At 43.9% G+C, this 72,089-nt stretch overlaps 2 protein-coding genes across 3 annotated transcripts; both read right to left on the reverse strand.

Annotated features, from left to right (window-relative positions):
* Positions 1–471: 471 nt before the first annotated feature.
* NACC2 (NACC family member 2) lies at positions 472–20,004 on the reverse strand. 2 transcript variants are annotated; one of them, XM_053473744.1, is made up of 6 exons: positions 19,943–20,004; positions 11,588–12,516; positions 5,039–5,212; positions 2,144–2,249; positions 1,712–1,809; positions 472–1,162 (listed from the first exon to the last, which is right to left on the reverse strand). In XM_053473744.1, the coding sequence occupies exons 2-6, from the start codon at positions 12,450–12,452 to the stop codon at positions 645–647; spliced, it is 1,761 nt and encodes a 586-aa protein (XP_053329719.1). In that variant the 5' UTR covers positions 12,453–12,516; positions 19,943–20,004; the 3' UTR covers positions 472–644. The 2 variants fall into 2 exon arrangements, with proteins under 2 accessions (XP_053329719.1, XP_053329720.1); XM_053473745.1 differs by lacking the exon at positions 19,943–20,004 and adding an exon at positions 15,220–15,314.
* A 25,788-nt stretch (positions 20,005–45,792) lies between these two features.
* Positions 45,793–47,441, reverse strand: TMEM250 (transmembrane protein 250). The gene is made up of 2 exons (XM_053472957.1): positions 47,307–47,441; positions 45,793–46,463 (listed from the first exon to the last, which is right to left on the reverse strand). Exon 2 carries the CDS (start codon positions 46,452–46,454, stop codon positions 45,909–45,911), a length of 546 nt encoding a protein of 181 aa, XP_053328932.1. The 5' UTR covers positions 46,455–46,463; positions 47,307–47,441; the 3' UTR covers positions 45,793–45,908.
* Positions 47,442–72,089: the final 24,648 nt, after the last annotated feature.

Raw genomic sequence — 72,089 nt, forward strand, 5'->3', positions numbered from 1 at the left:
TAAATAAAAATAATATTAATAATAATAATAATAAAAAAAAAAAAAAAACAAAAAAAAAAAACCAACATTGAATCTGCACCCACCAAGGGCCAGGATGACTTACACAAAAAAAATTCTATTTTATGGCACCCAACTCCCTCGTTCCTCCTAGAAGGAACCCTACCCAAAACGATCATCTTCTTAGCAAACATTCCTCCAATATGATGTGATCGTAAAGTAATTTTTTTTTGCTTGTTTTTCCCCCACGATGAGATTAATCAATGCCAACATATATTTTTTTTGTGTGTTTTTTGTCTTTTTTTTGGCGCATTATTTTGAAACGTGCTTGTGAGTGATAAGAGAAAAATATTGGAAAGCCGTCCCCGTCATCGAGTCGTTTCTCTTCTATTAAAAAGGAGCCCATAGTTTCCTAAACCGGTCGCTTCGGAGCCGATCGCTTACGTTATCATGAATGCAATTATTTCCTTCATATTTGTTTTTTTTAAATACAAGCAGAATAAAAATCACATTGTGTTCAGGCAACAGTAGCAGTTCTGTAGGTAAGTGGCTGATCACATTTTTTTTTGTATTAGTAATGCATGCAAGCAGTGTCAGCACTACACATCCCTTATAGGTCAGAAACGGTCGGATATCTCCTGTCCTCCTTATAAAGTTCCACCGTAAGCAGCGTCTTGCCTTCTCACCGGGGTCTCTGGCCTGCTGGTGGAGCCGGCTTCTTGTTCGAAAGGTGGTGGTGGCGGGGGTGGCGGGGTGCCCTCGGAATCCACCGCCAGCGGATCGCTGCCACCTACCTCTTGGATGACCGATCCGGTTCCTCCTTCGGCGTCTTGGCTCTGTTCAAACGGCGGGTTTGACCCGGTGGTGAGGTCAATGTTTGCAGTACTAGTTCTCAATGAGACTATGGCGCCAGATTCACCTCTTCTCTCTGCGTAGATTCTCTGCTCGAACGCTTGAGCCGGACTCTGCTGAAACTCGGGCTCCAAGGGGATGCCGGCCGTCGAGGCTCCCATGACGGAACGATACATTTCCACTCCCTCGGGCAACATGGACTTGATTTTGGGCAGCCATCGCTTGCGGACCCTACGGGCATTGGTGCACATGTCTGCCGCGATCACGTTCATCTCGCTCTCCTTGAAATTCGGGGCAAAATTCTGGCAATACACTGCAAACAGGAGGAGATAATTAAAATTATTTAAATCGGGAGCCTAAATTAACAGAATAAAAGCCCTTAAATCTCATAGGCATATTTACTTTCGGCGTTGACCTAGACCTAACCCAGGCAGCGCCACCTGCTTCCCCTCCAACGTGGGCCTTTGAGTAATCGCTACAAGGAGTCATCACTCATATGTGGCTGCCTGCCCAAGACCTGTATAATATATTCCGAGGGAATGTTTCATCTAGACAATGAAATTAGGGGTAACTTTGTTTATTCCTATAGGTTAAAGGCGGGGGGCACAAACAAATCTCAACGTCTCGACAATTTATTCCATTTCCACGGCTTTTGCAGGAGATATCGTAACCCTTGGCGTCTTGTCTGGTGACTTTAGGGCCAGACTGGAGACTGGGAACCCGTATTGCTTTTCACAAGAAGTCCTTTTAACGATACTTCTGTACCATGGACGATAACCACAAACTCTGTATTCCCTCCCCACACACACCAATCCTTGTCCGCAAAAAAAGGAGCAAGACTTAAAACCAGAGGGTCTCTTACATTTGACGGCGTTAAGGACCCTGCTGTCCAGAGGCTTGCGACTGGGATCGCTGGTCGAGGATCGAATTCCTGTCCCGCAGCTGTTGGCGAGCGTATTCCTGAAAAAGGGGATTGTTGAGACTTCAAAAACACTTTTTATTTTATGAAAATGATTATTATTACTGTTTCTATACACATTGTCGGGGCTTTTAGGGCTGTAGATCCCTCATACCCACCAAATATCCCGAGCTCCTAGAAACGAGGGGGATAATGAGGGGCATCGCGGGAGGAAAGACGGGCTTGGAGACCCTACTTGGAGACAGTTGTAAGGTATGACACAATTGGCATATGCGCTAATGGTCATCAGAATGCCCCGGATGAACTAAAGGGGGGGCACAAAATGAACTTTTTTGGGGGGACACAAACAAGGCCGAAAACCCAAGAGGAAATTACCGGTCAAAGAAAGTGGCGAGAAGGCGTCTCAAGAGGACCTTGTGCTTCACACCAGCGCAGAGGTGACAATTCATCAACTGGCCACGGGTGATATACACACCAGAGCCTAAAGCACAGCGGAAAGAAACACGATGAGAACAACAGATAGAACTCGACCGACACAACCCGACATACATCGTTCCAGGCCCTCATTTTTTCTGGATTTGGACACAAAATGTATATTTTCACCGCGTTCCCAAAATATCCAGAAACGATTAACTTTTTACACGCCGGACAGAAGGGTGAACCGGCCAATCGGAATTCTTTTCACGAACACTCGGGCGATCGTATGGTTCTCGGTGGGGAGAGAAGACGAACGCCGACGCTCGTTTCTCACTCCATTAAAACAAAAAAAAGATGGCGGCTATAAGTTGATTTTTTTTTGGCAGACATTATACCTTTTTACAAATCGCAGCCGCCGATAAATTGATTGAATTAAAAGGAAAAAGGAGCATTACCGCCGTCACTGAGAGCTCTTTCCCTGCGTTCGTCTCCCCCACCCCACCCGCCACGCTCTCTCTTTTTACCTTGAATGAACTCCCACACGCAGACCGGCAGCTCGGAGAGAGATTCTGCGGGTATTGATTCTAATTATATTCCGCTGACTGCAGAGAAGTGAAACTCCCGTACCTCTCCAGCACACTCAATACCAGCGTCGGGAGATAGAGAGGGAGGGAGAGCGTCTGCATTATAACAAAAAAGGTGGAGGGGGCGGCCAGATTCCAACCCCCTCTCTACGGACCCCCTTGTTCTAGATTCTGGGAAGCCGGGGGGGGGGGCGCTGTCTGAATGAGATTACCAGAAATAATGATTATACGTTATTTTATTATATGTTCGTTAGCCATATAATTACAGCTCGTCGGACAGGTGTGATGGCAGCGAGTATATGAGGATGATGAGGATGATGATGATGATGATGGCGGCCGTTACTATCGGGGCAAAGTGAGGTAAATTACCCGTCTATACATTATTTTATTATGTGTTTGTTAACCATATAATTACAGAGCGCGGTTCCCTTTCACCAGCTCGTCGGACAGGTGTGATGGCAGCGAGTATATGAGGATGATGATGATGATGATGGCGGCCGTTACTATCGGGGCAAAGTGAGGTAAATTACCGGTCTATTCATTATTTTATTATGTGTTTGTTAACCATATAATTACAGAGCGCGGTTCCCTTTCACCAGCTCGTCGGACAGGTGTGATGGGAGTGAGTATATGATGATGGCGGCTGTATACTATTGGGGCGTTACCAGCCCTCTAAAACCCGATAAATATAATTATCCTCTCTATTAACGTTTAGGTTCCTGCGAGGTCCCTGTCCGTCCAGCAATGGCGCATGGAAGGGGGTTAAGCTGATTTAGGGACGCTATTAGTCCGCGAGGGCACTGTTTTTGGCCGTAACCTTCGCCTTTTATTACCGTTGGCCCTAAGGCCACCTCTACCACAAAGACCTGTGTGGCCCTCGTGGCCCTCATGCCAGAGCCTTCTCTGTAGCGCCCTTCAACGCCTTTAGCTGCCTCCAGCAGACCTCTTGGAGCCTCGGCCTTCCCTGCGGAACCATTTTAATCCTCATTAAAATAAGGAGACCCCGCCACGGCCCCGGTGTTCCCTGGGAGATAAGAGACCCCCCCAACCCCAAACCATTGCGTTAGAAAGACCTTCCATTGAGGAAGACGCCGGTTGGGAAGGTACCGCTGCCGAGATGCACCAAAGGGCCCCAATACAAGCCGCGAGGATGCGGCACCCAACGGGTTAACCCGAGACATTCATAAAAGGAGAAAAAAAAACGAGCCCCCCCCCCAAATAAAATAAAATACGTTTTCCGGCACCTGCCGGCGGAGATGTTAATGCAGGAGAGATAAAGCAGGCCGCGCATGCATTACGAGCCGCAGATATTAATCTGCCTCCATAGATTGAAAAATGCAAATGGGGCTTATCCACAGGTGTGCCGAGACACAATTTACAGCCAAAATACCCCGCGTCACATTTAATAGCGGCACATAAAACCGTAAACTGCAACAAAATGAATATTCCAGCCGCGTAAAGAGCGGCGCCTTTCTGAACGCTAACAAGATTTTGGGGGGGGGGATTTTTTTTTCTTTTTTTTACGGCTATTGTGGCGCGCGGGTAAATTGATTTTGTTGGAAACGCGCATCGCGTTGGATGTCGCAGGCGTTTAGCGAATGCGACCGCTACGGATAAGCCCCCTATTTTTCATCTTCCGTAGAAATGCTGATGGCTGGGCACCTGCAAAGCGCTGTTTAGTAGATAAAGCCCTAAAGGCTCGTTTCTTGGCCAGTGCAGGGCTGGGTGGTCAATAAGTGGAATAGTCTCCCGGCAGAGGTGGTAGAGGGTAATACAGCGAGGGTATTAAACATGCATGGGATAGACATACGGCTCCTGAATCTAAGACGAGACCAACGACTGATTATGGTTCGAGTCTTTACGGCAGGCTAGACAGGGGCCGATGGGGGCCGATCTGCCGGCAGGTTCTGGGTTCCTATGTTCTTGTAGGAAGGGCTTACCGGGATTGGCTCGCTATGGTAAATAATAAAGTCATCTTGCTATGTTCTGTATAAACACCCCGGTAATCGTTTGATTAAAGTCACCTCCTGAGCCATGAATGTTTAAACGCCTCGGAGTCATCTGACGAGAACAAATATCTGAACCTTCAGCCGATCATCCGGATCATAAAACTTAGTAAAAAATAATAAAAAATATAATATGTAAAAATAAAAAAAGGTTATAAAAAAATAAATATTATATATAAAAAAATATTCATTAAAAATGACATATTAATTCAGCCAATCAGATCGTCGCGTGATGTAATAATAACTTCTTAAAGAGGTCTAACCTGCGACCAGCTCCAACTTCTCGCCGGGGTCCCCCTCGGAGTAAAGTTTGGGGTGGCATCGGTACCCGATCTGGCTGATTAGGCTGGCCGGGAGGGCCACCAGGTCGCGGCGTATCAGAACACACGAGCGGTTCTCCAAAGAGTTCGCAATCTGTTCGGATTTTTCCTGTCCAACTGAGAGGGGAAAATTAAACAATAAAATGTAAAAAATAAATAAAAAATACATACAATCTCAGCAAGAAAATAATAATAAAAAAACAGCAATCATTCAAAAACATCTTTAAATTACACAGAAAAAAATGACATTAAATGAATAAAAACTAAAAAAGCAACGGGAACAAAATTTTAGGATTTACAAATTTAAATATAATTTTTAACTTAAATTCAAAGTTTTAGAACAAGAGGCTATGATCTAAAACGACAGAGTCAGAGGCTGCGGTTGGGGTCGGCGGATCTGATCTACTACTAACTGCAGACGGCGCAGCCCTGCGGCCAACGGGATTTAGAGCTGCCCGTTTTCAATTAAATACCCTCTACCACTTCTGCTGGGAGGCTGTTCCACTTATCTACTGCCCTCTCAGTGAAGCAGAACTTCAGGATATAGTGCGTCGGTTCACATAGGGTTACGCGCTCCGTGTTTTTAAACACCTCTGCGTTTTATTTGTCAGGCGTGATATTTATGGGCCCGGCGCGAGTGCCAGCGTTTACACGAACCGTATTCACATAAACCATCCCGGGGCAGGCGTGTTTGGAGGGAGCGGGGAACAAAAGATCAAAAGATCACCCAGAGCTACGGCTGCCTCCACGGGACTCGCATCAACATATATTAATTACAGAGACTGTCACACAACGGAGGCTACACGGCTCCTACTTTAACGAGAGGGTGGTGGATAAGTGGAGCAGCCTCCCAGCAGAAGTGGGAGAGGGCAATACAGTGAACTACCCTCTACCATCTCTGCTGGGAGACCGTTCCACTTATCTACCCCTCATCTCAGTAAAGTAAAACTCCCTTCCATTCCATCTCAGCCCCGGAGCCTCTAGCGTTAGATTCCGGCCTCTTGTGGTAACCGAGCGACCGATGAGTTAAAATGAAACAAGAATATAGCGATGATTCCATAAAGAATGAACTCCCTGGGTTTCAGACGGGGTTAGGGAGATGGTTTAAAGGGTTAATGGGGGGTAATAAATAACAGGATATATTCCACTCGTAATTCCTGGAAAAATTTCACCGGAATTGAACCCGTAACTGCCCGGTAACCGCCTCGCGCCGGTCCTTTTTTAGCCGCGGAGCCGTCCCCCGTTACCGAGTTTATAAATCCTCCGATTTCAGCAGCTTTTTAGATCTCGTGGAAAAAAGTGAAACATCTGCCAGCGACCGAGCGATAAACACCATCTCTGGAGTTTACCCGATCCCAGCCAGCTCGCCCCGTAAAACGCCCCGGGGTTACCGGAGGATACGCTAGCGGGGGGGCACAGTAACCCTTTCACGGCCACGAGAAGTTCAGCAACGCTACAGCGGAAAGGAACGGATGCCATTGGGGAGAAAAAGCAGTAACCCCCCCGCGCTGTATACAGTAATATAACCCCCAGCGCTGTATACAGTAATATAACCCCCAGCGCTGTATACAGTAATATAACCCCCCAGCGCTGTATACAGTAATATAACCCCCCAGCGCTGTATACAGTAACATAACCCCCCAGCGCTGTATACAGTAATATAACCCCCCAGCGCTGTATACAGTAATATAACCCCCAGCGCTGTATACAGTAATATAACCCCCAGCGCTGTATACAGTAATATAACCCCCAGCGCTGTATACAGTAATATAACCCCCAGCACTGTATACAGTAATATAACCCCCAGCGCTGTATACAGTAATATAACCCCCCAACGCTGTATACAGTAATATAACCCCCAGCGCTGTATACAGTAATATAACCCCCAGCGCTGTATACAGTAATATAACCCCCCAGCGCTGTATACAGTAACATAACCCCCAGCGCTGTATACAGTAATATAACCCCCAGCGCTGTATACAGTAATATAACCCCCCAGCGCTGTATACAGTAATATAACCCCCCAGCGCTGTATACAGTAATATAACCCCCCAGCGCTGTATACAGTAATATAACCCCCAGCGATGTATACAGTAATATAACCCCCAGCGCTGTATACAGTAATATAACCCCCCAGCGCTGTATACAGTAATATAACCCCCAGCGCTGTATACAGTAATATAACCCCCAGCGCTGTATACAGTAATATAACCCCCAGCGCTGTATACAGTAATATAACCCCCCAGCGCTGTATACAGTAATATAACCCCCAGCGCTGTATACAGTAATATAACCCCCAGCGCTGTATACAGTAATATAACCCCCCAGCGCTGTATACAGTAATATAACCCCCAGCGCTGTATACAGTAATATAACCCCCAGCACTGTATACAGTAATATAACCCCCAGCGCTGTATACAGTAATATAACCCCCAGCGCTGTATACAGTAATATAACCCCCCGCACTGTATACAGTAATATAACCCCCAGCACTGTATACAGTAATATAACCCCCAGCACTGTATACAGTAATAACCCCCAGCGCTGTATACAGTAATATAACCCCCCCAGCGCTGTATACGGTAATATAACCCCCCCAGCGCTGTATACAGTAATATAACCCCCAGCGCTGTATACAGTAATATAACCCCCCAGCGCTGTATACAGTAATATAACCCCCAGCGCTGTATACAGTAATATAACCCCCCAGCGCTGTATACAGTAATATAACCCCCAGCGCTGTATACAGTAATATAACCCCCCAGCGCTGTATACAGTAATATAACCCCCAGCGCTGTATACAGTAATATAACCCCCAGCGCTGTATACAGTAATATAACCCCCAGCGCTGTATACAGTAATATAACCCCCAGCGCTGTATACAGTAATATAACCCCCCAGCGCTGTATACAGTAATATAACCCCCAGCGCTGTATACAGTAATATAACCCCCCAGCGCTGTATACAGTAATATAACCCCCAGCGCTGTATACAGTAATATAACCCCCAGCGCTGTATACAGTAATATAACCCCCCAGCGCTGTATACAGTAATATAACCCCCCAGCGCTGTATACAGTAATATAACCCCCAGCGCTGTATACAGTAATATAACCCCCAGCGCTGTATACAGTAATATAACCCCCAGCGCTGTATACAGTAATATAACCCCCCAGCGCTGTATACAGTAATATAACCCCCCAGCGCTGTATACAGTAATATAACCCCCAGCGCTGTATACAGTAATATAACCCCCCCAGCGCTGTATACAGTAATATAACCCCCAGCGCTGTATACAGTAATATAACCCCCAGCGCTGTATACAGTAATATAACCCCCAGCGCTGTATACAGTAACATAACCCCCAGCGCTGTATACAGTAATATAACCCCCAGCGCTGTACACAGTAACATAACCCCCAGCGCTGTATACAGTAATATAACCCCCAGCGCTGTATACAGTAATATAACCCCCAGCACTGTATACAGTAATATAACCCCCAGCGCTGTATACAGTAATATAACCCCCCCAGCGCTGTATACAGTAATATAACCCCCCCAGCGCTGTATACAGTAATATAAACCCCCAGCGCTGTATACAGTAATATAACCCCCAGCGCTGTATACAGTAATATAACCCCCCCGCGCTTTATACAGTAATATAACCCCCCCAGCACTGTATACAGTAATATAACCCCCAGCGCTGTATACAGTAATATAACCCCCAGTGCTGTATACAGTAATATAACCCCCAGCGCTGTATACAGTAACATAACCCCCAGCGCTGTATACAGTAATATAACCCCCAGCGCTGTATACAGTAATATAACCCCCAGCGCTGTATACAGTAATATAACCCCCCCAGCACTGTATACAGTAACATAACCCCCAGCGCTGTATACAGTAATATAACCCCCAGTGCTGTATACAGTAATATAACCCCCAGTGCTGTATACAGTAATATAACCCCCAGCGCTGTATACAGTAATATACCCCCCAGCGCTGTATACAGTAATATAACCCCCAGCGCTGTATACAGTAATATACCCCCCAGCGCTGTATACAGTAATATAACCCCCAGCGCTGTATACAGTAATATAACCCCCCAGCGCTGTATACAGTAATATAACCCCCAGCGCTGTATACAGTAATATAACCCCCCAGCGCTGTATACAGTAATATAGCCCCCAGCGCTGTATACAGTAATATAACCCCCAGCGCTGTATACAGTAATATAACCCCCAGCGCTGTATACAGTAATATAACCCCCCCAGCACTGTATACAGTAACATAACCCCCAGCGCTGTATACAGTAATATAACCCCCAGTGCTGTATACAGTAATATAACCCCCAGTGCTGTATACAGTAATATAACCCCCAGCGCTGTATACAGTAATATACCCCCCAGCGCTGTATACAGTAATATAACCCCCAGCGCTGTATACAGTAATATAACCCCCAGCGCTGTATACAGTAATATAACCCCCAGCGCTGTATACAGTAATATAACCCCCCAGCGCTGTATACAGTAATATAACCCCCAGCGCTGTATACAGTAATATAACCCCCCAGCGCTGTATACAGTAATATAGCCCCCAGCGCTGTATACAGTAATATAACCCCCCAGCGCTGTATACAGTAATATAACCCCCCCATGTTGGTCGGTGACAAAGACCTGTTTCTATCTAATTTTGTCCCAATAAACTCCCTTTATCTGCAGACCTGGAGCCGCCGTTGCTGTCAGTCATGTGATATTTTGGGTGACTTTCCCGGCTCAAACCCCACACTGAGCTGATGCTTTATGGCAATGCTAATAAAGTCCGTTCTCCATAGACTTTCATTAGTCAGAGAGTCCAGCTGGGTGATTAAGACCGAACCATTCTATTGTTCCCCACAGGCAATATGAGAAGGAGTCAGGGGGTTTGTCTAATAGATTGGGGGTCAGATAACAGAACGAGTGTACTTTATATAAGCAGAGAAGCCATTGAGAAAACGTGTATAAGGTGCTCATGAGCTACAAACCGAACTCCACTTATCTCCTGACTCAAACAGGAAAGGATCGTCCGGGTTTAATCTCTGTTTATTTATCAGACGCGATCGCCCCGATTACCGCAGCTCTCTTTCTCTGCCTGCGACTCCCAACACAAGTCAACAAACAGAGAAGCTCCAAGGACACGGCGTTACTTCACAATAATCTTTTGTGCGCGTTATAAAAAGAGTCTTGGGTCCGATCCAGGAACGGTAACCGTCGGATTTCTCAAACGAGGTCGCTGATACTACAAATAAGACGGATCCCATGACGGACGCGGCTGGTCTGAAGTCCACATGCAAATCAAGGAAGGGAAACGTGGACCGGACAACGTAAACGGGAGCAAGATCACAAGGAGGGGCGGACATCTTTAAATCCAACATCTTACTGACAATATGCAGTATGATTAACCCTTGGATCCTACCAGGGCTGGGCTGGAGATGACGGGGCGGGCTCTGGCACTTTAAGGCCAGCAGCCGCCTAACGACGCATTGAATGCACAATTAACCCTTGAAAATGTTGTGTATCACACAGGGTCCTTGGTGGGGATATATCAAATACTGTAGTTCGAGAACTTGATGGTGAGAAACTCGGAGGAACACATGAGGGTTCTCTCCCATTGTCTCCTACGTCTTGGAACCTTGGTGGAATGTCCACAACATTCTCTGACCCTTCAAATATTGACCCTTCTACTTAATACATCAAATGGATACACCGAGTCTTTGGTCGAAGGCGATATCTTTTATTGGGTCAACATAGAAGAAGGCGTATAGACACAAAAACTTTTCAGGGCTTCGGAGGTCTCGTCAATTAAAATAAAAGACCTCCAAGATCCAAAAAAGTTAGATGGTTCTTCACAATTTTCTATAACCGTGCTTAATAAAAAACAGGTATCACCTTCTACTGAAGACCAACGGACGGTTCTAATCATGGATGTTATGGAAACTTAAGGTCAGGAGGTAAGGCTATTCTGATTAAGGTCACCTGTATTCAAGCAGGGATTCCAGCTGTGGTATAGCAGGGAGGAGAAAATGGTAAGTGCAGAATATAAGTGCTGGAAATTACTAAAGCTCGGGTACAGGTTTCAGCGTCAGGAGAGGACATTCATAATCTTGAAGCATTAAGATTTATCCACTTATTTTTAGTTTCGATGTGATTCATTTGCATTAGCAGAAGACCCCAAAACACAGCACAACATACTCGCTTCATGCAACAAGGTGTGCTACAGCACGGAACACGGACTTCAACTGCGTCAAAGGACGGTGGCCTCAAACCCAACGAAACAAGAAGATAGAACACGTTCCCTGCTCTGCTAGATACGGCTACAGCCTCTCCAACAACCCCATAAATATTAACCACTAATATTAACGGTAAAACATTTCAATAACGCGTGGAATACAACCGTCACGAGTGACCACAAAGAGACAGAGATTTATCTAAGAGAGCAAAGTAAGAGTTGGGTACCTGAGTAGCCCCCTGTGGACTTGATGTACATCTGCCCATAATGGTCTTCCACCATTGTGTCATAGGCCTCGTCATCTTCATCATCCTCTTCATTGTGGTAGGAAGTAGGGCTGTCAGTGGTTGGAAGGCTACTTGCCCCAGGGCTTGTGCGTTCCCCCTGGGAGTACTGCACTTGCTGTACGTTGGGGAAGAGAGCAGCAAGACTGGACATCCCGTAATACGAGACACGTGGTAGTTTTGGTGGAGCAGCGGCGGACATTGACCCTCCTGTATTGTCTCTGTTGTGGCCCTCCACCGACCTCTTGGTTGGCAAGTTGGGTACCGCTATCGGCTGAAGCTCCAGGCTCTCATTTTTAACCCGGGTTAAGAGAGGTATGGGCATGGAAGGGGAGACGACGCAGGGTATGGAGGCTCCCTGGGTCTGGTTGCACGGACTCTGGGGCTCCGAGCTTGTGTCTTCAATCATGGTGGTCTGGGAGTCGCAGTGAGGGGAGCTCACTTTGAACATCAGGTCCGTACCTCTCTCTACAATGTGCTGGATTTGAAGGAACCCTGCGGTGTACATCACCACTAGCTGCTCGCTCGCGGCCATCGTCAGCTTTCCAGTGTAACAAAATGAAAGAATTTGCTGAAAACATGCCGGGGGAACAGTGGCCGGAAGCTCAAAGGAACTCTTACTGTTCCCGCTGAATAAATCTCTGAAGTACAAACTACTGGCTGCGAGCACCGCGCGGTGGGCTTTGAACGCCTGACCCTTCACCAGTATGGAGACATCGCAGTAAAGTCCCAAAAGCCTCTGCTCGTTCAGGCAACCCAACACGGTGTTCCCGAAATTGGGAATCTCTATGTGTAACATCTGCGACATGGCTGAGAAGTGGCTGCAGGGTCTTCAGACATTCAACAAAAGGAGTCTCCAAGACGGTTCACATCTGAAAAAGAACGAAACAAAAACCAAAAAAAGTTTTAAAAAAATCCAAATCAAGAGATTTCACAAACATAGACCGTAACCCACCCCAGCAACGGCACCGACCAACGCATCTATGATGTCAACATTTAATTAGAATGTCCCTGCTTGGGGGGGGGGAGCCTTAAGATTTATTGATGTCCTTCGATGTTCCTCAGCATGTTCCTAAACAACTTTAAAGTTCAGTACAACATTCTATCCAAAAGGAGACACATAAAACATGATATATTATGGAATATTCCGTTATCACCCATTGTTAACCCCAACAATATTAAGATTGAGAAGACATGGCTGAAGTTTAAGTGCCTTGGTTCCTTTAGACTTCTCTTTGAAGGATCTGAAACGAGGATGACCAACATGAGGCCACAATGATGGATGTAGCCCGTTTAGACGATGTCAAGGGTCCCTTGTTACATTTTAATCCTATAGGAAGATCAGCTGCAAATCTAAAGTCAATCAAAGCATGCGATAAAGTATCAAAACCGGTTATTCAACCCCAAATCTTACATTACTTCCCACCAGCTTGGTGGCCAACAATTCGCCACAAGCAGACAAACAATGGAACGCTTCTACAGAAGAACCAAACGAATCAGAATGTCCGTGGGCTAATGGAAAGGGACACAGAATAGTTCTCGGTATGAAGCCTCGAACGTGCGATCTCTGAAAGTTATGTTACCACTCGTCGACTCAGCATTGAGTCATCGTTACTCACCAATAAGGAATGAGAAAAAAAATGATGGTTTAAAGTAAATCTGAGCCTCGCAAGTCAAAGCCTTCACTAATCTGATTTCGGAAGCCGGGGTGAGATATAAAACAGGACGTTACCACTCAAGAACTTAACCCCTTGGAGAAGCTGGAAAGGTTTCGGCCATGGTCACCACCCCCCCCCCCACACACACCCTTTTCTACAACCTTCTTCTAGATGTTTAAAGTGTTAACAGAACGGTCACGTTTAGTTAGTATAATAAGGTTTGTTCAGCGGAACAGCCTCAAGGTCCTCACCCCAACCACAAGAATCCACCAGGAAATCGGAATGTCTATTAAAACATAATCTATGGAGATTAGCGAGTAAAGAGAGGACAAAAATAATGTTTTCTAGGGGGTGAAGAGATCTGGTTGATCACAACACTTCAATTCACAAAGCGAATACTCAAGAAGGATACGGGTAGTAATAATATTCCGAAAATAATACTCTGCTCGGAAATTGTCCCATGTAAAACCAACGTTGGTCGGTAGAGCCACCGACCGATGGAGGAGGGTAGAGACCAAGCAAGAAGAACATGTCTATTTGTTTCATTCTCAATGGAGGGCAATAAACCTTCTGTATGCCCCGGAGAAGGTGTATCGCCCTCCCTGAAACGTTGACCGTTCTGATGTGGAGCTGAGATGTTACTTCCCATCAGAATTCTCGTTCGCTGTAAGACACGAGCGTCTAAGGCTAAGGTGTCCCATGTGGTCCTTGATGACCACAGTTGTAGGAACCTTTGATGTCCCTCTAATGCAACATTGTAACCAAACAACTAAGCCTGAAGACCAGCAGGTGACGAGTTATGAGGTCATCTAGGAAAGTTATTGGGCTGGAACACAGTTGGCCCTGATGGACTAAGTAGGTGCCCCTCAACAAACCAACACATTTTCTTTGCTGCGTAATAAAGTCCACATTGAAGGAAGGCGTTCGGGACACTGCTTCAGGCCTCGGAACACTTTACCCAAGTGTCTAACAAAACGTAATAATGGTCTTCTACTTTCAAATTTCTAGGAGAAAAGGCAAGCTTTTGGGCTCTAGGGCCCCCGACCCAATCGTAAAGAACGTAACTCAATTAACAGGTTAAATTCTGTCAATAAAAGGAAAGAACAGAATTTGCCTATTTCTAGCCGCTGTAACAACTAAAACCTTAATCAGTCGTTGGTCTCGTCTTAGATTCAGGAGCCGTATGTCTATCCCATGCATGTTTAATACACTCACTGTATTACCCTCTACCACTTCTGCTGGGAGGCTGTTCCACTGATTTACCACCCTCTCAATAAAAAAAAAACTTTCTAACATAACATCTCTAACTTCTAATCAAAAGTAATTGGGTTTGCTCTGTTCTGCAGTTTGGAGCAAAGGGTTAAAAGGTCTTTCTTTCCGTGCCTTAGTTAATCTTTAACTTGTATTAACTTTAGAATCTCTTAACAGATTCTCCAGAAATTCAGAGCCAAATCACCAATAATAATCATTTGTCGGGTTACCCCTGTGGCACTCTGTGTGTTAAATCAACTCTGCGGATACTGCCAACACAAGATCAGATTAAAGAACGGCGACCGCAGACACACGAAAGACCCTCGGAAAAACGCAAAAATAAGAAATAAAAGTAAAAAAAAATAAAATAAATTCCTTCGCACAAAACCAGAGGCTGCGTAAAAAAAAACAAAAAAAAACAAAAAACAACTGATTTCAATATTTTCATAATAACTGCCAAACATTTACAGAAGGAACACAAACAATATCAGCTTAGGAAATCAGACTTAACTCTTTCATTGCAGGAGAGGTCAGTAGTGGGAATGCAAGGGTTAAGGCAATGCAAGGGTTAAGTGCCACCCTTTTTTGTTGGGGGGTCAGCAGCCCCTTAAAAGGGTTAAAAAAAAGTGGCAAAAGGTGACTTCCATTCTTCACTTTCTTACTTACATGAAGCAGAATGTTGGTCTTGAGGGTCTGCGCTGAAGATTCTAAACCAGGTAGAAGAATTCCAAAAAAAATCAGATAAAAATAAAAAAAATTAATCCAACCCTCAAAAAAACAGTAAATCCCTCTCTATATTTTGGGGTGCAAGTGGTGGGTGGAGACCCCCCCTTCCTGTAACTGCCACCGGCTGTGGCAAAGTGCTGCGTAGCTGTGATCGGGGTGGGCATCACTGCCTGTAGGACATGCTGCAGTGCGAAGCGTGCATCCTACATTTTTAATACCCGCTGGGGAGGGGGCAGGAGACGCAACTCCGTGCTTCTACCGGGAGGACTTTCATCGCCTATTCTCCAAAAAAAAGATTATTTTCTTTAAAAAAAAAATGGAGAGTTGGGAAAAGTGCAAGGATGCTTCTCCAAGTCAGACATGAGAAGATGAATGCAAGCCCCTGCCGCTCCCTCCCCTTCCCTCTCCTGCCCGACAGCGTCTGGATCTGACACGGTGGTTACAGCAAAAAAAAAACCTTAAAGAAAAAGAAGAAAGAGAAGAAAGAGAGGAAAGAAAGCCGCGCACTCTAAAAACAACTCCACCAACCCACAGCACTGCATCAAATGACCCCTCGGCAGGGTATGTAAGGGACAATAGCCCCCCCCAAGCAGTTGTGCAGTAATAATGAAGGGGTTTTTTTTGGTGCATTAAAAGTAAAAGGGGCATTAACCCCTTCCCTCCAAGATACAACTGACCCCTTTTACAGGTCTTGAAGGCCAGCAAGGGGTTAATGCACAGTTAAAATGCCACCCATACCAGCACACAAAAATAATGTATAATAATTACAAAAGATATACATTCATCCCATGGGAACAAAGAGCCCCCGGTGGGAGATTCTATCCCCCCCCCCCCCGCCAAGCCTTTGATAGACGGTGAAAGTGATGGTAGAATAACGAATTCCGCCAACAGGACTATCGTATCTCTCCACGCCGCCTTCTTTCGGGTCGTTTAAATACGTCGTTAATATGTAGATCTGCCATCGCCGAGATAATAGTAAATAATAGCGAGAATGAGTATCCGGGGGGGCAGAATGTGCGATCGGCGGCGGGGAAGCGGAGCGATGGAAGCGAGAGGGTGAAGCAGACACGGATGCAGACAGAGGAAAGGAGGAGGGAGGGCTCTGTCCGATTCAATTCCTCAATAATATACCAGAGAAGTATCGGCGGTCGGAACGGCGTTATTCGGAGACATCACCCGCAAACACGCAGCTTCCCAAACTATGAACTCGCGTGTCGGTGACCGGCAGCTGCGAACGTACCTTAAAAAAAAAAAAAAAAAAAAAAAAACTGGTCCCAAGTATTCTGCCTGCCTCCAAAGTAGGTGCCAAAAAGAGGCAGGGAAAAAATAAATACAAATAAATAAATAAATATTAATAAAAATAAAATAATGCAAAAAAATAAATAAAAAAATGCTTAAAAAATAAACAAAAATACAAAAATCTCAAAATAGAAAAAAAAGATCTGGTGCAGTCCAAAAAAAAAAAAAAAAAAAAGAGAAAGGTTTTAGCGAGTGGAAAGCTCGGCGGCGGTGCAGAGCATGTTAATGAATGGGGCCGGATGCAGATTAACATTCGCACTGAATGGAGGGCTTTGATTGGGAAGCCGGTAAGTAAATGCCAGTTCCAGGCTGGCGTTAAAAAAAAAAAAAAAAAAAAAAAAATTAAAAAAAAAAAATTCACAGAGCCGTATCAGTGCCAGAAGAATGCTCTCAGTGTTGGTACAAGAGAGACTTGCGATGAGTCATTGCAATGCAAACAAAGATGGCAGGAGAGAGAGTACTGTATACCCTGAGCGGTGCCACGGCAACAGAGGCCGCTCCGAACATGGGTTTTATTTTTTATTTTATTTTTTATTTTATTTTTTTTTTTTACATTAATTTTTTTTTCCAGATGAATTACTGCCCCGCTCCCCAGCCAACAGCGTCAAAACATTTAAAGTATTCCAAACAGTCGGCAAAAGCTGGCAGAGCCAGGGGCTTTAACTCCAAAAAGGGGGGGGGCTGGGGGTAGAAAGGGGTAAGTTGGAACCGGTCCAGCTGAGGGATACAATGTTTATTGTCACCCCCTCCTGGTGCTTCTAGTAGGGAAAGGGTATAAAAGATCATGTTACCCCCCCCTCCCAAATGCTGCAGGTTTATATGGGGGGGGGGTTTGGGTGCATGAAGCTGGGGGAGGGGGTAAGTGCACCTGTCTGGAGCACAAAGGGTTAAGAGGGAGGCATTGAGTTCCACTAGAGTTATTTTGAATACAGTTCTCTTTTTGTGTGTGTTAAAGTTTACAGGACTCAGGATTAGCTGAGTAATGTTTGACCCGGGTAAGGGAGGAGGAGGTCACGGGAGTCTCATTTACATGCGAGAGAGTTAAACAGAAAAGGGTATTAACATATACAGGCAGAACTTAAATCATTTCGCAAGAGGAGAATAAAACAAAAGAGGATTAGGCGGACGCGGAACTTTTAAGGTGGACTGTAAGGTTTACGTTACTGAGAGGGTGGTAGATAAGTGGAGCAGCCTCCCAGCAGAAGTGGTAGCGGGTAATACAGTGAGGGGATTAAACATGCGTGGGATAGACATACGGCTCCTGAATCTAAGACGAGACCAACGACTGATTAAGGTTTGAGTCTAGACGGGGGCCTACGGGGGCCGAGCTGCCGGCAGGTTCTGGATTTCTATGACTGTTCTCGGGGCGTACGGGCGCTGTAGGGGTGTAAGGGTGGCTCGGGTGGCAGTAGGGCATTAAAACATGTGAGCTACACACTCAGTAACGCTTCCATCACAGACTCAGCAGAGGTGGTAATGCTGACCTCAACGAGACGAGTTAATCCCACTGCTGGAATTTGCCAAATTCCACAATCCAGCCCACTCAACATCCGACATACAATCAACCCGCAATCCGGCGCTAACGCCGGTAATCTTTAATACTTTGATGAAGTATAATGAGCCGGCCGTGTGCAGTTTGATCAGTGCCCGGTTCCCAGGGAGAGGTGGCAGTGAGCGATGCTTTTTAGTGGCCCAGCCTCCATTCCCTGTAATAACTACAATAGTAACCATTGTATGTTTAGACTAATCCTTCTTCTGAGGTTACAGCGGAGGGCAGGTGAGGGTTTGTCTGCAGCCCACTCCTTCATATTAATGATATCTGAGCTTCCCGATTAGTGCCCCCCCCACTATATCACAGACGGAATCCCTGCTTGAATACAGGTGACTCCATTCAGAATATCCTTACCTCCTGACAAAGTCATGATTTCCATAACAACCGTTAGTAAATAAGAGGGGTCCCCATGGAAATTATCCCCCAATACTGCGGCGATTTAATGCTATGAAGTTTTAGCTTACTGAGAGGGCGGTAGATAAGTGGGGCAGCCTCCCAGCAGAAGTGGTAGAGGGTAATACAGTGAGGGGATTTAAACATACATGGGATAGACATACGGCTCCTGAAGGTTTGAGTCGTTACAGCAGACTAGACGGGGGGCCGACGGGGCCGAATAGATGTTCTAACATGGGATTTAATGTTACTTTCCTGAAAGGGTCACCACAGACCTAAAAAAAAGGGAAATTAGGAAAGAAAGTGGCTTTTGTGGCATTGTATGGAGGGCATTCACTCCCAGCACCCCCAGCCGGCAGCCGGAGCGAGGGGGCGCCGCTCTCGCTGCAGCCCGCGACTGTAATGTGCAGACGTGTTTCCAGACAGTCACACACCGTGTCATACTGCGGGTAGCGCGGCCCCTCCGGCACAGACACAGAGCGGCGCATATTAACAGCTTAAACCCCGCTGCTAGCGATCCAATCACGGCCGGCCACGGGGGGGGGGCATTCACCCCTCTCCCAAACACCCAGCCATGCAAATTAACCCCGAACTCTCCCAGCCTGCACATTCCTTTACAAACACACACATGCCTAGAACATACATATATATATATTTAACCCCCCCCGGCAAAGAAATCACTCAGGGGTACGTCTGCCCGGGGCGACAGAATGACTCGGCTGCTGCAGAACCTCTTGGAACGAGAGCAGAACCCCCCCCATGCGACAAATCAGGTACAACCGCTAAGTCTGTCAACAATTAGCCAAATTAACCCTTAGAAACAGTTAACAGCAAAGTTAACCCCTTATGCGCCAACGCTTATGAGAGATGCCAGCACAGGTGGTAGCCACGTTTTGCCCCCCAGGACAAGCAGAGAGGGACCACAGATCGTAGGTTGTGATTGGCTGAGCATGCCAAGAGTTGCCGCTAGCAGTCCACATCGACAACCCAAAGACGGTCTTTCTGATCTGTTGGTGTCATAGGACGTGAATACCTGCCAACTGTCCCGGTTCGGTCTGGCCAGTCCCTCTTTCCTCCACCGATGCCCCTCTTTTCTAGGAGCTCAGAATGTTTGCCGGGTGTGAGGGTCTCACGGGGGGAGGGGTTCTGTCCGATCCCAAAATCCACCTGCTCCCCGAGGCACGCGTACGGTTAATCCACCCCTTCCCGGCCCAATTACATGCGCGTCAGGAGGAAGAGGAGCTCATCTCCCCGGGTTATCAGCAGATATTCCAAAGAAGCGCAAAAGATGCCAAAGGTTCCGAGCTCCGGAATCCAAAGCATCCTAGGGGGAACCGAACGGCGCCCCCCCCCAAAAAGAAAACCAGAGACAAACACCCCCCCCCCCAAGAGCCATAGAAGAGTCTGAATGGATCTTACAAGCCACGGGCGCCGCTCCTCGCCTCGACTCATTACCTAGTATGGAGGAGATGTCTGCTGGGTGTATTTTTCCCCCCCGTCCCTGCGTCTTGTGCAAGCGAGTCTGTGAGTCAGCATTAACACACATGAGATAATCGGGAGCTCTGCTTGCGGCTGAAGGAAACGGAGATCGGAAGGGAGAAAAAAAATAAAAACGTGAAGAAAAAAAAAAAGTGAATAGTCTTGGACGCGAGCCCCGCGCGGTAATTCAATTGCCTTTACTTTTCAATTACTGCGTAGACTACTGGTAGCCCCAGGCAGGGAAGCTGTAATCATTGTGTACTGCCCCCCCCATGTATGGGCGCTCTCTGGCGGATGCAGAGCCAAATTCAGCTCCCCGGGGGTGGGGGGGGCATCTAGGAGACTGCTTTCCCCCACACCTATGTCTCCTTGAACACAGGTGAGCCATAAGAAGTTACTGAGAGGAGGACTAACTCAGCAGAACTCAAGTACAGAGGTGGTCGACCTTGGGACCCAGCGCCCGCTCGGTACCATTTAATTGTATTATGGTTAGGATTCTAGAATTTTGGAATACTGTTGAGAAGTGAAAGGGTTAACTTCCAGTTTTTGTTGTTTTTAGCTGCATATCAGCCGTTTGTATGATTCTCGCTGTTATCTGAGCCCCGATCTACTAAACACCCCGACTCCTTATCATACTGCCTGTGGGGAACAATAGAACGGCTCAGTCTTAATCACCCAACCAGACTCTCCGACTAATGAAAGTCTATGGAGGAACGGACTTCATTAGCATTGCCATAAAGCATCAGCTCAGTGTGGTCTCCGAACACTTTCTGGGCTTGAAGACGTTGGGGGGGGGTTACTGACCGGCAATGGACTTGCTTCCCAATCAACATCAATGAAGAATAAAAGACTTTCCTGGACTCTGGTGTAAGTGTGGACTTGTGGATGGTCCGTACCCGTTGCCTGGTTCTATGAGGGTGTGTGGAGTATCCGTGGATCTGGAGGAGAACTGCCCAGGTAATGAGGGGTTTTGGGGGGGGGGATTCAGTTTCGACACAATAAGGTCCTCCTACAGTAAGGTCTCCCTGCCGAAGCACACAATGGTCTTTGTTTTGGGCCGGGGGCTATCACTTTACCCTAATGGCCCAGCGTGTTTGGAAAGTGAAATTCCAGGAACCCAGCGTGGTTGCAAAATAAAAGCAGAGAAGTCCTGCTCTGCAGCCCACGCCGCGTATTCCAGGGCAATCAGACGTGTGGTTTCGTCTGAGCAACGCGGCGTTTGAACGGCCAACAAAGCCTGCGGCAGACATTCATCTGTGACCGCACTGCTTAATGGGGAAATCTTCCGCTTGTCAACAGTCTGATTGCCTGACCTCAGAGGCTTACAATCTGACATCGCTGGCCCTTCTACCGGCGAGAGCGACGTTCACGCTGCTGTCCTACGCGGTCTGCGACAGAATCATTCAGAAAACGTTACTTTGTTTAATAGTCAAAGAAAACAAAAGTAACATTAAAGTAACACAATGTTACCGATTGATATGCGTCTCCTTCACTCCCAGACCGAAGCCTCCAGAGGGCTGGATCTTCTAAGGTCTCCCCCAAAAAAAGGAGTCCCCCAAAGACGTCAGGAAAAAGTTGCGGCCAAAAGCCATGGCCCACACGACCAAAACTGTGCCTTCCATGACTTGGTGCCACCATGACGAGCTGAGTGAGAATCCATATCAGCGAATCCCAAAATCCACCAAAAATGGAGTCTATGAAGAGTGCGATTTGTGCCCAAACCGGCCCCAGCCAACGTCTGGTAAATAAAACAAAAAACACCCCTCCCTCCAACACCAGTCATACTCCGGGGCAATTTTAAGTGAGATGCGTAAACAGAAGAAAATGCATAAAACAAAGAGTCTTCTGGTGGTCATTGACTTGGACCCATGCTTTCCGCAGACGCCATAGAACATCAATGAACGCAACTGCGCATGTACAATAATAATAATAATATAAAAAAAACTTTTTACTATAATCCAGGACTTTCTGACTTCATAAAAAAATAAAAAAAACAAACAAACATTCTCATTGTTCACTGCATTTAATCTTTTAATTGCCAAGAAAAGTCCATCAAAGGAACTTTATCCGCCAAGATGGCGGTATTTATTGCGGATCTGTAACATAACAAGAAGTGAAAGCCAACATCCGTGTACGTTCACGTGTTCTCTGGCGCCGAGCCCGGGTCTATTTTTAAGATCATTTACTAGAAATCCTGCGAATAAAAGGAAATACGAATGGTGTTGTAAGAATCCTTTAAGTTCAGATTGTTACACGCCGGTTCCCTTCTGCATTAAAGGAAGAGGATTTAACCACACAACGCACCCCCCCCCCGCCTAGAGATGCGTTACTGCGATGCGCCAAAGGATTGTAACACATAATAGCTTCCTTAATTCCTAAGGCAAGTTTTGAACAGCGAGCGGTTACCGCAGCCCCATTGATCTCGCAGGCAACTAGATTTTCTTGTAGCAGAAGATGGCTTTATTAGCGAATACAACTTCGTATCGGCGCGTTCATCCAATAATCGCCATAAAGGAGCGTTTCGGGCTACTTCGCAATGATTTTGATAAACTGAATTGTTAGTTATTTGCTAGACCGGCATCGAAGGAAGGGAAGAGATAGAGGGTCTCGCCTTTATAACAATGCAGTGTCAGCGTTGAGATGCGTCCGGATCTACACGCCCCCGGTGGCCAGATAAGGAACTGCAATAGTGCCGTACTTGAGCGTAGGAGGAGAGTGCGTGTCGAGCGCAGTTGTCTGAGTGTAGCTCCCGAGCAAAATGCAGTACAATTACATAAAATGAGCTGAACTTACAGATTTTGTGAAAATATAAAACTATAGGTTTCATTTACTTTAGGAAGAAGGGGTCACTTAAGGGGAAGCCGCGTTATAACGGATAAATACATGTGAGAGCTGTAAGGGGGCCTCGCAGAAGAAATCTTTATTTCATGGACTGAAAACATTTAAAAAAAAATTGTTGTAATCAGAGGAGCAACGGTTCCACTGCAAAGAGAGAGCGAAGGACCTTATTTACAGTAAGGGCTGTAAAGCTGCGGAGTGCACTGCCCGGTGGTGATCGCAGGTACTGCAGGGGATTTTAAGAAAAGAAGGGTATTCAAGTAGTTATTCCAAATCTGCTGTTTTAAAACATTTTTCTCATTGCCTATGGAGTCATAAAGATTTTTCATTTTTTTTTGGGGGGGGGCAAATTTAGAAAGCACGTAAAACAGGATATTTTTGTCTTTTGTATTGTCAAAAAGATTCCTTTTTTAAACATGGTCTTATCTGCCTACCGAGACAGTAACAGAGAGTTCCTGATGTCAGTATGCATCATGTTTGTTATGTCTGTGATGCCTCCAGACGTATTTTAAGACAAACGGGTGGAAAAAAAAAAATTCAGGGTTAAGCAACAAGTGGAGAGCTGCCACGTGTTAACTCCTTCCCTGCCAGGTCCGAAGGGAAACTCATTCCGCTAGATGTTCCAGAGGGACAGTAGCACCGGAGTTCCTGGATTATTTTATCTCCTGTCCTCTAAGACTGAATGTCGGAGAAATAACCGAGAAAGACGAGAGGAGGAAATTGTATCGAAAGAGAAGTTGGAGATCCGCGTCACTGGCGGTCAGGATGCTCACGAGGCTCAAACTTGTTAAGCTTTTTTTAATGTCTGATACATTGTATTTAGGTAAAATTTTAGAGAACCCTTGCTCCCGATTTCTTTGGCTTCCAATTTTGCCGATTTGCCAGGCTGTAAACCTCCAGGAATCTTTACCCAGACTTGGAGGTAGACGTTGGTCGAGATGTTCATCAATATTCTCGAAATGGTGGAAAATGACACTTTCCACCCCACGAAAACCTTCTCTGAAGGACACAATGTCCTTGGAAGGTCTCCCCTACAAATCATACCCTTCAGAGTCGGTGCTTATAATTATGCGGCCAAGTACCGCTGAACTTGCTGTAAACTTTCTACATTTTAGTTTAATGGCCATTCCAACCGCGTTCAATTGCGATACCTATGTGTTCAATTGAGATACCCCAAGACAGAAGCTCTGACGTTCCTTCAAATCATAGTAGCTTTGTAACTAAAGGTCACAGTTTCCACCTGGCACCACACGCTCGCTCAATGTGCCGCTCCAGCGGAAGACTGGATGCTGCAGCCAGCGGGCGCCCCGTGATCGCCAGTCTGGCCACGGCTTAGTGAATAAGCCCCTATGTGCATTATGGCAACTCTAATTAAAACAGAAGATGTGTTCAGAGAAAGGAGGTACAAAATAACTGCATTCATTCCGAAAAAGATTCTCGATCGTTTTTAGGGGTATCCAACATTCTACAGCGACGAGGCAGACCCCTTCTGACTCGTTATTCTGCAGGTAAAGGTGGGGGGTACCGGAGAGCTGGCGTCGAGGAGGCAAGCAGACAGAGGGCGGCTCCTGCCAATTCCAATGTCCTTGTTCTTGATGGCTGCAAGAAAACGCTTTCGCTGCATTAGTGGATTTGTGCCGACGCTCATCCGTCTGCGGAATGTTCTTCACCCTCTGAACGAGGTTCCAAAGTAAAAACACCTCCAGACGGAAAGCGATTCTCGCGGCCAAACGTTAGGTGCGGAAACGTGAGGTGCGGCACGTGGGGGGGGGGCCCAAAATTATACAAAAAGCCAGAAATGGGTTCACTGGGCGCCCCGGATTTCGCCCCATTCTATGGTCATGATCCGCGAGACTCAATTCAAACATAGAACCCGGCAGATCGGCCCCATCTAGTCGCACGTTTCTTGTACTCTAAAGACTCAAACCTCAACTCAGTCGTTGGTCTCGTCTTAGATTCAGGAGCCGTATGTCTATCCCATGCGTGTTTAATACCCTCACTGTATTACCCTCTACCACCTCTGCTGGAAGGCTGTTCCACTTATCTACATCTTTCTAGTGAAGCCTCTAGTTTTAGATGATGGCTTCTTATCAAAATGCAGAAGTAACAGTGATTTCTCTGGCCACAGATAGATGTTAACAGTAAGGATTTCGAAATGCAAGAAGAAGGTTTAAAAAAATGAAGAAAAAAAACAAAAAAAAACAGAGGAGAGAGCGCAGACCAAGCCCGTGGAAGCTGTGTTTGATTTCACACGTGAGACAGTCGTGATTAAGCTGCCTGTGTTTGGAAACACTGCCTACCGGCGAGCTGAAAGCAGATGGTCGGAGGTGAACGCTGATTAGCAATGACACATCGCAGAGCGAAAGCGTGGACCCGACGCTTACTCACATTACATACAGTCATCCCACTAGAATCACACAACCTGCCAGCAGATCGGCCCCATTCGGCCCGTCTGCCTGTTTTTCAATCAGTCGTTGGTCTCGTCTTAGATTCAGGAGGCATATGCCTATCTCATGCAGGTTTTTTGTTCCCTCACTGTATTAGCCTCTACCACCTCTGCTGGGTGGCTGTTCCATTTGTCTACCACCCTCACAGTAAAGTAAAACTTCCTTCCATTCCATCTCAGTCTCTGATCCTCTAGTGTTAGATTCCGGTCTCTTGTTGTAACTTTTCTCCTCCTTTGAAATAAATTCCCTCCTGCCCTTTATTAAATCCCTTTATGTATCTCTCTCCTCTCTCTCTTCTGTCCCTCTCTTCTCTCCCATCCCCTCTCTCTCTCTCGCTTCTTTCCCATCCCCTCTCTCATCTCTTCTCTCTCTCTCTTTCACTATCTTCTCTCCCATTCCCTCTTCTCCCCTATCCCTTCTCTCTCATCCTCTCTCTCTTCTCTCCCTCACATATTGAGATCCCTCATTCTTTCCTGATAAACTAGTTAATGCTAATCTATAGATGGGGCTACGAGATAACAGGGCCCCCTTTATCCCTACATCTGGGGGGCCGTAGCAGCTCCACAACATATTAACAACATAACATCGCCCCTGTATACTTTATAACACAAAACAACTTGGACTGCAGACTGCGAAACGCGTTTGAGGTTTTACCGTACAACATTGGTGCATAAAAACATTTTTAATAAAAAAAAAAAATCATTCTTTTCATGCAAAAAATATTAAAATACACAGAAATCCCTTTCTGCGATCAACCTTTATAATCTCTCAATTAACAATTTCAGAACGAAAGCTGCTAATTGTAGGTTTTTGCAAAAAAAATCCTTTAAACAATAAATTCTTATAAATGGATTTGCTAATTAGAAAGCAAAAACGTGTTTTTTTTCTCCTTTTTCCCACATTTTTATACTATAAAAAAAAAAAAAAGACAGACACCAGACATTTTTTTTTCTTCCCGCTAATGATATCATCAGTAAGCCTAACACTCCAGAAAGCATGATTCTCTAATGTTCTTGCAAGGCCTCCTGGCAAGTTAATGTAATAGCATTCATTTCTCAAGGTACTGTTCCCTAGCATTAAATGGAGTGAAAACAGAAAAAAAAAAAACTACTGTTAAAAAAAGTTTCTAACTTAATGCAAACTCGCCCTTTGATTAGAAACACAAATCATTAGGACCCCTTAATGTAAAGATTCAACCTTATGGCCAATAATAGAGGAGCGTCTGCAACTAAAAAGAATTTAACTTTACCGAGAGGGTGGTGGATAAGTGGAACAGCCTCCCAGCAGAGGTGGTAGAAGGTAATACAGTGAGGGGGATTTACACATGCATGGGATAGACATACGGCATTTTATCCCCAAAGTAAAGAATTGTGGTGTATCTCATAGGTTCCAGAGGCAACAATAAGAGATATGTACCGTGAAGCCATTGACATTAAGGGTTAATAACTGTGATCATATATAAGACTCCCAGTTGGTGCTTCAGCTCCCAGTAAGTTATGGTACGCAATGATAAGTCAAGGTTTCCACGAGGGCCGGTATTAAAACCACTTGGGTAACACATTTGGCGAGCCATTACGTAGAATCTTCACCATGGGCTATTAAAGGGTTAACATCTCAAGGGTCTCGGGGGGCAGCTTATTTAGAAAGTCCCCAGGTTTGCTGATGCGATACTCATCTGGGGCAAAATGCGAGAGTTCCCAGGTATGAAGATACGCTACCCGTGCTGCCGGAACTAGAGAAGATGACCACTATCACCTTTCTATTATCGGCCGGGATTCCTTCTCCACATTGTGCTCCGAGGAGGGAATTCTGGACATTCGATTTGGTAAGGAAGGGGTTAAAACTACTTTAAAAAAACAGATTAGTTATATTGCCACGGAGCCTCCGAGACTAAAACTACTTGGAACCACATTCTGGTTACACGGACGCAGAGCCTCCGAGCCAATCCGTCCGCGTCTCCCACCGCGCTACGTAGGCTCTCGAGGGAGAACGCACTTAAAGCTGTTCCACGACGGTAAATCACAGCCGAACAACGGCGGAGAAGGTGCCACGTGGGCAAAAGGGCTTTCATTACATCTCAGACCCCCCCATATATCTTGCTAAGTGCCGCTAGTAATTTACTATTATGGCGGCGGCGAGCGGGAGCTGCAAACCAGATGCTAATGGCAACCGCTCCTGTGACTCCCGAAACCCCTCCGGGCCATCCTGAATTTTAATAGCCATAAAAAGAATTCAATCAGTATATAATTTTACATTTGCAGAGAACGAAAGGGAAATATTTTATCTGTGATGGGCCCGGGTGACTTAAATCTACAGATTAGCCACGCTTTTTTTCCTGGACCCTTTAGCTTTCGTCTGACAAGGTTAAAAGGAAAATGTACTTTGGCTTAAAAAAAAAAAAAGGATGAAGCTGCCGAGAGGGCCGACAGATGCCAGGGTTTATTAACTCTTATTTAACGCAACTGATTTAGGGATGATGCTGGAGACCATAGCTGCCAACAGTCTCAAATCTGTTGGCGCAGTTCAAGCAACAGGGACAATATCCCTCCAAATTATTAGCACTGCTTATTGCGTTCAATGCCCCAGTTGGGGGGCATAAAGAGGCAGGGAGGGATGTTCTGTGGATAAACTAACCCCCCTTGGGTATCTAGGGGAGACCTGTATAACATATCTACGTAGCTGTCGCCATGGTGACAAGCGGACACAGGCTCATTCGCGCGGACACTACCATATTTTCAACAGCCAATGTTTTATACTTATGTCTTAGGGGGTGTGGTTAGAGGCATGGTTGGGGGTGTGGCTTTATCAAGACTTTTTATGCAAATTTCACGATCGATTGACACCATTTAATTTATAAATACCCAAAACGCGTCCACATCTCCTACAAAATGGGGGTGCAAAAGAGGGGCCGTCACTCCCAAAACGGGACACTTGGCAGGTACGTTATGAAAGCTCTCTTTCAAGTCCCCATAACCTGTATCTTTAATACAACACGCAGAATTCCTTCGAGGCAAAATCTCCGTAAATTATGAATTTAAAATTAAAAATCCGGTGGAAAAATTTTAAAATTCCCCTAGATTTATTATTTATTTTTTTATAGGTGGAAATAAAACGCGGTGCCGTACAAGGCAGACATCTGCATGTTCACAGATAGAGCAACGGAATCACCAATCAATGTCAATTAGAATCCCGCCAGATGGAAGACATTTGCATAAGTAAATGTCCTGTTGTTTAAATCTGACGAAATGTCATAAAGTTTCGCAGACGGAGCTAAAATGGCTGCCGGGCGTCACGGGCAACAATATAAATATATCGACAATTACCCTAATTACTAAGGGAGAAACAATATTTAAACTAACATTCTTGAAAATAGTTTCAATTTTTAATGTAAATTTTCAGTTTTAATTGGAGAAATCGTTCTAACAACCGATGGAACGGGGGCAACAAACAAGACTGTTATTGGTTGCTATGGTGATTGTTTGGCCAGCATGGATCTTTTTGCCTCTGAGTATCAGGGTTTTTACCCCAGTCTCTGGGTTTCAGAGGAATGAGGCAAAAACCCTGTACTATCTGCCCCTTATACCGAGTTTGAGGTAAAAACCCCAGAGAATCTGTCCAATACCAGGGCCTCGGGGGGCGAGTGGGCAGATTCTCAGGCTTTTTACCCCAGTCTTGGGTTGAATGTACAGATTCTCAGGGTTTTTACCCCAGTCTCGGGGTGAACGGGCAGATTCTCAGGGTTTTTACCTCAGTCTCGGGGTGAAGGGGCGAATTCTCTGGGTTTTTACCCCAGTCTCGGGGTGAAGGGTCAAATTCTCGGGGTCACACAGTCTGGAGCCGACCCCTTCATATTATCCTATGAATTAATGACATCCGAGCGTCCCGATGGGTGCTTTCCTCCCTGTTACATCACAGCTGGAATCCCTGCTTGAATACAGGTGACTTCATTCAGAATATCCTTACCTCCTGACAAGTCACGGTTTCCATGGGGACCATTACTAGATCTTGCGGTTTCTATAAATAATTCGGTGTCTTGGTTAAATGACACGAGTTCAGAAGGTGCTTTGGTTTTAGCAGAATCAGGAAGCCGTTATGTTAAAGGACGTGGCAGGATGTAAAAATCCATTACTTGCCAGGAAAAGAACCTTTGAATGTCTGATCGATAACATTAATGGGCGGTACGAAGCAAAAAATACATATGGTACGATCCGCTCGGATTTACAGAGTTTTCCTAATGAGCATTGTACAGCGCTGCGGAATATGATGGCGCTATATAAATCAATAAATATTATTTAATAATAATAAATAATACTAATAATAATGTGATAAATATCAAAGGAATTTAAATAAAAGCGTCATAAATGTCTGAAAATGTAAAAATTCATTTTAAAATTCAATTCAAAATTTATTGAATTAAATGACCGTATTTGGGGAGATTTATAGAGATTTTAAGCCTGCCTATCAACTTAAAAACGGGAATAAGAATCATTTTCCAAATCCGCTGGCCGCACTTTAAATCTATAAGGATTTCATTGGGATTTACTTCCTGCCATAAAGGGAACAAACACAGTGAGATTAAGAATAGGGGGTGGGACCAAAATATCACATGATCATCTGTAATGGAGGCTTCCTGTGTATTGATTTTATTAAAAACACATAAAATATAGAATACATTAGAAGTCCTTGTTACAGACTTAAAATCAGGTGTAAATGCAAAAATAAACTGATTTTAATTAAAAAAGGCTTTAATAATTCAAGAAACATTGATTATTATATTAGATATTCTAAATATTGCTAGAAACGATAAGGATAAAAGTAAAGTTTTACAACGAAGTCCAGTTTGAACATCATTTTCACTTTTTATCAAATTATATTTTATGCCACGGTAGCCAATGTTAGGTACCGAATGATAACCCCCCCTTGTCTACGGACTGTCCTCCTCCCTGAGCCTCAGACAAAATACAGAATAAAACCTTTTAGGGCTGTGATGCCCCCCCCCCCATACAAAGCCAACATTCTGAGCTCCTAGAAAAGAGGGGCATCAAGGGAGGAAAGAGGGGACAACAAGGGAGGAAAGAGGGGACAACGAGGGAGGAAAGAGACTCAGGGGTCACAGAGAGGGACTGGCCAGTATACACAGGGACACTTGGGAGATTGCTTTATTTATTTTTTTTAAAAATGTGTTTTTTCCCCCCTTTAAAATCCTGCTACAGCCATTTCTTCCAGCTAGCCAAGATGTATTATTTTTGCCCTGACCCTTATTTGCATAGCAATTAGGAGGGCATCGTTAGTCAGACGCATAAACATAATGTGAGGAGTTTAGAACCCATCGGACTTGGATAAAACGAGAGCGTTCCGTTATTAGAGGGTTATAAAAAGGATCTCGGCGGGGTGGGGGGGTCAGGAGATATACGAGCCCCGAATAACGGCGAGAAAGAATTTAAAGACTTTTTACTGCGGGGTTTTAATGGTTAAGGAACTTATAACATGCGTCTACTGACAAAAACAACATTTCCTTGGCATGATACAAAGATTCCATTGTTTCGCCCCAGATCGTAACATATGCTCCTCAAAGTCTGACAGGAATCTATTTTAGATGAATCTAAAAAAGGCTTCTTTTAAAAAATAAAAAAATAAAAAATACCAGAAATTACTCACTTCGTCAAACACTTAAGAACAAACAATATTTAAACACACGCCGTTCATATTATGAATCGCCAACCCTTAGGCAGAGGATATATCGCGTCACACGAGGGACCTGCTGAGACCGCCATGGCGTTGGAAGGTTGGCCGTAGCCAACTAGAACACGTTCCTTCTATTAGAACATAAATATATTTCATTCATATTCAATTATCCACTCAATTTATACTACTGCTCTCTGGATTCTCCTATAATGATATATCTGTAACAATGTATCTGCTCATCACTGTTCCAAATAGTGCCACCAACAGGTGCCCATAAGCAGAGATCCCATTGGCTGGAGACAGATTTGCCGTCATAAAGTTTCCAGAACCGCCATTCCCAATATTGTGAATATTCTACACACTCCTTATTCCCTTAAGCGCGAGTTTTAAGGAGTCTTGAGCTTTTCAACTCCTTGATAGCACGAATCATTATGGAGGTCCACCACCAGTGAGGTTCTTCTACAAGAATGGCTGAGCTGGGCCTGTGGGACATCAAGGCTTTGACACGTTCGACTAACCTTCGAAATCACACATACTCTATATATCCACATGACAAACCCGAAGTCTCTTAAATACTTGTGTATAAGCCACGTTCTTTCAAGGTATTACGACGCGCTCGTCAGGACCCATGCTAGTCTTCAAGGGATTTAGAACCTTCTCAGCAAAAGTAGATTAGTGGAACAGCCTCCTAGGAGAAGTGGTAGAGGGTAATACAGTGAGGGGATTAAACATGCATCGGCTAGACATACGGCTCCTGAATCTAAGACGAGACCAACGACTGATTAAGGTTTGAGTGGGGCCGATCTTCTGGAAAATTCTACAAAAAAACATAAATGTAAAAAAATTCTTTTTCAGAAGGGTCGCTGTTGTGGACAGTATGAGGAGGATAAAAAGTTCACGAGTCTCTGTTTTCTCTGAAAAGGCAAGAACGAATCCTTGGTAGACTCAGCATCTGAGGCGTGAAGGACGTTCCCTCATGAATCTTCTGGAGCTATGTTAGTTCTCGGTGTAATGTACAGAATGGAAAGAAAAATGGGCAACAAATTTGCCGGTGATTTCCCAAAGAGGAAGAACTCAATTCCTCCGCCGGCACGGAGGTTGTCAAACACCTTGTTATTTATTCAGTGCTGGCCAACACCAACAAAACTGTCCTGTAACAACATGTGATAGAGTCCCGTCTACGGTCACAAAACATTTACTCTCCAGCAAAGACAGTATTTTCAAGAAAAAAATAACAACCAATCGACGATGTAGACGATATAAATGACAAAGTCAACACTTCAAAGCAAACTAAACCAGAGGAAGAGGAAGATCTAAGCCAGGTTGAAAAGTCTCATGATGCCTGTTGGGTCCAAACTTGCTCAGATTCTTTCATAGAACCTCTTGATACAATCTAACTGCGTTTGTTAGAAGGTAACCGGACAGGTCCGTCGAGAAGCTGGTCTGCCTCAACTTTTTGGAACACAAAACAGGTCAGAGAAACAGAAGTAGTGAAGACGGTGTGAGTGTCCCAGGACTGGACTGGGGACGCCGAGGGGTTCCTGGCATTTTAATGCCGTGGGACATGAGAGGCAGGGCTGTCCTTAGACAGGGTCAAGCTGTGGTCCGCGCCACCATCGCTGGTCACTTTCTCCTTCACGCTCTTGGTCTCTGCATCTGGGATGAAGTCATGTCCCAGTGTCCTGCTTCTTTCAGCGATGAAGGGACCAAGAGCATGAGATAGAGCAGCAGTCCCGCTTATCTCTTCCTAAAGACGAGGTGGACCCTCCATGACAAACCGTCAGGGCCGCCCTGCTGAGATCACCATGAATTAAACAGGCCAACCCCCCGAGCTCAATAATTCTTTCATAAAGCATAGTGACATCATCGAGTCGAGACTTCACACTAAACAATTCTGGGGTAAACGGACAGGACACCACCTTATAACCCAAACCAACTCCATGCAGAGATATTTGCCCCTATACACAATGCAAAGGCTCGGATGTGATTGGTTAGACGGACCCCCGCCCCCCCCCCCTTTTTTTGGTACCCTAGAATGTTGCGGGAATAAGTAAAAGGAACACAAGATCGATCTTAAGATCAGTTTTGTTTACTGAGCCCGACTCTCACTGCTGTTTAATATTTTAGCCCTCGGAAAAAAAATAAATAATAATAATAATAAAAAAAAAGAAAAGATAAAAGAATGTGATAGATCATCAATTACTGAATACACAAGATACCCGCTTGGCAAGCAGACGGGCACACCGCTGCCCGCAACGCAACATAAATGCCTTTTAAAAGGAAGGAACACACCAGCAGTACTCAGATTAATGAATCAGCATGTAATGGAGTCTCCATTTAAAGCGAGTACATTTCACATAGAGAACACAAAGTACTTTTGGAAAGTTTTTTTTTTTTTTTTTTTTTTGTCGGGGATAAGCAGTTTTGAATAATGCATATCAGAGAACGGCTAATATGATTTAAACTTGACATGATGTACTCTGTGTTAATGCAGCCAGGGAGAGGAAGGTATCAAAATATCTTCTTTTTTTTTTTTAAATCGATCGGAAAATTCAGGAATTGGGGGGGGGAATGTAGTTAGCACTTCGAATGACATCACAACGATGTCACGTGACACAAGATGAATCAATATTGTCTGAACTTATGGCTTCAGTGTCCCCAAGACATGGAAAACCAAAATAATTGTACTACAGTGGATTGTTTTACTGATGTTTGCCTGTGTTGAGCCAGACCACGATAGATCATCAGATTCACATCAGCTGATATGAAAAAAAAATAATAATAATAAAAAAAATAAAAAAATAAAAAAAAACATAAATCGGTTGGGGTTATGTATTTAATTAGTTATTCGTATTTGACTCTCCTCCCCCAACGCCCCTCTCTCCTCCCCCGATGCCCCTCTTTTCTAGGAGGTGAGAATGTTTGCTGGGTATGAGGGTATCACAGGGTTCTACAGCCCTAAAACCCCCGATAATGTGTATAGAAACAGCAGGAAACGGCTTTATACACTAAACGGGGTAAATAAAACCTGTTCTTCCTAACGGAGTGAGGGTCCCTCCTAGGTTGGGGTTCTATAGAGTTCTATAACTCAGCAGGAGAAACTTTGTAACTCTTTGGAAACTTCAGTAAGCGATGCACTGCAGAGCGTCCAATATCTGTATCACGCGGTGTCGGCCGGCGGTTGGGAAGCGGATCCATTTCTCAGCACCGGCCTGGCGTTCCCAGCCGAGGAGCGCCCGCTGGAACCTTATCAATAAATGATAGCGATGATAATTGGTCTTGACGTTAATGGCCATTTAGGTTGCCCGCTGCAGTCTACGTTGTCTTCCTGCCCAGCAAAGCAGGTCCAGGGGGTGGCGGGTCCCCCTGCCGCAAAACTGGGGGGGCACTCACTTGGGTGATCGGACCCCCCGGAGCGTGCCACCCCTGTCTGCCCCCCCATTAACCCTATGAGCCAGCTGGCAGAGCCTCCACAGACCGCCATATCCTGGACGGTGGTTGGAGGCTATCCCGAGTCAGGATCAGGTCCGCGCCAAACGGTAAATCGCCTTCAGCAGCAGGCAGAGTCCAAAATATTTCTATTCGCTAATTTATTGTCACAACGTCACCCTGTCTTCGTTAAAAACGTGGAATACGTGTTTTTAGGAAAATACTCGCTCCGTCACCAGGTTATCATAAAAGCGCAGGTTTTAGCTTTTTCAGCCCAAACAATGGAGTCAGTGTTCTACGCGTTGGCTGGAATCTGCGCGTCATCCCCGCCGCGTGCAGGTAAAGAAACATCGTCTACGGGGCGGTTAACGCTTTCAGCTCTCCCTACACGGGGGGAACTTTCTAGAGTGAGCGGCAGCGCTGGAGGTGGAGCTTTACCCAGACTTTTAGTGTGCCTGTGTCCTGTTGGCAGCTATTGGTGTAACTGAGCGGGGCATTTAGAAGAGGAATAATGGGGTTTATTTACCCCGTTTAATATATAAAGCTGTTTCTATGCACATTATCGGGGCTTTTAGGGCTGTAGAACCCTGCAATACCCTCATACCCAGAAAACATTCTGACCTCCTAGAAAAGAGGGGCATCAGGGGAGGGGAGAGGGAAACGGGAAGAAAGAGGGGCATCAGGTGAGGAAAGAAGGGCACAGGGATTTGAGGTAGATTTGTCCCTAGTAAAGCAGCTCAGGTGCCGCTTTTACCTCAGTCCTGGCCGAATTGGGGTATCTGACCCCAAAAGGGCAACTTTAGCTGCGCCGTTGAACATCGCACATTCCCAACATGAGTATTAAATACAGCGACAGCGAAGCATTTATTTTGATCATCAGCCTGGTGCCTGGAGGGTTAAACTCCCGTCAGGTACGGACCCCACTGCAGAGCGTCCCTCTGCGGTCACTTTGGCAACGACAACGCCGGCACAGCATGGCACCGAGCCTCCGCCTGGCACAGGGTCCGCATGACGACGCTCGGGGCGACAGTCTGCCCCCCGTTAACGCAACCTCAGTAATATTCACCTAACCCAAAAAAAGCACCGTCATTCCGTACGTGTTTTTTTAGATTGCAAGCTCCGCGGGACAGAGTTTCTCCGAGTTAAAAAAAGCAAAACAACTTCACGTTAGAAGCGGCTGCAGTCGTTCTCTGTCATTCACCCGCACGGATCGCCTACGTACCTGCCAGACGCGCCCATTGAGATGGACAGCGGGGAAAGCAGGCCCTTTGGCCCCCGGCCGCGTCAGGGAGATCCGCTGGGCCTGTCCGCAGGCACCCAGACAAGCACTGCCTGCGTCTGCCTCCCCGAGCCTCCGACTCCCGGCTCCGAGCAGCAGCAGCAGGAAGTGATTCCAACTCACATGGACTTTCCCTGACCTCATGCAGCACGGTTACTGGGGATTTAAAGGGACACCGCAATCACCGGCTCTTACTTATATAGCGCCAGCGATTCCCGCAGCGCTTCTTACAGTCCCGACATTCAAAGGGTCTGACGGAACTAGAACTGGCAGGCTAAGACGAAAAGAGACATTAAGTAACGAGGACTCGGCTTGTGAGCTTACGATCCAGAGAACTGGAATAATGCAACTTTAATAAAACTATGAAATATATAAATATATCTATAGTGTATCTAAATAGTATATATGTATGTAGAGAGAGAGAGGGAGAGAAAGAGAGAGGGAAAGAGGGGGGAGAGAGAGGAGGGAGAGAGAGTATATAAATATAGTGTATGTGTGTGTGTATATATATAGAGAGAGAGAGAGAGAGAGAGAGAGAGAGACAGAGAGAGTGAGAGAGAGAGAGAGAGAGAGTGAGAGAGAGAGAGAGAGAGAGAGAGTATATAAATATAGTGTATGTGTGTGTGTATAGAGAGAGAGAGAGAGAGAGAGAGAGAGAGAGAGAGAGGACAGAAAGAGAGACAAAGAGAGTATATACATATAGTGTGTGTATATATATATATAGAGAGAGAGAGAGAGAGACAGAGAGAGGGAGAGAGAGGGAGAGTATATAAATATAGTGTATGTGTGTGTGTATAGAGAGAGAGAGAGAGAGAGAGAGAGAGAGAGAGGACAGAAAGAGAGACAAAGAGAGTATATACATATAGTGTGTGTATATATATAGAGTGTATATAAATATAGTGTGTATATATATATATATATAGAGAGAGAGAGAGAGAGTATGTATAAATAGTGTGTATATATATAGAGAGAGAGTATATAAATAGTGTGTATATATATATAGAGAGAGTGTATATAAATAGTGTATATATATATAGAGTGTATATAATTAGTGTGTATATATATATAGAGAGAGAGTGTATAAATAGTGTATATATATATAGAGTGTATATAAATCTTTGTGTCGATTGGAATTAGAAATATTTATACAATAATGTTGTTATTATTGAAACTTTGTTACTATCACACTTTTATTTGTAACGTTATCTCCGGGCAGAGAGAACGAGAAACCCCGAGGTATTCGTGAAAAGCCAGTAAACTTTATATGATTAAAGGGGACAGAGAAGAGAGAGAGGATGGGAGAGAGAGAGAGAGAGAGAGAGAGGAGAGAGAGGATGGGAGAGAGAGAGAGAGAGAGAGAGAGAGAGGAGAGAGAGGATGGGAGAGAGAGAGAGAGAGAGAGAGAGAGAGGAGAGAGAGGATGGAGAGAGAGAGAGAGAGAGAGAGAGAGAGGAGAGAGAGGATGGGAGAGAGAGAGAGAGAGAGAGAGGAGAGAGAGGATGGGAGAGAGAGAGAGAGAGTGAGAGAGAGGAGAGAGAGGATGGGAGAGAAGAGAGAGAGAGAGAGAGAGAGAGGATGAGAGAGAAGAGAGAGAGAGAGAGGATGGGAGAGGAGAGAGAGAGAGAGGATGAGAGAGAAGAGAGAGAGAGAGAGAGGATGGGAGAGAGAGAGATAGAGAGAGAGAGGATGGGAGAGAAGAGGGGGGGTGGGAGAGAAGAGAGAGAGAGGGGGGGACAAGGAGAAAAGTTACAACAAGAGACTGGAATCTAACACTAGAGAGTCAAAGACTGAGATAGAATGGAAGGAAGTTTTACTTTACCGAGAGGGTGGTAGATAAGTGGAAAAGCCTCCCAGCAGAGGTGGTAGAGAGTAATACAGTGAGGGGATTTAAAGACTTTCTCTTCATTTATGGCAGCTTTGCTTGATCTTAATCTTAAATGTGCAAAATAATGTTTATTGGCTCTTTAAGATTACGACGGCTTGAAAAACAGTATTTATTTGCCTAGCTCAGATAATCTTATGGAGGTAAAACAGACCAAAACCGGCAGATGCCCCGATCGCTGGATCTAAGAAGCAGAAATGATTTTGTGCGGGAGGATAAAATTCACCAAAAAAAACCCCCAACCTGCTAAAAACTTGGAAGCTTGGCGAATCGTAGGTGTTACTAATGCTGAATCCCAGGTTATGACATCATAACCTCATTCACAATGTTTCAGATTAGAAGGGACGAATTAGAACCTGGCAGAACCGCGTCCGTTGTGGTCCTTGAGGGTGTTTTGGAGTAGAAGCAAGCTTGGAAGAACTTCCTAAGGCCGTGGTAGGTTTTAATAATGCTGATTGCCAGGCTATGACATCATAACCTAATTCGCAACTTTTGTACGCTCAGCAAGGGCTTATGTTGGGACCGTGGAAGGGCCCTTTCATATGGTAGGTACCCAACCAGAAAATGAGATCAGCTGCAAAAAATAATGACTTTTGGCCCCTGCCAGGGCACATTCTGCCCCTCCATTAACCCTTTAAATGCCTGATTAGAAAGAGAGAACTCTGTGGTCCTGAAAGCTTTTTTTCCCTCTGGGTTGGCCCGATAAACGGTATCCACTCCAATCATACGGGACAAAATGTGACCTTGAAAGGGTTAATTCAGCATTTATTTATTTTTTAACCCAAAAAACGCTGAGGGGCCCCATTCTCGGATCCAGGAGTCGCATTAAAACCCGCGTGTCATCCGTTATCATATAAATACTAATAGAAGGAGGAGATCTCGTGGCTCCGAGGGACTGTTCCCTAGATCACGAGGCAGCCGGCAGCGGAATTGGACCCCGTCCCGCAGCGCCCGCCGAGTCGGCTCGTTTTGCTTGGCCGTGCAATATTCTGACGGATTTCGACTCGCGTCTTCGAGACCGTTGTGTCCGGGAACAGAAGCTCAAGGTCTTAAAAAGAGGCACCGCGGGTATTTGTGACACGGCAGCAAGTGAGGTCACGGGGAGAAAGTGCTGCTCGCATGGAAATCGGAACCCCCTCTGCCGCAAAGCCCCGGCCCATCTGCTTCAAGATGGTGTTTGCTGCTCGGGAGAACGAGACATCTGTTATTCCAAAGATCGCTTGCTGCCGGAGAAAAGCGTTTCGGTTTCTCGCCCCATCTGTCGGTCGCCGAATGAGTTAATCGCAGCCCAAACAGGGTGCTTATCCAGATAAAACAATGACATTATAGATTTGATTCCATAATAACGGATCACCTGAATTCAAGCAGGGAATTTCAGCTATGAGAACGCAGAGCCCAAGGTGCTGTAGGGCCAGTGCACGATATACATGAATTCTGAGTGGTCCGGAGAATCTGCCCCTCACCCTCAATATATTTACCCCGACGCAGTTTGATTTTGGGGGATAAAACACTGAAACGGAGACTGACGACCAACGTTTCATGTGAAATTACATAAGCTTTGGGATCTCATATAACTGAAGAAGGGACCTCTGAGGTCTTGAAACCATTTGCATCCCTGACAGCCCCACTACAGAGCTGCAGCTTCCCTCCTCCTCTGTGGTCCAATGATTCTTATCACCGATTGGCTGCTTGAATCCCCCATGCCTTTGCAATGAGGACCCCATGAACTTTTAAATGGGTTACAAAATTGTAAGAACTATACTAAAATGTAACTTTTTTTAAAAAAATATGGTTTCATTTTTTTTCTTAAACAAACTTTAAAGTTTCATTTTAGGGGAAATTCTCTTTAACAGCCCCATCCGGCCCCCGTCTAGTCGCCCGTTTCTCCTGCTGTAACGACTCAAACCTTAATCAGTTGTTGGTCTCGTCTTAGATTCAGGAGCCGTATGTCTATCCCATGCATGTTTAATCCCCTCACTGTATTACCCTCTACCACTTCAGCTGGGAGGCTGCTCCATTTATCCACCACCCACTCCGTAATATAAAAAAAAAAGCTATTGATCTGGACAGTTGTCCTTGAGAAGATGGAAGTCCTACAAAGTTCTCCACCGGCAAGGGAACCCTTGTAGGAGCAAAGAGATACATTTGGAGGATATTCAGAGTAGAATTAGCACCTAGAATGTAAGTCGTGCTGCAAAACCCTCCTTAATATTTAATCTCCTGCGTCTAATTATGCCAAGTCGCCATTATCTGCGCCGAGTCCTTTTAAAGTAACAATTAGAGAAATCGATAGGACTTCTCCAGCAACCAGAAGATACCCCGGCGGTCATAGAGGAGTCTAAAAAATAACGCAGTGTTTAACATCTCGCTTTCTAGTTTGATTACCGGAGGAAGAAAAAAAAAAAATAATAATAAAACGTTATAAAAGTTTACGAGGGACTGTTTGTCAAAGGTGTAGGAATACTCCGAAGCTGGCGGAATACCCCCGAGGAGATGGAACGGCGAGGATAAGGACGGGCTGTGAATCTCGGCTCGGCAATTTCTGCTAACGTTTTAAGAGGTTCCCATTAACGTTCCAGGGCGCTGCTAAATATTCATGCAATTTAAATGTCCTCTGATGTGCCGAACGCCGCGGGGGGGGGGGCTGGGGGGTGATCGGGAGCTATATATATATAATGGGATATGTAAATACAGAGAGAATGGAATGTCTTCTGCTCTATAGTGATCTATGGGGAGACACAGGTGCACCTGATGAATATGGTGAACGACTTCGTACCCTCGTATGAATTCCTCACTCGGATTAACCTTATCGTTTCCCGTTGGCGAGGGCGTACTCAACAGAACTGGAGAAGCCATCATGATTTCCCTTTACTTATCATTGGTTTTTGTAGTCCATGGGAGAATTGAGTTCCATGGTAGAAGACACCTCCTAGTGTCTTTGGGCTTCACTCATGAATGGTCCAAGATGTGAACATTCTGATGGAGCTTGAGAAGGATACTTGTTAAAATTCATTCAAGGCCAGAGGTCAACTGAGCCAGGTGCTGAAGCGTTGAGGATCGCGTTGTGGTCAATGGTGGGTCTGTTGTCCCATCCGAAGCTCCTGAGATCCACCATTGTCCTCAGATGCGGTGGAGTCTCCTGCTGAGTTCAACTCCTAATGATACATTGTAACTTCTGTCTTTAAAGCGATGTTCCACCGCATGTTTAGCAATGCCCAAACCAAGAGGACACCAGCATTTATAGCTCTCGCCAACTTTAAAGAGTAAAAGGTGGCATGTTGTAGACCAACCAACTTCACAGGCGGTATGGAAACTGGTGATTTGGTGATGAAATAAATGGAAATTGGGGGAGCTTTGGAGACAGAGCTTCAAAATATCTCCACTGGGTCTCCACTGCACAGTCTACTAGGGTTACGAACATCGATTCATGTCTGCCTGTACTATCTTCACTAGATGTCTAGTCCAGGTACCAACTACATTATCCCTCAGGCTTCCATCCTGTAACTTTAAGTAATATCATCTACTTCTGAGCTCTTCCGTACTTAATGCCTGGACATATTTGAAGGTTTCCGTCATGTCTCCCCTTTCCCTTTCATCTTCTGTTGCTGTTCTGCTCACCTCTCCTTTCACTTTATAATGAAGACCACCATGACGTTCCTCTACCTCAATTAATGGAAAATGAGGATAAAATGTTGATTAGAAACATATAGGGCCCATCACAGGGCCCACCTGATCCTTCCTAATTGGTCTGTCTGATAGCTTTCTTAGTATTTTGTATGTTTTAGAACTGGTGGAGAGGCCAGGGTAGTGGAAGAGTGCCCAAAATGCCCCAAGAACCAAATGATCATTTATTATCTTTTATTTTAAATAACAGATACGCCAATGAGAAACATTTTGCAATTCTTCCTCTTTCTCTAAAGACTTTCTTTCAAACAGCCTTTAGGACTCATCCGAGCATGAAGGAAAATTGGAATATCCATAACGTTCTTTTACAAACATGTTTCTGTCGTAGCGGTTCGAGTGGCGGCATTTATCTACCTTTCCGTAAATACCCATAGTGGGATATCACAGAAGGGCTCGATTTCCCTAAATCAGCCTCTTAAGTGTTACTGAGAAGTAATTCCACATCAACCTGATGCGGCTGCGAGTTAAACATATGGTAACTGTACCGCTACATTGTTATAATCAGGGAGAAATGTGCCTTGTTGTACAATTGTTTTTTTTTTTGGCTCATTCACAGAGAAACAAAAATCCAAGCGCTACTTTAGCCACAGTAAGCTCAATAAACATTAAAGCTGATGGCATCCATTATGTTTTATTTTATTTATTTTTTTAACTATTTTTTTTCATTTTTTTATTTTTTTTATTAAATAAAAATAATTTTTTTTTTTAAATTATTTTTTATTTTCATGGAGCTCTGTAGCCACGGTGAACACTCAAATGACATCATTTCTGGCACACAGATTTTTTTCTTCTTTTTTTAATGAACAGTCCTTCTACATTTCAGTGAAATCTGACCATTAATATTCCAATGGAGGAAAATTTGCATTGCAATATAATGAACGGTTTCATAAATGTATCCGATGGCGGCTATTAGCTCCGTTTCAGGTAAATATATCCTGAATGATAAAGATCAAAGAAAGGACAAAAAAATAATTTGCTGTTCATACATTTTTTCTTTTTTAAAAACCCCACTGATGTTCATAACTTTATGAAGCCAGAAAGCACAGTTTATTTTTAAATTCAAAACTATTAAAAAAAATAACAAGAAATAATCTACATTTTTTTACGTACATTTAAGAACAGGATATTTAGCAGAAAAATATTTGAGGCTCACTGGTGAAAACTGCTTTCTGGATCACAAGAAGAAAAGCCTCATTAATAAATGTTATATTAATTAATATAATTAATTCAATTCTTTAATTTTTAATTATTTAAGTAAAAATAATTTATTTATTAAATACGAGAAACAAAATGAGAAAGTTGGAAATATGAATGAATACTCAAAAAGGCCAAACTCTTGTGCTGGGTCAACATATCACCAAAAGTTTACCTTTAATACAGTTTTTTGGCAATATAATAATTATTATTATTTTTTACTTTTTATAGATTCATCCCATTGTGTAAACTTTTTTTTTACACTTTAACAAAGGTTAGAGAGTCATTAAAACTAAATAAATACTTAAAGCCCATGTTTTGAAGCCATTTTCCCTGTTCTCAAGAATATTTAAGAGCCAAGCTTTATTAGGATCCATCTATAGATGAATAAGAAAACTTCTGAAGCCATAACTTCTAACTTTTGGGATCTGATCACCCCCTGAAATAAAAAAGTGAATTTGCTGTTGGTTGCTCCTGTTTAGCACAGATTAGATGAACGTCATGAGAATTGTAGTCCAGGACAGGGTTTGCCTGCCATCATCTCTGCCATGGCCATCAGGTACGGCTAATATGTTAACCTGTCAACGAGTAGAAGAAGGGACTTATCGAGAGCGGGATGATTGTGGGTCTCAGCCTGAAGCACTGAAATAATATCTCGGCCCCTAATTAGTAGGCTGCGTTCGCACTTCCAGATCTCTGTTGGCTTTGTCTTGAAAAAGGGAACAGGAAAACATGGAAACAATGTGTCGTCTGTGAAATAAGTGGGAAATCACAGTGTTGCCATGTCAACAGTGTGACAATAATGCCAGGAACGACAAAAGCCAACATTATACCCCACGGGGGCGTTTTGAATGAATGAGTCTTAAGATTTCTTTGTCCTGGTAGAGGAATATGGAGAGTGAGTATGTCCCGGACTGAGAACCAATGTTATAATGAGAAGTATCACTTTTTTGAAGGAAATAAAAGTAGAAAAGGTATCACAATTCCTCCGCGGTGAAGCCATCGAAGGTCAACCCGAGTCTCTCACAGCAGAACGTCACGAGATATCACAAAGGTACGGGACCTAGGAAACGTTTTAACGGCGATGAACTCAACTTCCGACGGGTATCTCACAAGGCTTCTTGGTGGGGACCCTCCAGGTGGGATCTTGCCTCGCTGAGCTTGAAGGCACAATAAAAGTTCTTAAAAAAGACCTTGGTGCCGAGTTATTGTGTTCTGCTGAAGTCCATTTGGTTCTTCTTTGCACCCGCGTCGTTAGTGCCGACCAAAACCCTTCCCTTCTCAGAGTAAGAGGTTTGGTCCTTCATACACCTCATTACAGCTACGTTTTTAGCATCAGCACATTCCATACGGGGAAGTCCATGAGATACAATATTTCCTGCGACTTTACCAGTTATTGGATAAACTCTTTTAGAATACACAGTACGGTAACCAACGCGTTTCACACTTTAACAGAAAAAAATTACTTTTTTTCCAATACAAACGATAACATTCTTGAGGGAAAAAAAGGAGCTGCTATATTTTTTGGTCATAGGACTAACCTCTTGACCTCTTCTAAGGATCAGTTTTATTAAAAGTGGTGAAAATAGTTATTACAAAAAACACGCATAATGACCTCAACTTTTAATTATTTAAAGCAGGGTATTTTGTAAAACTTTGCTTTATCGGCTGAAGTTGTTTCATTGAAAAAATAGTTTGAATCGCTAAAAAGATAAAGAAAAACAAATAAACAAATGTAAATAATAATGAAATAAAATAATAAATGTTTTAAAGTCCACGTTGGGGTATATCTGGTGTTCACCTTTTCCCCAATAGCCGGACGATGGGTAAGGCAAGGACACGGAGGTCTCCTAAGGACTAAACTTGTTTAGATTCCTTTCACCGTACTGCCCCCCCCCCACCCCATCATCATTTAAGCCATTATCTTAAAACAATCGCCGGATGCTTCTTTCAACCATCACTTTTCGAATTTTGGATCTGATGTCGATACATCTGCATCGCAGCTAATGGATGTCTAGACACACGGCAGAACGTAAGCCTTTGTTTCATCATGTAACACGCTTGGGCCTGCCGGGATCAACCCTATTGTTTAGAGAGCGATTAGAACTCCGCGATCGCACATCTCTTGCTCTCCCTCTCCTGCGAAGTGACAGCAAAGGTTAAATTGCTGGGTGGGTTTCGCCAAGGGAAGAAGTGAAGTGAGGACAATCCATCTGACTCAGGCCACCGTGCGGCTGTCATTATGATCCGCGCCGAGCCTACCCTGCAGACGGCCCTCCGCATTGCCGTAACACGGGAGAGAGGACGCGGCAAAGAGCAGAGGAACAACCCAGCAAACACAGATTAAAGAATAATAAGAACCCAGCACAGCGAAAACATTTTTACTGGATCCAATAGCTTTCTAAAATAACACCCGGTTCAGATTCCAAAACATGCAATATTTTACCCCATTTTTTGTGTTAGTTTTTATGCATATACAAAGTGTCAATACCCCAATATGCCTTCTTACATATACAGACTAAGAAACCTAGAATCTGCCGGCCCTATTCGGCCCCCTCTAGTCTGCCCGTTTCTCCTGCTGTAAAGACCCAAACCTTAATGAGTCGTTGGTCTCGTCTTAGATTCAGGAGCCAGGAACATTAAGCTACATTTTGAGTATGAACCTCATTCCCCACGACCGCGTCTTCAAAATCCTTCAGCCTATGCACCCAGTGGCCCCCAGGAGCCCCGAAGCCATCTGATAAATGCCGCCCCCCTCCGTTACTATTATATTTATCATGTTTTATGTTATTTTACTAAATTTGCCCTTTGCGGCTCCACCATTACAAAGTATCCTGTAGTACTGTATATTCCAACATTCTATTAAAGATAGAGGAAGGAAGGCAACAACTCTGCAACTCTGCCATAATAGTTTATAATCAGAAGAAAAAAAAGATAATAAGTATTTTTTTGCTGCTAGTGGTTTATAGTTTTTTTTCAAGGAACCTGAGAGATATTCAAAACCTGACTATCCGGTAATATCTTACGGAGAAATTATTAGAATCATGGCTGTCACATCCAGACCTGAATAAAGAAAATATCTAAAAGGCTATTTTAACTAAAACAATTAAAAAAAAGGGGGGGGTAGCCTGGTTCTGCACAGGTCTGGACTCTCTGCCCAGACCCCAAACTTTTAAACAGTACTGAATCTCTAATCGAACTACTAAATCAGGTGGAAGCCAGAAGTGATATTTTCAGAAATCGTGGTTTTGCCAAGCGGTAACCAGGAACGGAAAGTCAATATTTCAGGGCAGACCGGGAGATAGTTGCTAATCTACCGGTTGTTTCCATACACAAAAAGGCTCGGAACGCCTTCGGGTCTCGTAACATGCCTTTATTTTAAAAAAGAAGATAAATAAAAGAAAAACAAAAGACAGAACTTGGTCTCCAACTTCCAAGGAAGCGCCCCGTCCGTTGGCATGCACCTATTTACATATCTACAAACACCATAAAACACCAGCCCAGACCACCAACCAGCAGCATCGTTACGTGGATCCCATAAATAAGGAGTTCGTTCACGAGGCTAAAGTCTACTCGCCTCCGTCCCAGCAGCAGGAGGATGATGGACAGTTTGTACTGGAAGCGCAGGAATATTCGGATGCCCAGATACTGAAGGCAAAACAGGACAGAGAGCGCCACCCAGAGGATGGAAGTGAAAAGACTGCAGCTGAAGTACAGCAAGAAGCGGATGAATCCATACATCCATCGGGACTTCAGGTAGATGTCGAAGTTGTTGTACTTGGTGCTCACCAGGTGCGTGTTCCTTACCGGTCCACAGGCTGAATGCAAGCAGGTTGTGTGGGGCCCGTGGAATGAGCGAACACGACGGGGGATGGGGATAACAGGCATCGGGGAACCCAGCTGTTTGGTGGAGCGGCAAAAGGAGGACGCGCTGGAGTCATATCGCCCGACGGGCGGGCAAGAAGAACGCCGGGGTGGTAGGAGTCTGAGGGCTGGAGGTCGAAAGCGCGGCATGACGTTCACCTGCAAAACAAATAAAAAAGAAGATATTGTAAGCGGCCTAGAAAGGGTACAGGAAATAACACTCACTTTAATGTAACGGATTGCAAGCTTCGTGGTACAGTAACCAAGGAAACAGGGCTTTCCCACAACGTGCAGCCGGTAAACGCAGGAGGGGCCCACTGAAAAGCCGATCAGTACCCCGGGGGTTATTAAACGTATGAAAGAATTAATCAATATACTGGGGATTTTTTGATAAATATCAGGGCTATGAGTCAAACGGCCAATGTGTGCGCATGTGCAGGAAGCCGCTGGCAGCGCCAAGCAGCCAATCAGTGGCGAGACTCGTTGGACCATCGAGGAGCCGGGGAGCTTCTCCCTGCAGCAAGTGATTTTTGTTTTTCAAGTATTTTAATATTAATTGTTTTTGGCAACGGTCTCCCTGGCATTATACTGTCTCTTTAGAACACTGCTCTCTGTATAGTGGCCAGCTTAGTGATTTCTGGGTCCCCCACTCCTCATGTTGCAAGAGGTCTCTGTGGCCCCTATCCCCCATGCTGCAAGGGGTCTCTGTGGCCCTTATCCCCCATGCTGCAAGGGGTCTCTGTGGCCCCTATCCCTCATGCTGCAAGGGGTCTCTGTGGCCCCTATCCCCCATGCTGCAAGGGGTCTCTGTGGCCCCTATCCCTCATGCTGCAAGGGGTCTCTGTGGCCCCTATCCCTCATGCTGCAGGGGGTCTCTGTGGCCCCTATCCATCACGCTGCAGGGGGGTCTCTGTGGCCCCTATCCTCCATGCTGCAGGGGGTCTCTGTGGCCCCTATCCTCCATGCAGCAGGAGGGTTCGTTCTCCTCTGGTCATTACTTACAGAAGCCGTGGTGGTCGCTCCCCCGTAGCTTTGACGCCCCCATCCCCTCCATCCTCAGGGTCTGCCAACCGGTCTCACGCCCCCTCCAACTGCCAGCCGGCCTGCCCACCCCGCTCACTTCCTGCTTCCGGCCTCAGCATCTCGCGAGCAGCGGGCATCTCGCGCGGTTTCCTCGGTAACCAGGGAAGAATTCTCGTTGCCAAGGCGACCGCCGCCTGGATAAGGCCAGAGGACCGCTGCGTGTTGTACGGGGGTCCCCGGGTGCGGGAATCTATATAAATAGCCAAAACTTCGGGGGCCCAAACATCAGCCTCCGGCTAAACCCTTCAGACTCCGGACTCTGATTTCATTTCTATATTTTGTTTAAAAATTATTGATTTTTTTTTTTGTAAAAAAAGCAAAATATAGAATTTAGAAAAAATATTTTCCCAAATCTTGTGTTTTATACATTAAATACTGCCGTTTACCATTAAAACAAGCAACCTTTATTCATTGACCCCCCCTCCATAATGTGGGAGCTGCCATCTTAACTTCCTGTTCTCAGCATCCCCATATCCCCCCCCCCAGTAAGTTATCTCTCCCCTAGTGTAAAGTTGCTGATTGGTTCAGGCAGCCACTGTAAGGAATTGATTGAGTAATGCTGGTTTTGCCACAGGCTGCCACTATCCTCAGATTCTGGGTACCTGCTGCTTTTACACGTAGCGAGGAAGGCCTTGCGATGCTCTGCAGTGAACACCACAAATTGGCTTGTTGGGCAAGGTGAGTGGTGGCCGTGGCTCCGGCTCCACTCACTCCCAACACGGAGTGTGATTTGGGGAAAAGCCCCGTTGAGTGAAGCGAGAGGCGGAAAAAGTTCACGGGGATCCTATTAAAGGTAATTAAAGTGATTCATTTCTTACGGGGCAATTAGATAACGTCAGGCCAGGTCAGTCACAGCGGAATAATGAAGATTAATAACACCCGGAGACCGTTTAATGCCTCCATCGTCTCTTATTCCTTGGTAGGAACTTTATAAATCAATGCGGTGAAAAGATAGCCTATTAACCCCTTCTCTACCGCTCTGATGCTGGCCCGACGAATAAGAAACAGCACGGGATTCTTTCCATAATGGGTTAAATCATTCTGAGCTGATGAACCGATTCCCCCCGAAGAAGAGACCTCTGAGGTCCTGAAAGCTTATGTGATTTTATGTGTCTTCCGAGGGGGGGGGGTACTAAAATATTAACTCTTTAATAGCCCAACGGCTCTGATACCGGTTGTCTCAAACAAATGCCTACTAGGTTTATTGACGGTATACAAAGCCTAGTAGGGACTTTTTTTTGGAGGGCTCCCCATATTTGGGGGCAAATGAAAAGATACGGTTGAATCCAAACTTATGATGTCATAAGCGTGTGTGTGTGAGGGCAGTGTATGTATATGTGTGTGTAAGGGCAGTGTATGTGTATATGTGTGTGTCAGGGCAGTGTATGTGTGTTTATGGGCAGGTGTGTGTAAAGGCAGTGTGTATGGGCAGTCATGTGTAAAGGCAGTGAATGTGTATATGTGTTTTTATAAACAGGTGTGTGCAAAGGCAGTGTGTATGAACAGGCGTGTGTAAGGGCAGTGTATATGTGTGTGTAAGGGCAGTGTATGTGTATATGTGTGTTTATGGGCAGGTGTGTGTAAAGGCAGTGTGTAGGGGTCCTGGGAGGGAGGATAACATTAGCCTTTTTTAATTTAAAAAATATCTGCTGCTGTGGACTCCTCTTCCAATGATGCTCAGCAAGCAATATGGTGGACACCGGGCTGGCTGAGAATCATGGGAATTTTAGTTCACAGCTAGCATCTGCAGCTTTACTGTTGCTGCACTTCCCATGATGCTCAGCCAGCATCATGGAAGTAGTATGTCTGGCTGAGCCTCATGGGAATTCAATGTGTTGGTTATGTTTAAAATGCATGACTGTGCTGACAAAAACGAACTGTGTTTTAAGCGGCGATGCGAGCGTCACATTGTAAAGTGCAATCGCTTGTATTGGAGCAAGCTAAAAAAAGAAAAGTGTCCCTCTTTCACATTTTGAAATGTTGGGATTTGGGGTTCATTGACTAAACAGTAAGTTGATGGAGATTTATGGTTCGAGGGAACTGATGTCCACTTGTCGCTGTAGAGTCTGTAGTTGAAGCCGGGCCAACACAGAAAAAGAAGCAACATCATGCCTCCCAACTGTCCCGATTTTGCCACCCTGTCCCGCTGAGCTCTGCCACGCATTTCAGGGACAGAAGTAAAGTTCTGTGGGACATCGGGATTCCGGACTGCAACCCCACTGCCCCGATTTCATTCTCTGGAGAATGCATGCACCGTAGCGCTGCCAGTTTGAGTGACGCTCTAACTTCCAAGCTCCGCCCCCGAGACGTGCGGGGGGGATAGGTTGGGAGATATGCTTTTTTTTGGCATATACACCCAGAAACTGGGTTATTTCGGAATATTTACAGAGCATTAAACACATACATGGATGCCATGAATAGATGAACCGTAAATATATTCTTGATTGTCGCTGTTTGAAGGACCCGCAGCTCCACTTTTTTTTTTTTAACTAAAATATATGCAAAATTAAAAACAAACAAGATAATGCTTCATCAAACATGCGCAAGGCTGTCAGGGCCAAATAAATCATCCCAATTAACTTTGCGTTAGATTGGGCTTGAATTTATTAATTTAATCAACGGTGGATTCGCTCGGAGGAGCCTTAATGATGAATCGCTTTGCTGACTTTACATAAGTGTATGGGGGGGGTGTTTAACCCTGCGTATCCTTGCTGCAACAGCGCCGTAGCTTTCCGTTTCTGGATTTCTGGATCGGGAAAGTTATAAGGCCGCGAAACGCGTTGTCCACCCCTTTGGCGCACAAGGGGTTAAAGTCAAACTATATGTCATATACACGTCGCCGAGGACACGTCGTGTTTCAGCGATCCCTTTGACTAGGAAAGTTTATAAATAATAATATTATAATATAATTTAAAAAAAAAAAACTTAGTATAGTGTAACAATCGTGTAACAGAATGTAGAACAACGTCAAAAAAAGAAGGTTTTCCAAAATTCTGGTTGTTTAGGCAAAAATTTGACCAGCAAAACTGCAGTAAGTCACAGTTTGAAGAACGTACCCATAGAGGGATTCATTTGGCTTTCACCCCCCCCCCGATGGCAACGCTACTGTCTCTGCATGCGCGATGAAGCACTCCGAGGGGCCGGGGATGATTGTGCTGTTTTGTTTTTTTTTTTTACTACACGCGGGGTAATTGCGTACTTTGTAACCCCCGACACTGATAGATGCGCAGCAGCCTCGGGCTGACAAACAAACGGATTGCTTTAATAAATACTAAACAAAAAGTATTACGGAATGTAAATTGATGTCGGAGCGGAGAGGCCCTCTGCTACTCGTGGGGGGGGGATTCAAACCATAGCAAAAAAAGACTTTCAGTTTGTGAACAATTGACATATTTTATAATTTTAAAGATTCAATTAATTGAAAAAAAAAATAAATATATATATATATATATTTTTTTTTTTGCGAAATGCGTTGACATACCCGCTCCAGTTTATAACTAATTTTGTAAAGGCTTCTGAAACACTTAATTTTTCCATGACATTTTTTTTTTGGAGGAGGGGGTTGTTCTTTTAAAATTCATAAAGTTCTTTAATTTTAATCAAAGCTCTATAATTAGTTTAATTAAGCTCTAGAATTGTCTTTTTTTATATAGAAACCCAGAACCTGCTGGCAGATCGGCCCCCATTCAGCCCCCGTTTAGTCTCCCCTTTTGTTTGCACCCCCTCTTTGCATGTGCGCTGACGGTCTGTACATTAAGCCGTGTTTCACTGTGTTGTAAAAAATCGCAGACAAGTTACCCGCCAGTAAAACAGACCTAATAAACCTGCGCTGACTTCCTGCCGACGGCAGCATTCCCCCACCCCCCCCTCGCCCGGCCATCGCATTATCTTTATTTTTTTCGCGCCGTCACCTTTACTGCTTTCATCGCGCTCCGGTTTCATTATCACGCGAAAATGCCGTGTCAGTCACTCTTCGCATCGTTTCCTTTTCATTCCTTACATTCTTACTAAATGTATATAATAGCAATAAAAGACTACTGGAATTCTAATTTTACCAAATTTTGTTAAATTTGTAGATGTGTTTTCCACGCCTCACAGTAAATCACACCCCGTAAAACGCGTAGGCTTCACGCTCGTGACTTTTTAACGTGTTTTGCACAGTCACTATTTACATGGGTTATAGCCGCCTCGGCGTTATGGCTTAATTGCTTCAATATTTTATATTTTTTGCTTTGTCATTTTTATTACCTTGCATTTTTTTTTTTATCTTTTGTTTGCTAACAACCAATTCTGCTTTGTCAGAAACGTGTTTTTCACCTGGTATGTGACTTTTAAACACATGCGACGTCTTCATTTCAGCCAAGGAGAATGTGACATAAAAGGAAGGACATCTAGAGGGGGTCCAAGGTTTTTTCAGGCATTGGGGGGGATCTCTAACCAAAAATATGGATTTCTTAATATTCAATCTCTATATACATTATCGAGATGTAATCATACAACGGATCTGTACTTTCTGCACCCGCTGATGGAATTTCATCATAATCGATTAATTTCCACTGGGTAGAAGCTGCGAAGAAGGAACACACAAGGGATCGAGACATTGATCTGATTCAGTTGTGTCTCTGATGCCCCATGTGGCCATAACTGGAACTGCATGTAGAAGAATGAAATGCCGAGGGGGCAATAAAAGACTGCTGTTAAATCCGTACGAATGTCCGAAAACGAGGAGGGAGCCCGAATGACAACAAAGGAGAAAGCTCTGGATTTTTGTTTGAAATTCGTTGTTTTTTCCCCCTCGCTCTCCCCATCTTCTCTGGAAATCCCTTCCGTGTCTCCGCTCCTCCTTTTCCGATTCTTAGTTGCTCCGTCTCCGCTTGTCCATCTGATCCGCTCTGGTTAATCTCCCCTCTTATATTGTTATGTAGAATGGGGCGTCATAACGATCCTGCATACTATGGGCCAGACTGACCCGCTCGTGTCCTGAAGGTCACAACAATGTTTCAAAAAGCGTCCATCTATAAAACTAATATATATTCTAGATTGTAAGCTCCTTCGAGCAGAGCTCCCCTTGCTTTTTGTGTAAGTCCAAATTGATAACCCGCCTGTTATGTCTTGTTTTCCCATTAGACAGCTCTACAGTATATGACGGCACCATATACATCTATACATTTTTTTAACCCCTTCACGACAATGCATTAATGGGTTTTAGGACAACCCGTTGTCCTTAAGGGGTTAATAATAATGATGTATATATATTAATAATAATGTATCTATAATATATATAATAATGTATATATATATATAATGTATATATATATATATATATATATATATTAATAATAATGTAAATATACTAATAAAAATGTATATATATTAATAATGATGTATATATAATATATATAATAATATGTGTATATTAATAAAAATGTATATATATATTTATTTGTCGGATTTGGCAATCCCCCCAAAAATATGAAGAAATTAAAGCCTAATAAACAAAAAATATAACTATATTTATTTATTTTGCAATTCTTTGCTCATCTCCGTGGCACTGAAGGAGTCAAAGCGTCACGCATATGACCTTCCGCTCCTTAATGTGCTCCGAATGCAGCAAAAATATTTGTAGATGTTTTTTTCACACGCCTTTCAGTAAATCACACCCCGTAAAACGCGTAGGCTTCACGCGCGTGACTTTTTAACGTGTTTTGCACCGTCACTATTTACACGGGTTATAGCCGCCTCGGTCTCGGCGTTATGGCTTAATTGCTTCAATATTTTATATTTTTTGCTTTGTCATTTTTATTACCTTGCATTTTTTTTTTTATCTTTTGTTTGCTAACAACCAATTCTGCTTTGTCAGAAAAGTGTTTTTCACCTGGTATGTGACTTTTAAACACATGCGACGTCTTCATTTCAGCCAAGGGGAATGTGACATAAAAGGAAGGACATCTAGAGGGGGTCAACGGTTCTTTAAGGCATTGGGGGGGATCTCTAACCAAAAATATGGATTTCTTAATATTCTATTGCTGGAATTTCATCATAATCGCTTACTTTCCACTGGACAGAAGCTGAGAAGAAGGAACACACAAGGGATCGAGACATTGATCTGATTCAGTTATGTCTCTGATGCCCCATGTGTCCTTAACTGGTACTAACATGCCTAGGGGTCATTTGCACTTCGTCACCCCAGCCAAGCAAATGTACAGTGGGCAACTTAGTGACCTGTACTTATAATGTCAAGTAGACTTCTTCCTATGAAAGCAACCTAGACCAGAGGCCATGTTTCATGGTGGCGGTGACCCTTCGAGCTGTTGATGTAAGGACACTGGAATTTTCGGCAGGGTCAACCCAAGTTCATCACCTGGTTCTTTTTAGACACAACCCAGTGAACCTTTCACTTGAAGGACATCAGTTTGTATTCCTCGCTAACCCAACTGGAGATCCAGATGTTCTCCTCAACCCTGAAGCCCATGCAACACCCAAGTCCAAACTCGGGTGACCCATCGCCTCTCTTTTTGAGAAATCTGCCCCATTAGAGGATTATTTCTGGCTCTCCTCTGAACGTGGTGTCTCAGAACATGAGATCCTTCAACCCATATTCTTCACTCATGCAATAATTACTGAGCTTTTTCTCAGATACCTTCTTGCACCTACGAGTCTCCTTTCATGCAAGGTCCCCCCCTCGTCCTCTGGATATCACACCTGTTTTGCTTTGTCAGTGTTTCTGCCGGTAAAGGTCGGCATTTACAGCAGCATTTTACGACCCAGCGTATAATTTGCAAGGCCAGGCTTTGCGCGGTCATCTTCACGCCTTTACCTTCAGCACACATCTTATCTTTTATTTCAATTTCAGGAGTAAATTCTGCAGAGTCACTTTTTTTTTTCTTCTTATCCACCCATAATTAGAAGACCGGCAAGTAATCTCTCGAGGACTAAACACGACCCCGTTTTTATTTAACCTCAAGGTCTCGTACACCACAGTTGACACACAAGTTTATGCTGATCTTGTAGGTCTCTTTTCAGATTGCGAGCTCACGTGCTCAGAACAAGACATTCGGCAGTTTCCCATGCTCTCCTTTACAAAGCTTTTATATACTTGTTTGTTATTTTCAGCTACTATCATAGAATTTCACATATTTTTACGTTTATAGAAAAATTTAATTTGGTTTCGGGGGGGGGGTTGTGGCTGAGAAGAAATGAAGTTCTAGTTGAAGCAAGTCTTGAAGTGCATCAGACACCAGTGAGAAAAAGTTAAAGGGACGCTCCTGTGTATCAGGGATCTCTTTAAACAAATAATGTAACTTAAAGAACTTTGGAAGTACCTGAAACAATAATAATAATTACTTACCTTTTAGAAACTGCAGCTCCAGAGCTGCAGCAGAACACCTTCATCATGGTCCAATGATACGCGACAGTGGCAGGGAAGTGCTCCAATTAACTCCCCTTGGGTCAATGAGAAAATAAATAGGGGATTCTGCAGAAGCCCACCGCAGGGGGGGGGATGCCACGTAAAGGGGCCACCCAGCTATCATGTGCATTACATCATTCGATGGTACTGCTAACTTAGTTATTTTGAATACTCTTGGAAATGAATGGTTGCGGAATAAACAATATAAAACCGAAGACAGTTATTATTTGGGGCTGAATTTTTCAGGTTTTATGCTCTGTTGATTAATTGGTTTGTTTGAGTTTGTGAATCCCCTTTAGTGAGTTACTTTTGCTGGATTCTCTGCCTGTTGGGTTGAAATTGAAAATACATCCAACCAGGCGTAGTTCTCCCACTTGGCCAGAAGAGGGCGCCAGCGGCAAAAAGATGTGGATTGCTATTACTTTCAATAAGGATTTTGCAGAATAAGTAGACAAATTGCATATTAAGAGTAGACATAAAAAAATATATACTTTACTCTAAAAGAGATATTTGCCAGCAATTTTACATATTCAAGGGATCATTTTATCCAACAGAGCTATATATATAACATCTATATATTTTGGGGTAAAATAATGTTTTTGCTGAATTTCTAAGGAATAGATTATAGATTAAAGCTGAAAATACACGACAATTTATATTCTTTTTATAAATGGATCCGGTTAGAGGAGGTAACTTGTTTCTTTGCAACTTAAGAAGGTAGGTGATCTTATAAATAAATGCATTTGCAAACAACCTGCTACTTACAGTCACGAGAACCTAATGTGATGCTAATGAGATTCAAGTTTCCCCTTTTCCTTAAGCAGCATTTGAATATTTAGCAGTCGGATTCTGGTTCTGAGCTGCAATAGTTATTTTGTGGACCAAAGGACCTGCTAAATATGTGCCAAACGGAGATTGGTTTTCTTTTCAATCTTAAAAGGCTTTAAAAAAAAGGAAAAACAAAGCTGATTTACAAAAATAATCATTTTTTTGTGTGGAACTTCTAGCTAAAGCAACAGAAATGGGTGGTAGATAAGTGGAACAGCCTTCCAGGATAAGTGGTAGAGGTTAATACAATAAGGGGATTGAAACATGCATGGGGTAGGCATATGGCTCCCGAATCTAAGACAAGACCGACAGCCAAACGAGGGTCTATGTTTCTATGTAAATAACTGCATCATGTGTGTGTTTGCGTGTAACTGTTGGTGGAGACCTCCTTGCAGACCAAGTACATGTTAAGGTTCCAAAGCAGCATGTTTTTAATCGCTCACGGATATCCGTGTATAATGAAATCAATTACTGAAACTAATAAAGACCTTCAAGGCCCTTAATTAATCCAGGTTTTAATTAAAGCTTTTGAGAGCTCATGATGTTGTACAGGAGACCCAGGAGACCGGCGACTTGTCTTCGTAATTTACAAGGAACGGATCAATCAGGGGAGCCACAAAAAGTGAGGAGCCTGTCAATTTTACGGGATGAAATACTGTACATGCGTCCTCTTGTTGGCGCCTTGACCACAGAATACTGAGAGTGAAGCATGGATCCCTCGCCCTCGCTGACCTCTTCCAAATAGATCTGCGCATAAGCAAGGTTTGAGCCTCTAAAACTTTATGGGTAAAGGGGGCTTACTTAGAGTGGTGGAAGCTACAGTAGATACAGACACCGGGGGACAGAACATCTTGGGCATTAACCCCCAAAAATATTACTGGACCTGGTGGACCTGGCAATTGGGGTTACTCCGGTGCCATAAGGATCCCCATTCTTACTCTTTTGGGACTGCGCTTCTCACATGAGGATATGCAGACCCTTTGCCGACCTGACCAAAGCCTAAGAGAGGGACGGATCTTCTGGGTCTCCCTCTGAAGAGCAGAACCATTGAAGTGTTGAAGGATAAGTGGTGGCCAAAAGTTTTTCCCTTTCCTTAGGTCAAACCCAACAGGAAGGATGCATCTTTTTCAGCACCCCCTTCCTTAGGTCAAAGTCTAAGGGTTGGACACATCTTCTAGGTCACTCTCCAAAGCGCAGAACCGCTGACATTTTGAAGTGTGTGAAGGCACGGTCCACCAACACCGAAAACTAAGTCTTCGTGGACCTGGACCTTTCTCCAGCCCATGGCAAATTGGGGATGGAGTTGGGACCCCCTCCCTTTTTTAAGGAAATACTTCTAAAGTGAACATCTTGAGGTCACTAATTTGGTTCAAGTAGATAGATTATTTTTTTTGGAATCCCCACACCACAGTGTCTTAATTTATTGCAGTATTAATCGATATGAAAGGTGGTGAAATGCTCCACTTTCCAGAAGAGCTTACAATCCAAAAGCCACTGAAATCTGCAGAAGCGGCAGGCACTGTGTTTTTGGTAGAACCATACTGTATCGGGAAAATCCCTTCGGCTTCACTTTAAGATTCATCTTTCCCCTGCTAATTCCCCCAGCAAGAAAGAGAGGGGGCAAAAGGCCGAATTAAGCCGTCCGCTACCATCTGCAGTACTAAAAACCTAAGAATTGGACAAAGCTTATCAGCCGTTAACCCTGCGATCTCCAAATCGAGTCTGTAGCTCCTGGTGCCATAAGGGACGGAACGTACTTGACATTGACGTCGCCAATATTTCTAAATAATAAAGGCTGCTGATGCATTGCACTGTTAACTTAATATAGAAAAACGCACATTAATCAGCAGAGCGTCAGCACTGTTTATGAGATGTTTCAATAGAACCTTAAGGCTTAAATTCCTTTTTATTTATCTCTGCCAATAATATAATTATTGTTTCCCAGCATACACCTGGATCACATTTCCTACGTTTTTTATTATTCCTAACTGGTGGAGACGTTTTAAGGAAGAAGACGTGTAGCGACAACTTAAAGGGTTAAATTAGATCCGTAGGGTATAGGACGGATAAAGTAAGGAAAGTAAGAGTCCAGTGGACCCACCGCTGCTAGAATGTATGGACCTTTAACACAATAGGAGAATAAGCCTTTTGGAATAAAGTATAAGAAACCAACTTAAAAATGTAAAAAAAAAAAAAGTTTAAAAAACTTTTTACAGCACAATTTTACCCTCTCAGTCCCTGAAGGCTGAGCATTGCTTTGCCCCCTCTGATGATTGAAGGGTTAATGTTTGGACCCTTCGGATTGAAGGACATTGGAGGGGCCGTGCTGGGTTCAGCAGTGAACGTGTTAATCTCCCTGGCAAGACGCAGCCCCCTCCCCGATGTGGCTTCAAGTCCTATTTTGCTCACAATATGTGCAAAACATACTTCTGCCCTAAGAGGATAAGGACGGGTATGTAACCTATTTTTGCCTTAACGCCAAATCCTTTGGGGGGATTAAGAATTCCTCAAACATCTGCATAAATGAAATAGGGTGTCGCATGCCGGACATTGTAAAGCAGAATGGCATTCAAATTAATTGCCAGTATATCGCTGCCATATAAACTGGGCTTGGTTCACTAAATCAGGCGTTGGCAGGGGAGTACAGCTTTTAACTCAATGGATTCACTATCCACGTATAGCTCAATTTCTTGTTATTTTTTTTTATTCCTTGTATCAGATTTAAAATAATATTTCTTTTTCAAACCAGTTGTAGTTTTTGCCCCATAATATAATGTTTTTAGGCAGCTGCCTATTAGCCATTTGTATGAGTTCTCTGTTATCGGATCCCCGATCTACTAGACACCCCGACTCCTTATCATACTGCATGTAGGGAACCATAGAATGGCTCAGTCTTTATCACCCAGACTGACTCTCTGACTAATGGAAGTCTATGGAGGAACGGACTTCATTAGCATCGCCATAAAGCATCAGCTCAGTGTGGTGTTTGAGCCGGGAAAGTCACCCAAAATATCACATGACTGACAGCAATGGCGGCTCCAGGTCTGCAGATAAATGGAGTTTAAACCAACATTACTGTATACAGTTTCTATGGGACTTTCCACTTAAATATGCTTTATACAGGACCATCCAGGTTATCCTTGGAGCAGAAGGCCACCATGGTCGGCCCTACACAATATAAAGTGAAGTCATTGCATTTGAACTCTCCTGCCAACTCCTGGTTTAGTGAATAAACCTCTCCAGATATCTTATGGGCATAAAAAAATGGTTAAGGTAATTGCGCAGGTCCTAACACAACGAGACGGAATGGCCAATGTAACACTGAGGCCGTGGTCCATGACAAAAGTCTTGTAGATCAAGACGTCGACCACTAAATGTGTGTTTTTTTTTCTCATTCCACAAAGCCTGAGAGCGCCGGCAAATTCTTAATGAACGATACGCCTTTTCTATTAGAGCGACGATTTATCATTTTCTTGGATCCAGAAGACGTTGTTGGTGGAGAGGGAGGGCCACACACTTCAAAGTATTTAGGAGAAAAGAATCTCGTAGACCAGACTTGGAACAGGAATCCAGTTTATCATGTTTAATCATGTGCCGAGTTCCGCTACTTTGACAAATATCAAAACGACAATCCTGAAGGACAAATGCCCTCTTCTCAAAATCCATCCACCGATCTCATCTGACGTTCCTCGTTCCGGTGACCCTGGAATTTTCATGCTCTTCATCATCGCGAGTGGAACTGCTTTAAGAAGCCATGCATAATACTGATAGACAGCTGCAACTTAATTTACATTTTTTCAATACTGTCTAAGTCAGTCCTTTGTATTAAACGGATTGAGTGACACGGAGCATTCCACACGAGGCAGGTTTTCGGGAAATTAAAAACGGGACGGAGATTTTTTCTCGTGACTCGATTGGTACGGGAAAACCCGGAGGCTGTAAGCGGACTCTTCTACGGGTAATGGGATACGCGTAAGGAATACCGTCAAGGTCGACGTGGATTAAGACATGGCGGATTCGAAGAACAAAGCGTTGAGTTAACCGCTTAGCGATGAGGCTTGTCTTCCCTTTGTGACCCTCGGCAGTCCATATACTGTAAAAAAAGTCAACTTCTCTTTTGGAAAAACTTTTTTTTTCTATGTTCTTCCTGTCCAGTGGTGACCACATTATTTTGTATTTGACCACAGAATGACGGGACATGAAGAACTAGTGGTGCTAACCAAATCGTTCATAGGTGCGCCATGATTTTATTGAGCGAAGATCCATGGGTACACGAAGCACGAGTAAGGGAAGAAGGTTCTCTTTTGGCCCAAATACTTTACTATTCAGTACCTCTATTCAGAACACCCCTCTAGTTTGTACTCACCAACTTCTTGCCTTCAAGTCGTCTTACCCAACGATGTCCATCCTTGTTCTGTTGCCTCCTAATTCCTAGTACTTTGGGGGATTTTGCAGAATTATTTGAAGTACGGATGCCGAGTCCAACCTGTTTATAATAATTTCTTTAATGTAAGAGCCAATTAGAGGTTCTTCATCAACCCCAGACGGGCCTTTGCTTGGTTCCTTCTTTTCGTTTCCTCCATGAGCGCCGAATACCCGTCTTTTGAGGATGTTAAATAATTCCGGTTATAGCTCAGCTAACAAGGTCGCCCGTTTTATTACCCCTTTTATTACCCTTTTTTTTCAACCCATCTCCAAAGAATTATTGGCAAAACCTTTATTCCAACAATTCTAGATATTCACACAGGGATCGTGCCAACAATCCAACCCGTTTACTGGATCATGATGAGCGGGTACAATAGGTGCCGTCGTATAATAATATGAATGGGGTCTCGAAGATATTAATACATAAGGAAAGGAGGTCCCTGCCCTGAAGAGCTTACAGTCTAAGCAAGTAAGCTTTATGGGCGCCCAAACATTCTTGAATACTTCTGTATCTTACATAACTACTTCAGATGGAAGGTTGTTCTGGGTATCTACTACCCAACGTGTGCTTTCCTAAATGATTTTTATTCTTTTTCAAATAAACCAGTTCCTAAAAAATAAATAAATGAATGAGGGAACGCAGACAGATATACAGAGGAGAAAAGGAAATATCCATCACCATTTATTGATACCTAAAAGGCAACCTATGTACTGGGGAGACCTTTATCTTTAACCATTGATTGACCTGTCAAATATATTGGTGCTTTATCAATAAAAATTAATGATCTATATGTCACCGAAGATTACTCTCCATGCTGTTCGGACGTAGCTGGCTAATTGAAATTGCAGAAAACTTCTTCTAACGGCCGAAATGTGTATTAGATACAGGCGGCATTGAAGGGGTCGCCATTAAAAGGGACGCTCGACGCCATACGAACTGTCATTGTGAACAAAACCTGATATTGGGGCAAATAAAATGCTTTATTTTATTAGATAATCCCTTGAAATGTCCGCAAGGATCCTGGGTATACTCCCAAAACATGCTATAGTCTTGATTAAAGTAGGGTGGTGGTGGTGGTCACCTTAAGCCACCGGTGGGGGCTTAGGTAGTTCCTTTAGTTGTCTCATTATTCCTAGACTTATCTAGAAAAATCCAGCTACTGAATAATGATAAAGGGAAACCCTTAGGTTCTAAGCTTGGTCATAGCCTGGTCTTTCCTTCTTGGCAACTGTAGCAGTGGGAATATCTTGGGAAATGCCACCCTTGCCCATTAGCTATAGGACCCCTGCGTGGTAGGAAGGCACAACCTGTTTAACCTCCATGATCTTCTGGAATCTGTAGGATTCCGGAAGGCCGTGAATCTTACGTCCTGTAGGAATCACAGCTTGGCGGAGCGCCGACTTAGGCGCCTACGCTCCCCGTCTCTATCTAAGAAATCCTCCCGAGGCCAAAAGCTCTAAGGTAACCCCCTCAATGGCAAAGAAAGACTCCCGCTCCCCGGCAAACTCAGGCTATTAGTGTGATTACTTAGAGGTCGGGAAGTTCAAATGAAAATGTCAATTTTCATTTGGTTGAATGGGCCATTTCCAAGAGCCGAGCTGTCTGTAAAAGGACCCAACTCGGAGCCCCCCCACCTCGCGAAATCATTGCTCCCCGAAGGACGGCAAATTTCATTGAAACTAAAGGTGCCGATAGCTGCTCGTTGCCAATATAAAGATTAATGAACAGGGTCAGTCCGCTTTGGCTCCTGCTTTGTTCTCTAAGGCTCCATAACCCATTTTCAAGATATTAACAACTGCCTTTTTTTCCCCGTGAATCCTCACCATTGGCTTTTAAATCACCATGGATTTATTGACTCCACTGGGCTATTAATCTTACTAGTTAAATACCTATACACAAATTTGACGCGGGCAGGGCTGAAAGTTAATAAAATACATACTATTATGTGTTCAAATGTCACACAGCCGTTTTGACCATCTCCGTGATTATTAGGCTTTTTTGTTTTATTTATCGAGATGTCAGAGCGAGTTCTTAGCATGGAGGGTGTCCCGATGTTCTTCTTCTTGGAGCTTATACTTAACAATAGTCATTAAGAGGTCTCAGAAGCAGGCCAGGACCGGTTGTCTGGCACACATCGGATGGGCCACTGGCCATCAGTGCCACATTCCCACCCGTTCTGCTGCTCAAGCCACAGCTGCTGGTTGGATATTTGTGTTCGTGGGTGATCCATCTTCCTGTATGGGCCCTCAAATGACCCATTAACACTATGGAGGACCATGCCGTGTTGGCACACCCGCCATACTTTACATCCACCCATCACCGGAAGGTAAATTATCTTCCGGCAGGTCCTATGCCACTTCTACAGATTTGTCATTAAGAAGGAAACTCTAATGCTAAGGGTACCTGCAAAGGGCAAACAAGTGCAACATGACGCTCCCTTGGGAGTCAATGTATAGATCAAAGAGGGGATTATAACGATAAGCCAAGCGAATAAGCTTTCTATATTACGGAACCCTGCAAAAATGTTGAATATTAATTGGGAATTCTTATTCAACTAGAAATTGCTGTAAAGATCTCAACGAGATTAAAATTCCATTGGTCGCTATGACGATAACTCCATATCGTTGAACCTGAATTTTGTTTTATACAATGAAAAAGTGAGTTTGTGCAGAATGCTCAACGACTAAAGGAGTAAGGTTATTTCCCATGCGCAGGTGAGCATCATCCAGCAATGTGATTATTTTAATCTAATAGATTGCAAGCACACGAGATCAGGGTTTACTTCATCTGTGCCGGAATGTTTCAACGTGTGTTAATCTTATTGTCAAATTTGTATATTGTGAGCTTTAATGTTATTGTTGATTGTGACTGCCCCCCCCCCCATTGTAGTAGCGCTACGGGATCTCCTGGAGCTCTATTAATAAATGTAATGTATGTAATGGGGTAGGAGACCACCCACACTCTCCCTCTCCTCCACTATCGCTGGTGTGGTGTTATGTTCAGTAGCCTTAAGACTGCAACAAAAAGGGCAAAAGGCCACTTCTCTAAACATCTCGACGGAATAGTGTCAGGTGGCCCGTCATCTTATCCAAGCTTTAGAGGTGACTTCCTCATGAATATCCTACAACGGCCTCTGAGAGCGTCGACGTGAAAAGCCCGTAAATAATGCATTGAGACCTGCCCGGGATGAGCAGATGGTCCTTCACGTGTAACACAATATGAGTATTTTCCTGGGGGGGGGGGCTTTTCATACAAACCAGCAATTAGGCCAGGCTGCTAAACCTGTTTTAAAGGTGTATTCTAGACTTCGGGACCTGAAGGGGGTCCATTGTGTCTGTCTAATCTCAAGGAGAATATGACAAAAGAAACAAAAAGACGTCAATCGGATACATTAGTTACTATTATTATTATCAAGGAGTTCATATCTGAACTCCTCAGTGAGTTGAAGACCTCGGGTCTTGGTTACCTTGAATCTTCATGGTCTTTAATGGGAGACCAACTTCAGAAGGACCCTTATGGAGACAGAGCCAACTCTCAGCAACTCGGCATCTTGGCACAGGACCTAATAGCTGAAAGGTTTCTTTAAGATGAACGCCAAGATAAACCCTTGATGGCCCATCATGACCCCAGTTCTCCTGGTGGTTACTTGAGAATGATACCCAGTCCAACTCAACCCTTGGCCAGCAGACCCAACAGATGGTCCCTTATCCAATAGACTAAAACTCCTATTATCCTCTGATACTTGGAGTAGCAGCTGATGGTTATCTGGATCCCAAGTACGGTTGCCATACCAACCATTTTATTGGTGGCCACGTCTGATTTTTACAGATTGCTGATCACCACCCATAAAGTGTTCCTACACATTTTGGAGGGGGATGTATAAACTGTAATTGTTTTCCTTTTGTGAGTTTGTACATCCTACGTACTGCATGTAAAAATAAGATGCGTCCAGGAAAAAATGCTGATATGGCAACCCTAATCATCATCTTCGCCCCTGCTTTATACGCCATGCTCATGATGCTCTGCATACAATCCTTATAAGTAACCCCCTTCTTCCTGATTTAACATAGCGATAAAGTTTAATTAACAAGAGCATCTCATATCAATGCTCCTCAAAGACATAGATACTTGAAGACAGGTGTACTTCGGACTTGGAATGTTTAAAATAAAATGCTTATCGAACGCTTAACTCCCTTTCAAAATTTAAGCCGACCTGCGGACTGCTCAGATATTAACCCTTTAATACTACATCACAAAGAATTTATTGTAACGACCCACTAATGGCTTCATCCAAATGGTCCTTGAGAACCATGACTTTGTCAGGAGGTAAAGATATTCTGAATGAAGTCACCTGTATTCAAGCAGGGATTCGGGCTGTGATGTAGCAGGGAGAAAAGCACCAATCGTGATCTTAGAGATGGAAATGACTTCTTTGTACCTTGAAATGCCCATCGATAGAAGCCAATGAGAACGTGTTACGGGGAGACATTCGCGCTTGTGTGATAAATGTCGAGCGGTCCCGTCCATCTCGACGCATATCGAAAGCTATTAATTTAATTACGACACCTAATCCTAACCATAATTATTCTGATTCATTCAGAACAATGACGGCTTAAACTGTTTTAGATTTTTAATCAACAAAGTGTTATACAGATCCCGGGAAAGAAAACATTACGGGGGATTTCTGATACACTTAGGTGGTGATGGATGGGACACGTTCCACCGGCAGGAGAACAGGTGAAATATGGAGAGGTTGCCGTCCCGTCACTTTAACGAGCTTCTTGTGACACAACTTCCAGGTTTCCAGCCAAGTATTCAACGGCGGAGGGTAAGACTTCACTCGGCAAAGGGTTAACCCTTCCAAAGGGACATGATCACGAAAATAAAGGGGTTTCGCACATCAGTCATTTTCGCAAAAGGTTCCTCTAAAGGTTTAATAAAAAAAAAAGTTTTTTTTCCCGTTTCTACGGCAATGACCAATCCATGCCTCCTTCTCTTTGTCACATGACTATTAAGTGTTCCTGGCAAAATTATGAACAAGGCAAAATGTTACAGGATTCAAGATGGTTTGAGGTTTGGCAGGACTGGGAATTATATTTTCGGTTTTGTTATAAATAATTTTTTTGTTAAAAGCAGATCTCCCACCAATTTCTGGAGTCAGATTTAAAATAAGTTAAACAAATCTTGAGCTGTTTTCTTTTTTTATACAGTTGTAGTTTTTGCCCCCATAATATAATGTTTTCAAGCAGCTGCATATCAGCCATTTGTATGATTCTCGCTCTGTTATCTGAACTCCGATCTACTAAACAAACACTCTGACTAGACCCTGGCCTGACTAGAACGGCTTAGTCTTAACCACCCATCAGGACTCCCTGACTAATGGACTCCCTGACTTATGGAAAAACGGACTTCATTTATTATTGTATACAGCAGTGGGGGGGTTATTACTGTATACAGCGCTGGGGGTTATATTACTGTATACAGCGCTGGGGGTTATATTACTGTATACAGCGCTGGGGGTTATATTACTGTATACAGCGCTGGGGGTTTATATTACTGTATACAGCGCTGGGGGTTATATTACTGTATACAGCGCTGGGGGTTATTACTGTATACAGCGTTGGGGGTTATATTACTGTATACAGCGCTGGGGGTTATATTACTGTATACAGCGCTGGGGGGTTATTACTGTATACGGTGCTGGGGGGGTTATAACTGTATACAGCACTGGGGGGTTATATTACTGTATACAGCGCTGGGGGTTATAACTGTATACAGCGCTGGGGGGTTATATTACTGTGTACAGCGCTGGGGGTTATATTACTGTATACAGCGTGGGGGGTTATTACTGTATACGGTGCTGGGGGGTTATAACTGTATACAGCACTGGGGGGTTGTTACTGTATAAAGTGCTGGGTGGTTATTAATATATACAGCGCTCAGGGTTATGACATTGTAACCCCAGACCAACGTGATGGATGAATCATGTCCTCCAGAAACATTGTACCCCAAACACAAAACACGAGCTCAAAACCAACCAACTCCCCAAACATCCCCGTTTCTCGTGAGAGGAAAGCCCCCGATCTTTCTGTAATACGTTCTATTTTCTCCCCGTTCTCCCGTTACGGTTCTCCGTGTTCCCCCCCCCCCGCGCTCCTTTGTTCTTGCTGTTACAGACAGCAGCATCCTAATAGTCTTCTTAAACGGATGATGAATGAACGGGCTGTATATTGATCACCGGAGTGATGGATTACAGGACCCCTTTGACAGATGAGCCAAGCGCAACAACTGCCAATACTAAGGCAGAAATGTTTCGGCTCTCGCATTCAGCCGGCTAATACTATCTGACCCACCGGGCCGTAGGGTAACTCCCTCATCTCGGCTCCGAGAGAAGACCCTCTCCGCTCGCCGCAAAATAATTCATAGCAAACTTAAAAAGCTCCGACAAGAAGAAATTGGAGATGGAGAAATATGATGGATTATGGCTTGAAAAGAGTCGACTCTCTAAGGCTGGAATTGATCCCCCGGAAAATGTTTTTGTCTTCTGTGAAAAATGTTTCCGAGGGTTTCGGAGTGCAGGAATCCTACAAATAATTTTCTCTTCAAACCCAACACCCCACGCCACCCCTTCTCTCGGCTTCGGGAATTACTGTCTTCATTATTACATGAAGTTGTGTAAACATGTAACATGTCGCTGCTGGCGCACAATGAAATTCTCTAATGGAGCAAAAAAAAATTGCCGTAACATTTTTGTTGTTTTTTTTTGAGTCTACGTAGTTCTTTTATTTGTCTTGTTCAGTGTTTTAAAATTATATATTTTTTTTTGCAATTTTTTTTCATTGTTTTCTATGTGGTTCTGTCCGACGGCTGAGTGTCAGCTCTTACCTCCATAGACGCCGTCCATTCTACCCAGTGCTGGGATATGATGTCATATCCCAGCATCTCACCCCAGAGGGCACCGGTTACAGAAGCTGTGTTGGGTTAGCACAGTTAGCACAGTCCTACATGGGGTAAATGAGCACGTTGGGGAGACCAGAGATCTCCCTAGTAAAGACTCATTGAGCAGTGGGGCATCGGAGAGAATGACCACCTGATAGGTCAACCTGCCCTCCCCCCTGGTTTTGTGGACAGAATAGCCCAAGGGTCTTTGTCACCAAGCCGTGAGCTGCCACTGTATCCTCTGCATTCCTGGGAACTCTCTGGGTTTTACCAAGAGACTCGGGGTGAAGAACCATCTCTGGGTCACTGTGGTCTGTCTCCAGGTTGGGGAGAGGCCTACTCCCCGCCCTATTCCCCACCCTGCCCAAAAACATTTAAGAAACTGTATCTGGTTCCAGCCCAGTAGGTAGCTAGCCCTGCTCCTCATGCAGCTAACTCCACCCCCGAGGAAGGAAGGCTCCACAATGCATTGTAAATGGACACAATGGGCTTTTGGGACCCGACAAGCGCAAGAGAATAAAAAAAAGAGATCAGATCTTTAAATTTGGATAGTAGAATTCACAGCCCAAAATATTTGCTCTTAAAGGACCCTCGTTTCATGTTTTTTCATGTTTTTATAATATAGTTTTGTAACAATTAAATAAATATGGGGTGCTGTCCATTATTTTAAGCCACCCACGTTCCGACTTTATTAAGCAGGGTATTCATTAACAGGTAATGGATCCCAGGAGCTTACACTTAAACGTAACCCCCACGTTTCTAGGTCCTCACTCGTCTAAACTCGTGCTAACCGTAAGCCAGAGCCATGCCTACGTCATTTGGCGGCCATTGACCTTAATGTGCCAGGGCCACTTACCCCACCTCAGTCCTGCCTCGGACCTTTCGTCTGATTGCGGAGAAGAATATAAGTAATATAATTATTCTATTAGATATATTATTGATATTATGGATATATTGTCAGAAAATGAATTTCTAGAATAAGAATTAACCTCTGCTTCCTGCGATAGAAAAACCCGCTCTTCGGAAGGGTATAAATCTGTGTTCTTGACACGTCCAAAAAAAACACGGCGTAAAGGAAATGGATTGGAAGCTCTCGCTTATCCCAACCTGGCGGTTATTGGAATTGGGCAGTACGGATAAACTCAAGTCAGATCAATAATGATGTGTCCGCAGCAATCAGGCGCTTAGCAAACATTAGGGTGTTAAGGAGAGCGCAGGACAGGAGGCTGCCGGCGGCGGACTGCATCCAGCATGAAGCAAAGACACCGGGCACGTTAGTGCCGGAACAATCTCGTTTTCCAACGTGGTGCTATTAGGGAGTCTTTACCCCCTCAACACTTGGAAAGGCCACAGAAGGGGCAGTTTTATCCTGAGGGGTGTGGTTGTGGGCGGGGCTGGGGCTGTGGTGTGGTGGAGAAGACGGAGAGAACTTCAGGGCAGAAAATGTCTTAGCTCTCAAAAGAATAGATACGCTAAGATTTCGACGATCACGTTATTTCGTAGCAGAAGTATAATAGAGAAGGGTCTATTAACCCCTTCACCGCCAAGAAGTCCAGGTTGCAGCCGGATTGTGGCTGATCGAAGCCCTTCCATAGTTGTCGAGTGAAGAATTACCTGACTGTCCTCCTTCAATCTTTCAAGACCGCCCTACATTGACCACTTTGGTCAAAGGTCCTTCCAAAGCAGCTCCACCTGGTTAATATTAACTCTGATCTCATACAGCCGTTACACCAAAGACCTAACATTGCAATCGATTAATGTTGTCATGCATGGTTCACACCCATCGGACTTTCTCTAATGAGCTGACGTGGCCCTCTCCTCCCTCCTGTGGGACAAACACCATTTATCTGTCCATCTCCTCGAAGAGGGGGAGATTGAAAAATCTAAACACGCCTTTAGGAACTGTCCTTCATACATGTCCCAAGGTGAATACCCACTTCATACAATTCTACCACCAGACAGTAAATTTACCCCGTCCCTTCCTTGCAATGTCTTATGGTTATGATCGTTATGGATGTGAACGGCCTGAAATTTGAGGTCTTGACACAAATAAATTGCTTCATTTATATTTTGGATTCAAAAACATACGTATTTTCCCACATGTCTTTCTTTGACATCGCCGTCTTTGCCCTCTAGAGAGAGTCAAGAAGATACTACCAGACTGTTTGGCATCTTTCTGAGTCTGTGATCTTTTGGCCGCCATTTTCTTTTAATTTATGGTGCAAATTCATGAAATTAATTTGTCTTCCAACAGCCTTTTTACATTTATTTAACCTTCTAGAGATTGTGTGTCTTAAACACAACATGGATATTTGTCTACTAAAGAGTCACGAGCCATGTCTCGGTTGATGTAGAGGACCCTTTGCAGGTGCTTCATCCCCATGGGTTCCTCATGTAGTTTGGTGCTCCTCCAACATCACTCCTTGTCCTACAAACACCTAGACAATCTTTGGAGGGTCCACAGCTGCTATTGTGCCCCTGCTTCTTCAATACAGTTATCTATGGTTCCTCGGTTCCTCCTTCTAACTTTGCCTCCTTCATATTCATCTGTCTTTTGACCTCTAGCTCCTCAACCTTCTGCCTTCCATACCATGAGTCCGTTACAACCCCAACCTTCACATTGTTGGTTCTTTATGTGTATCCTGGACCTATGCTGTCACCTGCCCTCCTGGACCACCTTCCCACCTGGCAGCTAGACCTTCCTGACCTTAGACCGTAAGAGAGTACGATCCCTATAAATATACTAATATATATAATACAATATTTCCTGTGACGTTATTACTAGTAAAAATATAATAAATAAAAATATATTTAATAAAATATAACATTTAAAAATAATTTACCAAAATATACCATGTTTTTCTCAGCAATAAAATATATATATTTCTACTGGGTTTAATACTTTTGAGAACTACGGCACCGTTTGGGAGAATCCTAGATTAACAAATTAAAGATCAACCGATTTCTCTTTGCTTAAGAAGAGGACCATCTGTATTAGGATATAGGACAGATAACACTTAACCTTATTCTCGTAGAGGGGATTACGATGAGAACAGCTAGAGTGATTAAGAATTTGCAGATTTTCTTAGATGTAGTCAGCGTCTTGGAGAAAGAAAGTCCCTGTAAACCCAGGACGCCGAACCTTCCTTGACCAAGCTACCTAGATTTGGTGACATCGACAGCGTAGAGGGCGTAGAGGGGCTCTCTGCTTAATTAGAGATCTACTAATTATTAGCCTGGATCGGCTACCATTGAAAACTGAGTATACTACATTATTTTTGCAACATTGTAATATATTTGGGGAAAATGTATTATTTCAGGGCTATATTTTTCAAACCAAAACACCGCCTTATGCCTTGTTGTGCTTGGGATCCCATTCTTTCTTCTCACTCCTCCTTTTGGAGCTGTTAGGGCGATTTAAGGGGTTAAAATGGAAAAGAATTATCATTTCGCGCGACAAAGTCAGATGTACCTTTAGAAAGTTGCCAGGTTCACCTTATAAAAATATAAGTATATATATATTTTAAATATATACTATATATATATATATATGGCACTATATAAAACAATAAATAATAATAATAATATATATTAGAAGAAAAATAAAAAATATATATTAATAAATCTAACACTTTGTAACTAAATTCAACATTGGAAACTTTCTCATATTAGTGAATTCCCAAATCCAACTAATTCTTTATTCATGTCAAATTTTCTCACTTTCATTATTTTTATTAGGGAATTCTTAATTGTCATGTGACACAAAAACACGCACTGATTGGATGTTGCCATAGAAACCGAAAAAGCTTCTTAAATCTTTTTTATGACAATAAAAACTAATGTTTTGTCCAAATGGAACAGCGTTTCATTAAAACCATAGAATGTGAGACCCTTCGTTCTCCGGGATCTGGCCGTTCCGAAAATTCTATTAAATTTCCTCATTCCGGCGCCGTATAAATATTTTTTCTCGAGCCATAATTTTAACCGGTGTTCTTTTGCTGATGTTTTTCGGCTACACAATGCATCACATTTTGGATTTAATTTACGGGTGAAATTTATTGACCTCATGCATTTTCTCAGCCGTCTTTCTGCTGGGAATATTCATATTTTCTTTTTGGGTGACAGCGTTAGAGTTCGTTTCTATACATGCTTTGAAAATTCTGGTTTTTTTATGGGATTTTTCCCCTCTTGCGATATAACGTTATAACGGTCCTAATGTGACTTTTGGCAGACGGCGATTTTTCTTAACGAATATAAATTTCAGCTGTTGCCCCGATACGGCAGATGTTGACCCCTCTTCGTCTACTTGATTGGTCCCCAGTGATGGAAAAGATATTGATTTTCCTACTAGATTCCTTAGACGGATTAACACATTGATAAACGGCTCACGATTGATTTGCTCTTAATTGACAATTTGGTGAACCTGTTTTAAAATCCTGAGGTTTGTTCCAAGGGATAAATATTTGGGGATAATTTACAGGCAACTTGGCCTAACATCTCTTTAGTACCCAGCAGTCAAAGCCTTTAAACGAAGTGACCTCCACCTCTTCCGAGCTTGGCTACATCTGGAATTCTGGGCTACCAATAGGTGGCAGTATAATCACTAGAATCTTGGAGCAACAATGTATACTTTTTTCTCCATTATTAGAATTTTCAGTCTTCGAGAAACATGTATCCAAAAAAAAATTCTTTCAGCAGGGTAAGTATTGGCATAAGGTGGCAAAACCAGCATAGCCTGGTCAATTTCCTTTCCTGAAGTCCTCATGTGGACCTTTCTTCTCTGATGTCCCAGCCCAGGTTGTCCCATCGCTGAAGGACGCCTTCTGACTTGTAAGATCGTCCAAGCGCACTTGGTTTGTAGTAACTCTTGGATGGAGAATTATTGAGTTGCTTTAAAGCCACATCTGAACCTGACAAAGTCGCTCTTGGACCTTTCCGAGTTCAGCACTAAATGCAGCTGTAGATACCCTCAAGCAGATGATCCTCAAGCTTTAGCATCTCCAAACAGTAGACACGGAAGACACCTCTTGTTATAAGAAGCTTAATACTTGCACAACCACACAAAAGAACCTGGTTAGATTGTTTGTCAGCTCTGCATGGA

The sequence above is a fragment of the Spea bombifrons genome, chromosome 8 (assembly GCF_027358695.1).
Source record: "Spea bombifrons isolate aSpeBom1 chromosome 8, aSpeBom1.2.pri, whole genome shotgun sequence".
Taxonomy (NCBI): Eukaryota; Metazoa; Chordata; class Amphibia; order Anura; family Pelobatidae; genus Spea; species Spea bombifrons.

What these genes read in the sequence shown, in the direction of transcription:
- NACC2 (XM_053473744.1), bottom strand. Translation starts at nt 12,452, where the DNA reads ATGTCGCAGATGTTACACATAGAGATTCCCAATTTCGGGAACACCGTG. An exon ending in GTCCACAGGGGGCTACTCAG is followed by an intron (nt 5,213 to 11,587) that starts GTACCCAACTCT and finishes TTCCCCTCTCAG; the next exon opens with TTGGACAGGAAAAATCCGAA. An exon ending in CTCGCCACTTTCTTTGACCG is followed by an intron (nt 1,810 to 2,143) that starts GTAATTTCCTCT and finishes CCCCTTTTTCAG; the next exon opens with GAATACGCTCGCCAACAGCT.
- TMEM250 (XM_053472957.1), bottom strand. Translation starts at nt 46,454, where the DNA reads ATGCCGCGCTTTCGACCTCCAGCCCTCAGACTCCTACCACCCCGGCGT.